Source organism: Pieris napi, chromosome 21 (assembly GCF_905475465.1).
Source record: "Pieris napi chromosome 21, ilPieNapi1.2, whole genome shotgun sequence".
NCBI lineage: Eukaryota > Metazoa > Arthropoda > Insecta > Lepidoptera > Pieridae > Pieris > Pieris napi.
Genome location: NC_062254.1, coordinates 9604444 through 9676532, shown reverse-complemented (window position 1 = coordinate 9676532; position 72089 = coordinate 9604444). Strand labels below are relative to the sequence as shown.

At 32.3% G+C, this 72089-nt stretch overlaps 1 protein-coding gene across 3 annotated transcripts; it reads left to right on the top strand.

The window, feature by feature from the left end:
• The first annotated feature begins 11690 nt into the window (after positions 1 to 11690).
• LOC125060381 (ammonium transporter Rh type B) lies at positions 11691 to 62763 on the top strand. Of its 3 annotated transcripts, XM_047665262.1 has the most exons (11): positions 11691 to 11759; positions 11872 to 11880; positions 19936 to 20062; positions 34509 to 34700; positions 37820 to 37962; positions 40078 to 40240; positions 45076 to 45188; positions 48494 to 48688; positions 49756 to 49917; positions 50616 to 50712; positions 62405 to 62763. In XM_047665262.1, exons 3-11 carry the CDS (start codon positions 19945 to 19947, stop codon positions 62485 to 62487), a joined length of 1266 nt encoding a protein of 421 aa, XP_047521218.1. In that variant the 5' UTR covers positions 11691 to 11759; positions 11872 to 11880; positions 19936 to 19944; the 3' UTR covers positions 62488 to 62763. The 3 variants fall into 3 exon arrangements, with proteins under 3 accessions (XP_047521218.1, XP_047521216.1, XP_047521217.1); XM_047665260.1 differs by having other exon boundaries at positions 11720 to 11880; XM_047665261.1 differs by lacking the exons at positions 11691 to 11759; positions 11872 to 11880 and adding an exon at positions 18412 to 18549.
• The last annotated feature ends 9326 nt before the right edge of the window (positions 62764 to 72089 follow it).

Here is a 72089-nt window from a genome sequence, read left to right as displayed (position 1 = left end):
TGTATGATATTAAAGGCTCGATTGTTGAGTCTATATAATAATAATATATATGTAATACATTGAAATAAATAACTAACCTTAACATAAACTAAAATATATTAATAAAAGGAGTCCCTTTAGGCAAGGTTCCGAAGATACTGGCAGCGTTCCCCCTTTGAATCGCTAGTTAGAATAAAGAATTACTTAATTCTAATCTTCTGTCATAATATACAAAATAAATATATAACACCTTATCTTCCCCATAAACATTTACACAATACACAAACAGTAACCTAAAAAATACAAATGTTAAACTAAACATGTCAGTCTTTACGGCAACTGGTAACAACATACAACACATACGTGTGTTCAAGCAAATTTGTAAACGATCGCGGCAGCAATAGTTGCCCTGTTTCATACCTAGTTGGTAGCCCTATTCACGCCTAAGAGCTTTAGGATTCAAAATAAGATATGTTGATATACTTCCCGTGTTCCAGACATAACCAATCAGTGGTCAATGCAGTCACTTGACGGCATATGTCATACGTCAGCTGTCAGCTGTCACTTGCCAATATTCCTTACAGGTGAGTTTGACGCGAAGCCTGAGTTGAGCTAACCACAAACCCAATGGCTGTAGAGGTTTTCCTATATCCTTTGAGGACCGCATAATTGTAGAATACCTATTATATTACTAACATTATGTTTAGCGATATGTAGAGAAACCCTTTAAGAATAGTAGTTTATAATACCGAAATATATGTCAGAAGGACATCCTGAACCAATGTGCATGTGTGTTAATTTAGCGCTCACTGGTATATATAACCCTCCCGAAAACCAAACAATGTTATATTTCTTTGACTTGCCCGCTAGGGCACAAACCGAAGGATATATTTTATTCTAGTCAAAGTTCGTCGTATCAACAATGATAATCACGGGTGAGAAATTTACGCAAGTTATAAAACGGATTATAAAACTTTTCCTTAGTATCGGATCACCAGGATAGCGAAAACAATGTTCCTTTTAAAAATATAAACGACTCCAAAATCCATTTAAAAGTATTAAATATGTTTCTTCTTTAATATTAAAAAAGTAAGATGTATTGAAAGTATAAAGGTCTTTTGAATGTCCTTTGGGATTTTTGAAGTCAAAAAGTCATGTCAATATCATTTATTCATATTGTAGTCTAGTCGACAAGTTGAAAATGGAACAAAATAGAGATACTACTCTTAAAATTATGTGCGATAGCTCATTGGATCCGGAATGACGTCTAGAAAAATGTGCTAAAAGCGTGTATTAGCACATAAAAAATTGCAAAAGTTATAGACCATTAAAGATGAAAAAATAATGGCATTTAGTTTTTTGCCAATATTTAAGAAACTATTAATATTTAAGAAATTTCAAATAAAGATTCTGAAAGAGGAGGAAATTTCTAATAAAAAACTCCTGACTCCCAGAACTCTATCTCCATTATTTATAATGTTAATTTAACGCTGAAAATAGGTCTGCGGTTGACATTTTTAGGATTCGCGCGTGGCGTCAAAAGCGACTACGGCACATTAATTAATTTATTTAAGGTATTGAATATTTTTTTTTAAATTTGAAAAAATTATGGTGTGTTCTGAACACTATAATTAATTTATTCCCGTTGAAAATTTTACTTAAAGTTAATTTTTCAACAAGTTAAATAATTGTTAACTAACGAAATTTTCTCGAACGACCGTCTTAATTGTAAGTGAAAAAAAATGTTTAAATAATGGTCGTAAAAATATTTCGCTTCGTAGAGCCTTTCTTACATACATACTTGACAAGATCGTGCCATAAAAGTTAAAAAAATATTTATACTTTGTTTATAACAATTTTTTTACTTAAACAAAAACTTAAAAATCCATGTAATGATGTTAAAAAATTTTTTTTTTTTCTAAATCATCATATAATCGTTTTTTTATTAATACAAGATATTTATTGATTTGCAAAAAAAAAAATTCCCGCCATTTGTTGATAAATTTTTTTTAAACAAATTGATTAAATCAATATTTTTTTTTAAAATTTTAACACAACTTTATTACATTAAAAATTTTATGATTTTTTAAAAAAAAAATTTTCCTTAATAACAATTTTTGATTGTTTATAATCGTTTTTTTTAATTTTCTATTGTTTAAATAATTAGTTAAGAAATTTTTTTTTCTTAAAAATCATAATTGACAGTCTTCTATAAAGTAACAGAAAAAATTTTTTTTTTAATCAACAATTCTATTGTTTATTAACTTACCAATTTGTTATAAACAAATATTCAACTTTTGTTTATTTTTTTTCTAAAACTTCTAAAATTAACAAAAACAACCATATATAACAAAGTATAGAAATTTTTTTTTTGTAAATTTTTTGATTATCATGAATATTACTTTTATTTAAAATTAAAAAATTTTTTTTCTATACTTTGTTATATATGGTTGTTTTTGTTAATTTTAGAAGTTTTAGAAAAAAAATAAACAAAAGTTGAATATTTGTTTATAACAAATTGGTAAGTTAATAAACAATAGAATTGTTGATTAAAAAAAAAATTTTTTCTGTTACTTTATAGAAGACTGTGATTTATGATTTTTAGGGAAAAAAAAATTCTTAACTAATTATTTAAACAATAGAAAATAAAAAAAAACGATTATAAACAATTAAAAATTGTTATTAAGGAAAATTTTTTTTTTTAAAAATCATAAAATTTTTAATGTAATAAAGTTGTGTTAAAATTTTTTAAAAAAATATTGATTTAATCAATTTGTTTAAAAAAAAATTATCAACAAATGGCGGGAATTTTTTTTTTTGCAAATCAATAAATATCTTGTATTAATAAAAAAACGATTATATGATGATTTAGAAAAAAAAAAATTTTTTTAACATCATTACATGGATTTTTAAGTTTTTGTTTAAGTAAAAAAATTGTTATAAACAAAGTATAAATATTTTTTTAACTTTTATGGCACGATCTTGTTAACTATGTATGTAAGAAAGGCTCTACGAAGCAAAATATTTTTACGACCATTATTTAAACATTTTTTTTCACTTACAATTAAGACGGTCGTTCGAGAAAATTTCGTTAGTTAACAATTATTTAACTTGTTGAAAAATTAACTTTAAGTAAAATTTTCAACGGGAATAAATTAATTATAGTGTTCAGAACACACCATAATTTTTTCAAATTTAAAAAAAAATATTCAATACCTTAAATAAATTGATTAATGTGCCGTAGTCGCTTTTGACGCCACGCGCGAATCCTAAAAATGTCAACCGCAGACCTATTTTCAGCGTTAAATTAACATTATAAATAATGGAGATAGAGTTCTGGGAGTCAGGAGTTTTTTATTAGAAATTTCCTCCTCTTTCAGAATCTTTATTTGAAATTTCTTAAATATTAATAGTTTCTTAAATATTGGCAAAAAACTAAATGCCATTATTTTTTCATCTTTAATGGTCTATAACTTTTGCAATTTTTTATGTGCTAATACACGCTTTTAGCACATTTTTCTAGACGTCATTCCGGATCCAATGAGCTATCGCACATAATTTTAAGAGTAGTATCTCTATTTTGTTCCATTTTCAACTTGTCGACTAGACTATTGGTAACACAATGTACACTTATGAACGTCAAAAAAGAAATATATATTAAACGCGTCTAATCTTACATTTACTGCCAGTTCTCAAATCAAGGGCGTAGAACGGAAGAGAAGAACTGGCAATAAACTCTCCGCCTCTTTTAAATCGCCAAGTTATTTGTTTTTGAAGTCAGTAAACAAGTACCATGCATGAGTTATAAGCTATACTCGTATAAGAATATTTTTATGAACACATACGTCATACAGCTAGAAGTGTTTTTCACAACGGAAGTGTTTTTCTTTGGTGTGAAAATGTGGGGCATTTTTTGTCAGAAAAGTCGTGTTTATTTTGGTCTACAGACCACGGCAACAAAAGGGGTCTTTTAGGAATTTGAATCTCGGAAATGCCCCGGAATCTCACCCCTTGTCACTGCGATTATTTCCGGTCGGTATTTTCCGGTTTAATTTGGTATTTTTTGTATTAAATTAAATTTCATTTTCAATAACTAAACTTGTACAATAAGGGTCTGTTTCACAATGTACGTATAAGTTCTACATAAGTTCCAAATTAGCTATTTATTACTTATTGGTAGGATAAACACTATTGTTGCGTTTCACGTCAGATAGCGCTATTCGTCACATAAAGTCCATCATAAGCTATGCGTCCGATGAATGTCAAATGGCACAATTTATCTTACAAATAATTTATGTGTTGCATAGCTATTTGGTACTTTATCCATACATTGTGAAACAGACCCTAAGTATTACAATTTAACATCATTGATACTGAGATCAACATTGAAAAAGGTTGTAACTATTTGATAACAAATAGATTGTCTAAACAGGAAAGAATATAAAAAAAACAAAGAAAACCTTTCCATTGCTTCGACAAATCAACCTTTAGTATGTTTTTATGATAAAAATTAAATTATTATTCCTTATGTATAAATTAATATAAACCTTATTTTACTATAATCTTAGAGTTGGAGTTAAGTCTGTACATGGAATTTCTACTTAGGAAATTCTAAAATCTTTCGGAAGTAGGCTTACGCTTTGCGAGTCTACTAAGCAAATCTAATAGTCTTTATCTTTACAGGTACAGTGTTGTGTCTATTATGCCTATTCCTACAATTATACCACTGCAAATATATAAGATCAACCTATGTATTGAATCGTGTAAAAGTATTATATTTGTTATTATATTATGTACCAAGCCATCTCAGTATATGCCATATTGAGCATATTTAAGGACCGATCGCCGAACTCCAAAAAAGTACACTGTTTGTTTTCATTTTTCGTCATCGTTTTTTGAAGTAGGACGAATGGAAAAAAATATATGTGGTGGAGTTATGTATCCATTTGAAAGATCAATACACGATTTAAATAACTTCGCTTGATAGGAAAAAAATCCAAACATAGCCACTACACTTTAAATTCATTTTATAACGAAAATGAATATAGAACATGATTTTAAAATTTACACGATATATTTTTTCGCAAGCCACGTAATCCATTAAAAAAAAAGACAAAATCACATTAATTTAATATTTTACATAACTAATTGTTATTACGGGCCGGCGCGCCTCAGTGCTCCAGCTCTCCACTGCGCCCCGCAGTCCACCCCGAGACACTGACACAGCAATTCATGCTTTTCTTAAGGCAGTTATTGTACTACCACTGTGGAAACAGATCCACTTAAGAACTTCCAAACATACGACTTAGGGTCCTTCAAGCAAAGAGCCGAATTCTCAAAAGGCCGGCAACACACTTGCGAGCCCTCTGGGATTAAAAGTGTCCAAGTATCACTTAGTAGGGTGGACACAGTTTCCGCACTTAGGCGCATATTTGGTCCATTGTAGGTTATATCGCGACGGTATCACTTAACACCAGGTGAGCCTTCTGCCCATTTGCCCTCTGTTCTATAAAAAGGGTGCGTGTACTTATGTACGCGCGTAAGAAGATATACTTCTTTGGCATTATTAAAAATAGTTTTTGATTGCATGCAAATAATTAATTACAATTAAATAATCAAAGACTGGAAAAGGAGTCATTATAGTAAATAAAGTTCAGTTTACATTTGAAAATTAAATAAATAAATATTTATTATTCGAATGTTGTTTTTAAAATATGTCCAATGCCGTAGCATCTTCCGTGGGCAACTTCATTCTGTTAATTTTGTGTCACTGTGCGCGCTCATCGTAAAATTTCACTCTCATAAATTTTTCATAACGCGCCTAAAGAAGTATAACTTCAAAACACATTGAGCTATTGAATCATTGTTATATTATTTGTATCTCTATAGATTTTCATTATAAAGGCACATCAAACGTTGTTATAATTTATTCAAGGAACCACATATTTAGATTCCTAATTATAATGGTATTTCAATCCAAGGATTTGTCAAGTAGGTGATAAGCGGTATCTCACGAGAGGAGGCGCGTCAGTTATGTAATCTCCTAATGTGATTAGCACCTAATCCACACTCATTAATTTGATGAAAACCTCACGTTATCTGCAAAAACGTCTTCAAAGAGATGACATGAAGATTCCATGCTTTTACGATAATCAATTTTTTAACTTCCGCAACTTGGTCACTTTGTTTGTACAACAAATATAAAAGTATGTTTCTTGATGGATTGAAATATTTCAGTGATTTATTTTTTTTATAGAATAGGGGGCAAATGGGCAGGAAGCTCACCTGATGTTAAGTGATAGCCCATGGACACTCTCAATGCCAGAGGGCTCGCGATTGCGTTGCCGTCCTTTTGAAAATTGGTACGCTCTTTTCTTGAAGGACCCTAAGTCGAATTGGTTCGGAAATATTTCAGTGGGCAGCTGGTTCCACATAGTGGTGGTGCGTAACAGAAATTGCCTTAAGAATCGCTCAGTTGTGTGGAATTTTGTATTCTGCCTCGACATACGATGATGAAACTCAGCTGCAGAAATCCGAACAACTCCTCTCAACGTGAACACTCTCCATGGTAAATGCGGTAGAAAATGCAGAACATACAAACAAACTTATGTATGCATGCCTTTATATTTTTTTAAATTAGTAACCAATATTCATAATGCTTAGAAGATTTGTTTTGGTATTTGTATTAAACATCTAAGAAATATAATTGATTCGTTCACATAACCGCCACGCTGGTTCTCCTTTCGCACAAAGAGTACTACTGTCTCTTACTAAGTGCCACATAATAATATTTATCAAAAATATAACCTTTAAAAAAAAAAAAATTTGTCTACTTTAAACAACTTGACCCGAATCGTTAAATATTGAGGTGCAAGGTCGTTCAATGTGATTGCCAATAATGGGCAGGCTCCCCTGCGAATCTATTTATAATGCCCATGCATTATAGGGGCACTTAATATGTTACAGCTAAACGATGAATTTAGTTCCATAAAGTACAAATATGTGAACTGCCCTGCGATTCTGTAACTCACTTTTCGAACTCACTCAGCGGTTTTTGCGTCGGCGGTCGCTCTCAAATCAGTCGTGAAGCAGTCAGTTTATGATTTGGCATTCTGAAAAGGTGGGAGCTTGTAGTTTATTGTTTATGAGTTCGAAAAGTGAGTTACAGAATCGCAGGGCTGTAGTACTCACTACACTGGCTGAGACCCAAAATGTGTCTTAAAAGTTATACCGCTGCTTTGTCCCATTTCCCGCTGGTAGCTGACCTGCTGGAGGCTCTACTCTGTAGATCCAGCAGTACCAGGGCCAGCATACTTGCCTTCACTGAGGTCCTTCACCTGATCTATAGTTTACAGGAATTAGAACAACGAATTAAAAAACGAGTTAAGTAATATACGCTTATCTTAAAAGTTTAAATTAGATTAGACGTAACAACATTTTATCTTCACGAAATCTGTTAATTCCTTAAGCCATTACGATTGTTAAGATTTATTCAGTAAATAATGGAGACAAAATATATATTTTCATTAATATTTCAAGTGAACAGAAATGTTTTTAAGTGAAACGCAATTTGTATTTCATTAAAAAACGTTTATGTTTATAATAAATGTTACAACAGTTATCTAAAAACCAGTATTGTTCAGCCGAAATTTAAAAGAAATCTTCGTACCCCGTTTATAATAAATAAATTTTCGTACATTTTATTCTCTTGGTAATACAAAAGCAATCAATAGAAATAATAAAATAATGTGAATTTAGTAAATTAAATACTTTTCAGTGCATTTTGGAATCGGGTATATTTTTAAAGGAATTTATTAATTATAATAATATAGATGTGTACTTTTTTTGTTTACAACGAATAAAATATAAAATACTAGACCAATTATTTTATTATTATATTTCTACATGATTCCTAAGTAGCATTGGTTTATTTTCAAACATAAAAAAATATATATTCGGGATAGGCCGTCTCGACTTCACACAGCCACTCCATTATATTATGTATATTGCGATTACTAAAAATAAAGTATATTATTTTATTATAATATATTTATTATCAAAATATAGTAAGTAGACCATAGATAATATAATTAATATTAAATTCTGATAACCATACTTCAATTAGTGTTCTTAAAGGAAAATATCTATCTATTATGACCTAGGCATAAATTCATATGATATATAAACGTCTGTAATAAAAATAATGCTTCTAAATTTACATTTTCTGTTTTCAAATCAATGGTATAGAACGGACGAGATGAATTGCAATAAACTCTCCGTCAATGGAACAAAATATTTGTAAGCACATGCAATCAAGTCACATGTTAAAGCAGTTAATTATTGTAATTAATGAAAAAAAAATATAAATAATTAAGAAAACTAAATGTTTTACCTCTAACAGCAAGGTACGGTGTAATAGGAGAATGCACTTACATTACTGTGCAAACAACACGCAAACACGTAGGTCAATAAATCAAGGTGAATAAATTGAATATATCTGGAATCCTTTAACATACATAAACACTTATATAATCGATACTGAGGAGGAATTGCTAAAAATATTGTATTTCATGTGACGTTATAATTATGTCTTTTAGATGCAGCTCAGAGTGTGCAATTCCAGATATATTGTATTGCAGGTGACTTGTCGTCGTAGCAAGATAATGACAGTGAAGATATGAGATATTTCTGAAGTAGTAAATGCGAATTAGACAATATAGTTTTATTTTTGTAAGCGTAAAATATATTTTTTTAGCATTGTTTGTATTTTTTTGTATTAATATCATAATTTATAATAAAAAGGAGGTTTTCATGTCATGAAGTCTATGAAACCCTATGGACACCTGTATTGCCGGCCTATTGGTGAACGCTCTTTTTTATTGAAGGTCCCTAAGTCGGATAGGTTTAAAAATACCAAGAGGTATCAGTAGACTGACAGCTGGTTCCATAAAGAGGTGGTGCGCGGCAGAAAGTGCCTTAAAAAGTACTGTGAAGTACCAGGCGTCGAAAGGATCGAATTTTGCATTCTGTCTCGCCGTTCGATGATGGAAGATATTAGTCGGAACAAGTCTTCTGAGCCCTCCTTGTGATAAATGCGTTGCAAGATAATGTGAGAACTTCTCTACGCAAAGCCAAAGGATCAAGCAGATCGGAAAGAGCAGGGCCAACGATTGGAGCTGGTACTGTGGAGCTCCCAGAGGTGTGAACAGTATGTCCATGTTGGGCAGAATTTTCTCTTCATACAGCGGTGAAGCATTAGCTTACTGAATTTGTACCAATTACAATCTTCGATATTACTTTAGAGGATATAACTCTTTATTTTTGCTAATTTAAAAAAATTACCAAGATATATAGACTAAAATATGCGTCGAAATAATGAATAAGTTGTGTGTATCCGTTTTTTTAGATGTCGCTTGATAATAAAATTATGCCTACTTGTTAAATACTGGTGATAAGTCTAATATTAACAAAAATTGTTTCTTTAATAAAACCCCGCGTAGATTTTTGGTAACTCTTGTTAATTAATAATTGAACACTTTCCTTAAACGATTCGTGTTGAATCAAAACAATTTTCCAGTAATCATTGTTGTCAAAACACGTTGTTTGACATCCTGTAACATTCATTAAGGCAACAAATCAATTATCAAATAATAATTAATTTTTATTGACTAGTTAATTGTTGTTTTAATTGTACTCAGGGAAATGAACGTAGTTTTTTTTTTAAATCCCAAAAAATTTATACACATTTCTTGAACCTAAGTTATGATGATTTGATGATATATTAACGGGTAGCTTTTAATAATGGTAGCGCTCAAATAGTGCCAAAATGCTGAGTTTTGGAACGAGGGGCACCAAATTGTTACGGGTGTAATTGTGAACTCCAGGTACACTAATACACGCCTATTGCGAAGAATTGTAAGTGAAGAATTGTATTCCCCATAAAATATTACAGTATTTTACTATATTAAAATGTATAAAATAATTCTTACGGGAACTGCGTCGTTTTCCACGGAATTTCGACCGTAGCGTGGTATATAAACTGGTTGATAAAATGACAATAACAAACCTGTAGTTTCTTAGATTAAAGCGTTAAGCACTAAAACCTCACTGGCAGAATCTTCTGAAATTACTAGACTACTGCTTTTAACTATTCAATTCGACTTAGGGTCCTTCAAGAAAAGAGATTCCTGAAAGGCCGGCAACGCACTCGCGAGCCCTCTGGCTTTGAGAGTGTCCATGGGCGGCGGTATCACTTAACATCAGGTGAGCCTCCTGCCCGTTTGCCCCCTGTTTTATAAAAAAAAAAAAAAAACTGTATCATCTCCAAAATTTATGTATCTGTTTTATATTCCGTCTAAGAAAGTATGACCATATCTCTGCGTTCTGTAAGCGTCTAGGCTGGTTCTCATAACTCTTCCTTTCATGGCGAAACCTTTAAGGACTCTGCAGTGAGGCTATGGAATACACTTACCTTCCCTACTAGTTACTCTACTTCCTTTAAATAATTATCTAATGTACAAACATTACCTTTCCACATCGTATCCTTAATTTTCGTACTAACTGATGTGAAACTGATCTAAAATTATAGTGATTCATGTGTACTATTACTTATTTCGGATAGTTTTTGTTTTTGTTTTAGTTTTTATTTTTAATTATTTATTTACAAAAATACTCCTTTGTTGTCTAAATAATTATATGTATTATGTATATTTGCACTTCTCTAATTTAATTTTTAATTCACAGTTGTTGCCTGGAAGAGATCGCTCGAAATTAATAGTGCTGCCAGTTGCCCTCTTTTTCATTTAATTCTGTCAATAATTGTATTATATTGTATTATGCAACGAAGTGTTACTAAATAAACAAACTAAATTGTAACGTAAGTATATATTTCGTTAAACTAAAGTTACTTATGTTCCAGCGCATGTTACTATAATATAGTAACATACATTATAATAGATTAGTTAACTTATAATAAAATACGATAACAAGTCAATCTTTTGTCGAAAACATGATGTTAATACGCATAAAACCCTTACGTCCACTTCACATACTTACAATTAATTGTCGATGCGCCGGTTTAATCAAAATCATATTAATAGCAGTGCCTAGTGGTTGCGCGTGCGCCTATCAACACGGAGAATTTTGTTTCTTCGGGTTTGAAAGATAGATAGTAGCCAATTCTTAGACTTACTGTATATGCATAAAAAATCATAAGAATCAGTCGAACTGTTTCCGAGGAGTATGGGATCGAACATTGTGACGCGAGAATTTTATATACATATATAGAGATAAACACTCAATACATATTAATCACTTATGAGCGATAGTGAATGTTTTTAATTAAAACGCTTCCGACTCCACGATCGTCACCTTGATTAACAATAATGAAGGTTTATAAACCATTATAACCAACTTTTTTTTAAATTTTAACAATTCCTTTTTTAATTTTAATTTTTTATTTGTATTTAAAATATTAAAACAAAATTAAATCTGTAAAATAGCAATCATTGCGTTTTAATCTGTAAAATTGTTTCTCGTTTAATGATTCGGTGAATACAAGACAATGGAATCAGTAAATATTATTGTTACATTTCAAAGTATGGATTCAGTTTCTACACTTAAACGCACATTTGGTCCGTTGTACGTTGTACGTACTAAGATTTTTAATTGATTATAATTGTAGAGTTTTTACTGAACATCGCATTTAGCTAATCTAGCCGCGACATACCATTTGACGGATGTGTGTGAAGTGTCATATGGAATAGCAATTCAGTCGTTACGTGAGTGCAAAAGTGGTTATACTGTAACATTTCCTCGTATTAGTATTTCTTAATTTGAAAACGTCGTATTATATTTTTATATTAAATGTGTGTTTTTCAAAATTGATTTTAGTTACAGAAGGTAATTATTGTTGACTTTGTTTAATGTGCAAATATTATTAATTAAAAAAAAATTAAAACAACTTTAGAAATCAATAAATAAAATTTTTAATATTTAATTTTAAGTGTTTATACATTAGTCAGTACAGTAATTAAATTTTTTTGTTGATTTTGTTGTTGATCAATGCAAAAATGGACACTGTAACTATTTAATTAATTCTAAATTTTTCGAGACTCACAGCTGGGCTTTTCACAATATTTTCTTCATCTTAAGCATAAAAAAACAATTAGTACATATTCGCGAACCGACATAACTAGAATAAAACTGGGTGAAACAGGTTTCATAATTATAAAAAAAATAATAACTCAAAGTACACGATTGCTTGTTAAAAATTAATTTCCCCAATGTTAAATTACTGTTATTGTGTGCTTCCTACTTAACTTTCCACCAATTAACGGCGTTTTCAGAAAAGTAATTTAACTCTATTAAATGTTTTAATCGACTATAAAAGAACAATTACGATGTTAAATATACATTTTCATTACTTTAAAGGGTAGCGGCGTTTCCATCCGATTAATATTTTAATTGAAAGGGTGATTTTAAAAATATTTATCGTTTTTGACTTTGTTTTATGTTCACCAGTGGCGCGCTTTAAGGTCTGGGCCTCATGTATCTGTTTTGTGATCATCTATTTTTAACGACAAGGTCAAAAAAACATGTTTATTATGGAACATAAGATACAGGTATCACCTATTTCACTTCATTAAATTTGAATAGGTAGACATCCGTACTCACAAAGAAGTCAGAGAGTGTAGGTCGAGAGAAAAATCCGTCGTAAAAAACTCTCGGTACTCTTTTAAAATAGCAAATCATCAAACAACACTTATTATACAAAATTTAGAAGTAGCCTGTCTAGTACTAGTCCCAGGCCCTTTTATCAACTAGATAATCGTTAACTTTATAGTTAGCATTTCACACAGCTTTTCTTTAATATATTCCTTAAATTTATCAAAAGGCAGATATAAAAGAGCCTCTGGGATTTTATTAAAGAAGAGGTCAATAGCCTTTTGTGTCAGACACACGCTGTAAATTGGATTTAAGGCATGCCGGTTTCCTCACGATGTTTTCCTTCACCGTACAAGCGAGTGTTAAATACAACATATCTTAAACAAGTTACTGTTTTCGATTAATAAGTTACACACTGTTATCTGTTTTAGTTATGTAAAATGTCCTTATAAGTAATATATATATAAATAATAAAAAATATGCTACGGGCGACCTTTTCGCTTATTAATATTAACGTTCTATTTAAAAAAGCTCACGTTTAAGGGATTATTTCAATACTGCTTCTGTAAGCGGATATGTTGTATAATTGAGTCTCAAATTACACTTCAAAATCGATCTTGTCCAGTTTTTAATTCGACATTTAAACGATGCCCAAACAACACGCTTGTTATCGCAATTTTCAGCCTGAACACGGTGATGCGAATTTTTCAATTGTTCGTTTCAAAGCATGAGTTTCGAACTCCAAACTCGCATGAATGAATGATTGATGAACATGCCATACTTTAGCTCTTATTGCTATGCATTTAAGGACTGATATTACTTATACCAGGATTTGAGAAAGAGTTATGTACATATAGGAATTCGTTTGATATCTTTGGTACTATGCAGTGTTTGCCTAGTAGCTCAACGTGTGACTATCAACTGAGACCGTGCCTTCAAATCCATGGATCCAACCCATGGAATCTTCCATTTATGTCCACTAATGCTAATATGCAGTAGTAACATAAGGAAACCCGTACGTCTAGGACCCAATGTTTAGCCAAAAACAACACTGAGATCTTGAGTAATACAGACAACTGAGATTTATAGGCGCCACTATTTTAAACAATAACAAAATAAAATAAATTATTATATTATGTATCCACCAATATCTACCCTATACTGTTTAAACAAGTGTTTAAAGGGAAGGAGGTTAAGTTTTTAAAAGCACAGTGCTTCGGTAGACTTAAGATATATAATTTTGTGATACTTACACATAAATTTAATTGCTTTTAATTATATTATGTGCATGTTGATTTGTCTAATTAGTTATTTGTAATTCGTGGCAAATAAATCTCTAAAAGACTCGTAATCATTACGAATTGTGTTTGATATATAGAATTTGGATATAAATCCCAACCAATATACACCGTTCTGATCGTGGTCCTATAGTAAGAAATTTAGGGGTTCTGTTTAATTCAAATCTATATTTCAGTTATTTATTTGATAGGCCGGCAACGCACTTGCTAGCCTTCTGGTATTGTGAGTGTCCATGGGCGGCGGTATCACTTAACATCAGGTGAGCCTCCTGCCCGTTTGCCTCTTATTACATTAAAAAAAAGTTATCCATTTTATGTCGTATGAAAATACTACTGGTGCATACAAAAATACTAAACATACATAATAAAAAATAACAAAAACATTTCACCACTAAATACTGATAAAAACACATTTGAATTTACGATTTATTATATACATATATAACAGCCTAGGTTTTTATATAAGGCCTACGGTTAAAGCGACTGTCATATGTCAAAATTGAATGCTCTTCTACTTTATTTCAAGGAAATAAAAAAGGTACCCTTTCGCGTTAAGTATGTCATTTTATCGTTTTTACGACACGCTATGAATATTGTAATAAATGTACAGCTTTGATGTACTTCGATCAAGTAGTACTTTATAGATATTACATGAAATAAATGAAAAAAACTCTCGCCAAAGCTGTCTAAGGGAATTTGCGATATGGAAATCGCAAAGGAGATAACCCCTCTTCTCTCACCACCGAGAATTTCGCAGTGTGATACTTCGATGCTGTATATCATATTCTGGCAACGTGCTGTCCGCAAAACTCTGTCTTCCTTGGACATTCATGAGTCGAGCAGGCCTGATGGCATCCCCCAATTGTGCTGCGTAACGGTTGCCAAAAAAAATGAAAATATGAAATAGACAAGGATTATGTACTGCGACAAAGAGTCATACTATTATTCATAGATTCATAGATTTTACATGTGCGTTGAACATACGATTATTGTTTTGTCTCGCTTTTTAGTCTTGGTTCATACAGTTCGCTGTCGCTATAACCCTTTTTGGGAGTTGGCCTCAGATTTTTTGGAAATTTTACACTATATTGGGACACCTAACCAACATTTAATTTAAAATATTTATCCCAATACATTAGTGGGATGTCAACCCCGTATCTTTGTGAAAATATTTTTATGTGTTCTTTTTATCGAAGTTTTGGGTGTTTAGGGAACAGTTTTTGTTTAACATTTTAGCTAGTAGCTTAATAATATTACTATACATTTGTTAAAATCTTAAACTTAAAATTGAATAGTGAACAGTGAACCCAATCAATTGGAGAAACAATCTAATACGTCATCAATCAGGGCAGTGACGTCACGTTAAATTGCTGAAGTATCAAAGTGCAGAATCAGGCGATGTCTTGACTAGATTGCATTTCCAACAGCTGGTTGTTCGGATTTAATACGAGACAATTTCTCCATACACTGAAATCGTAATATTGCTTTCAATAATTATAAATGACTTTGTAGGTATATAATTTAATAATTAGTAAGTTAAATACCTGTTTTTTTACCTAGGTTAGATTTGGTGCTTTAATTAAGAATTTGTATGTTTTTATTTTATAAATAGAGTGACGCAACAAAAAAAAAGAAAACGGGAAAATGAAATGAATCATGGTGTCCGAAAAATAAATGCACGAGTAAATAGCTGTAAAAAATTGAGTTTGGAATTCCTAACCAAAGAAGAGACAAACATTACAACAAAACGTCAATTTCATATGTAAGGACCTAATAATATATATCCTCTATAGAAATGCGTAGATTAGTTGGAATATTCGTAGGTTCGATCCCCGTCTGTGCACCAATGGACTTTATTTCTATGTGCACATTTAACATTCGCTCGAACGGTGAAAGAAAACATCGTGAGGAATCCGGCTTGCCTTAGACCCAAAAAGTGTCAAGCACAAGAAGCTACTTGCCCATTACATTGACAAATGATAATAAAACAGATACAGAAATCTGAGGCCCAGATCTATGTATCTATAGACTGATAATAATAAAAATAAAAAAGATAGAGGATAGACAAACACGCAAAAATACACTAAGTCTGAATCATACTTATAACGTTTTATTGGTTATATATGTCACCATTAATAGGGATCAAATCCTTTTTAATGAGGTCGGTTCCAATTCCGTTTAAAGTCAGCGTTTGAACTCAAAGCTAAGCATATAAATAGTCTCAAATACTGTAGCTTGAAGCACGACGTAAACATATTGTAATTTGAAAAGGATTTATTAAAAGTTATTAAAACCAAACAGCCAATTACGTTATATGCAAATGAATAAAATGAATAAGAGAACGATAAAATCTAGGTTATATTCCTATCAACCTCTCCTTAGGGATTTGAAATTCAATTACTTGCCTCTCGTTGCAAAAAATGAGGCGCTCGATTAGGTATTAATCGTTGGAAAATTGTTTGAAAAATTATTAAAATGTCAGGGTTTTTGTATTGATAGTTGATTTATTTTCAAGTTTATAGCTAGTTTTTAAAATAAGACTTAGATTTTTCAATGTAAGAGACAACAATATATATATATATCTCTACTAGCTGTTCCCTGCCACGCTTCGCTGTGGCACATTGTGAATGGTTGTGAAATGAGAAAGAAAAACAAAGAAAACATTTCATATATATGTTTAATTTTGCAATACTTGTGGAAAAAAAAGAAAAACTGAAAGGATAAAAAAAACAATACTTGATGCGAATTATATATCATGCTAAAATTTCAGCTGGATCGGTGTAGAACTTTTTGAGTTCTTGAACCGTACACAAACCATATATATATAGATATATGTACATCTATATACATTATACATCAAATTTATTGTTGATTATGAAATTATTAGTTTTTGAAGATGCACCAATTATTTACGTTATTCCAGAGACTGTAATATAAAAATCTAAATAAGGTTTCAATGCAGCACGAGGGAAACTCATTTCTGCGTTTGGCTGACCACTTTTCTTTGTACAGGTTATACAGATGACGACAAATCAAGTCAACCTTTTCCCTTCACTGTAAAAGCAAATTGTAAGAACTCCTTCTATCTATCGTACGACTGCTCTCTGTGCAAATATAGTTACTTTAATTTTATGTGCACAAGGCATATTTATTAGACTTTCTCTCGCAGTTTGTTTAGCAATCATATTGCGACTCTGCGCTGAAATAGACTCAATACAACGCCTTGTTTGTATGCAATTACACACGAATGCATACGAAAATTTCCGCGATTTATACCTTGCCTTATATAATTGCGATAGAAAATTGCGCGGTTTAAACTGTTTTTAAAGTTTAAGCGATCGAAAATCGTTCAAAGGTTTCTGAATATTAATCGCAACTAATTTTCTACACGCGAGGTTCTTTAATATATTATTTATTCTCTTGATGTATGTTTTACATTAGAATTTCAACCTTCAATAGGCCCTTTAATATTGTGTGAAACACACTTTAATATTTAGCAAATTAAACATATTAAGATCACTCATAATTATTAATATATGTATACATACCTTTTTTTATTTTTGAAGTGAAACTTCTTTATCGACGTATGGGAGAAATTTTGTAGCAAATCGTCACGTTTTTCGGTTACGCGCCATGTTGCTTTTTCAAGTCAAACTTCTTTATCGGCGTTGGAATTAAACTTCTTTATCGACGTATGGGAGAAATTTTGTAGCAAATCGTCACGTTTTTCGGTTACGCGCGATGTTGCTTTTTGAATTCAAACTTCTTTATCGGCGTTGGAAAAAAATTTACCGTCATCTTTTTCTTGTCCATACCACGGTTGATCCGAAGAGATTCGAAGCCATTAATAACAAAAATATATAATAACGATAACAATGATAGTAATAATTCTATTACAATTAATGAAATTCTATAATAATCTTCGTAGTAATAAATTTAAATTAAATTAAAACTTGCCCTCGAACCGGGAATCGAACCCGGTACCTCACCTAGTTGCCACTTAATAAGACCGCTAGGCTATGAGGCCCCTAAATATACATACTTCAAGAGTAACAAAATACAGATTTATCCACGTCATTCGAATAGTCTATCGAAAGAGTATTTACTACGAAGAGTAATTTCTTAATTTTTAATTTTACTAAAAAAAATTAAACAATAGAAATTATACCGAAACACAGGCAAAACTTACTACACACACATAACTAAATACATTAAATCAGTGATATGTAAATGTTAATTTGTGATGGGTCTACAAATACTGTTAACCAATTACAATTGAGCAAAACGCACCATCTCCTCACCTTTTGTTTTATATACTCCTGTCAATACTAGAATTCTGTATGCGTTATTTATAGACAAAATTATCCCACTTCTTAATAATATATAATCAAGTTGAATCTTCGTTGATTAAAATTAAAATTATCTGTAATCTGTATGTCATAAGCGGTTGTCATTGTGAAGGCAATTGAAAATGTATTTCAAATTTTTGTAATATTTTACGATGTTTGAATAGTTATTTGGAAACCGCTATTTGGAGCAAATGTTAATCCAAAAAGTCACATATGCTCCTAGTGTCTTGAATAATTGATACATCAAAGTGATTCAGGTATTAGAACGACCTTAGTATATCGCGAATTTAAATTAGATATTTTGTAATATTGAATCTAAATTACATGTATAGATTTTTTTACAAGTAAAAAGAAATTATTTTATCTTTTATTTCTTCACTAAAACATACATATAACTTACTTACATTTTTGAAGTGAAACTTCTTTATCGGGGTTGGAAAAAAATTTAGTGCAACATGTTTCGGTTACGCGTCACATTTGACCGTTACGCGCGTCTTTTTCTCGTCCCTACCACGGTTGATTCGAAGAGATTCTAAACCATTAATAACAAAAATTTATAATAACTATAACAATGATACTAAAAATTATATTACAATTTATGAAATTCTGTAATAATCTTAGTGGTAATAAGGTAAAATGAAATAATTGTATTATTTGTATTCAAGTCTGTGATATTAAAAGCCTTTTGTTAAACTTTATCTAATTTAACTTTATTTAACCAATTTCTGTAAAGTTAGTTGCATATAGATAATTTTTCGAAAAATAAGGTCATAAAGAAGTTTCACTTCTAACGTGTGTACACTAGTTCACGCACATTTTTTTTTATTAATCATGTTATATCGTCGGTAAAAAACGTGCAATTATTATACCAGAATTTGTGTGTTCGATCCCTAGTGATGTACTAATGGATGATCATTGGTTATACAAAAAACAGCTAGTATGGTAAAGGGAACTATTAGGAGGAAACCTTTATTAGAGACACAAGATTTCACCTTCGTCAGACATAGAACGTCACATGACCTTTAAACTCCGAGTCAGACTTCTCCTTTGTTACATATGGCCAATTGTTCTATACGGCTGTGAAGCTTGGACAATTAAAGAAGATACCCGCCGGCGCTTAGAAGCATTTGAGATGTGGTGCTATCGTCGCATGCTTCGAATAAGCTGGATCCAGGAGGTCTCTAACGAGAAGGTTCTGAAACGAGTTGGAATTTCGAAAAAACTTTTGCAGAACATTAAACAACGGAAAGTTGCGTACCTGGGCCACGTGTTGCGTAATGACCGCTACCACCTCCTTCAATTAATTATAATGGGTAAAATCCAGGGTAAACGGCGTGTTGGTAGAAGGAAGAAATCATGGCTTCGCAACGTTAGAAAATGGACAGGTATTGCAACTGCGGAAGAGTTGCTGCATCTGGCACAGGACAAGACACGCTTCAAGATACTGACGGCCAACCAAAAATTGAAATATCGAAATATTTCAATTTTTAAGTACTAAAACAGGCGCCAGCCGCGTGAAGCTGGTATAGGCTTTCAAACCCTATAAAGCAACTAAATTCGTAATTAGTTAGTAGTAGAACTGCGGGTCAAACATATTAAGGACTAAACATAAAAACTAATAATATACTAATTTCTCTTTTCAGATCCTCATAATGGCCTTCACATTTGCCAACTTGAAGTACCTGCCGCTGCTGGTGTTCCAAATAATTCTAATGGTTCTTTACTATATGTTTGTGAAATATGGAGGCGAGGAAGATCACAATATACGAGGTAAGGTCTTAACATAAGACTGATTTATGTACATTGAACGTGACCTAAAACCTAACACATCATTACTCCATACAAGTATCTGCTACAACCTTTGGATAATATTCCGTATCGCGCCACCAGCGATTTTAATGCTGATTTTTGCCAAAAAAAAATCTCATCAAAAAGTACACAAAGCCGAATCAGAGCACCCCACGTGGTCTTGTCTGCCTTACCCCTAGAGTGTATATAAAAAATCAGAGGCGCGGAGGAAGAGGCTGGTCTGCTGGAAGACCAAAAAGCCGAAGAATTAGGCTGGGATATATATATATATATATATATGTATATTATAAGGCATACAAAAGCCTTATAATATACAAGGCCTTATATAACCTTATATTAATTAAAAAACCTTCACCTACCACCGGGTTAAAACAGTATCATTTACGGAGAACACATAAGATTGATCTTTTAAAATGAATGTTTATATTGGAATGGATATTCTTCCTAAATGAACACACGTTACGGTAACGTCATATCTTAAAAATACTCGGCAAATACAAATAGATTCTTAACACTCCCGCCTCAATTAGCTAAAGAATGTTTTCTCACATTTATTTAGTTGCCAAGTGACGTGAGATTAAAGACAAAACATTAAATTGCTACGAATACGAAGCATGAACGAATAATGATTTTTAACGTTCTTCTGGAGAACTTCTAGTATTCTATTTACAAATATAAATCAATCAATAAATTTAAATTTAATTTAAATTCAGCTTATTTCCGAGAGCATGTGTTAACGTCATTGAAATAGGATTCTGATTTGTGACCTATATTCACAACGAAAGAGCTTGTCATCGCTAAAAGTGCCTCCTTGCCTACAGCGTTTCAATTAAACTCTAGAATTATTTTCTATAAAGGAATATTGAACACAGATAGTAGATGACAGAATATTAATAAATATTCAGTTTGCCGTCTAAAGAAAAATAGATTGCTTCCGGTTTCTTTTAGTAATTAATTTAGATTTTAAGGTATTGCATAGATTTTATCGCGGGCTTTGAGCGCGGCGACCGAATCAAGAAATTCCGTAACGAAATAAACCTAACACACGATGACGTAATATAGGTGCGACCAATACGCGTTAGAGCGGGACAGAACCCATATTGCGTCTCACATCGGTTAAGCGTGATCGGATAGGCTTGTTTGTAATATCAAAGAAAAAAAATACAGCAAAAAATAAATAAATAATTATATTGCATAAGTTTATAAAAAATGCTATGCAATAGCTTTACCGCGGCAGTCCCCGAGTGCCACACGTTTTTCTTGGGTTCGTTTAGTTAAGGACGATTTCATATACACTAATAAAATCCTATATTCGAGTCGAGTTGATCTTTTAATACCCAAGGTCGTACATTTGAACCTCGGCTGTGCATCAATGGACTTACTGTCAATATGTGCGTTTACCACTCGCTGTAGCGCTACTGGTATTATATTATATTTTTTATATGAACGTTCTGTGGTATTTCTGTCGAATAATTGAATGTTATGTTAAATCTTATTTAGTTATATAGGTTTATATTTGCTTTTATTTTTCTTTTTTTGAAAAAGAAATCAACTTTGACGTAAGCCACACACTGTTTGACAGTATCTTGATTATTTCTATTTTTATAAAGAGAATCTATAGTTGTAATATTTGTAAATATCTAAGCACCATTATTCTCGTATCTACATAATAGTTATCTACTGCATTGTTTTTTATAACACCATGAGCCCTTTTTTATTTTAGTATACCTAGTAGTTTTATTTATTCTAGGTACATACATAGTCTTTAATTATAAAATCAAAGTATTCAAAATATTGTTAAAACTATTTTAACAAGAGTAATTATGGAGTTTCTTGCCCTTCTTCTCCATATGAAACCTTTGGGGAACCTTTGGGAAGGGCCGTAATTATTTTGACTTCACTTTATTAATTATGACAGTTTATTTAACAGAACAAAGATATATTATTACTGAGTGACTTAGTCAAAAAAGTAATAAGAAGATTATCAAACATTTATTTCATGTTAATAAAAAATAATATCAGATATTTTTTGTCACAAAAATATTTTTCCACAATTTAGTAGTATTCTAAAGTTTATATGATAAAACCGCAAGTGTCAATATAGTAGTAATATAACTGGCTGAGCTGCTTCAACGACTTAAATTAAGTCATAGTATCGTTATCCAAATTTACCTCAATATATTACCAAACACAAAAATAAACAAATAAACTAAATTAAACTAACAGTACCTTCAGTAAGCGCATTAGTATGAAAACAGATATTAAATGATATTTGTACAGACTGAAACATCACTATATTTCTAAATTAAATAAACCCTAACCCATACAAAATTAAAGTCAACGACCGTATATGAAAGCGAACGAAACATTATCATCAAATAAAGCACCCATCTTTCGCGTCTTTAATATTTCACACGAACAATGTGATGGAAAACAATAAGTCTAGACTCAGTACGTCAAATATCGTATTTCATAACAGGATTATTGAATAATTTAGTGTTAATATAAATTGCGATGTAATTGATTCGTCCTTATTTTCATGATATAAGATCACGTTACTTGATATATTAATTAAAATGATCTAATAGGTGATTACGAGCAGTTCGCTTAGTAGCGTTAGCGTAAGACTGTTATTCCTAAGATCGAAGGTTAGGCTTTGTGCTTTGTGCGCCAATGGAGAATCCATTCTATATGCGCATTTAACACTCGCTCAAACGGTGAAGGAAAACATCGTGAAGAAACCACACATGCCGTCAACTTTTTGGGTCTAAGGCAAACAGGTAACTCGCCATGTTTTCCTTTGCCGTTCGAGCGAGTGTTAAATGTGCACATAGAAAGAAAGTCTATTGCTGCACAGCCGGGGATCGAACCTACGGTCTCAGGGATGAGAGTTGCACGCCGAAGCCACTAGGCAAACACTGCTCTATTATATATATAATAGACATTTAGGCTATGTTCAGATGGCAAAACTTGACGCGCGTTTTCAAATCGCGCGACTAGACATTGTGGTATTTTCATACAACTGTTCACATGAGCGCGCGTAAACGCGCGGTAACGCGCGTCAACGCGGCGCTCAGAGAAAAAGTCTCTAGACGCAGGTGATCGCGCGTTGACGCGCGCTTTGATATTAATGTAATGTCCGTTTGCTGTTCAGATGAGCGCGCGCTTTCATCGCGATCGCATGTAATTTTGTTAATTTTCGTAATTATATTTTGTTCTCGCATTTAAAATGAGTGAAATTGAAGATATTGACATCGACTTACTAATCGATGAAGTAGAAAAAAGGCCAGCAAGTTGGAATATAGCAAATTTGTATAAAAAATATAATATAATTTGTATTTTTTTTCAAAATTGGATGAACCCAATGTGTACGTTTTCTTTTTCTATATTTTAAATAATATAACCACAAAATAATAGCCTCTTCCACGTCCATTTTCTACGTTCTATCGAACTAGACTGACGAGTACTCTCGCACGCGCGTTAGCGCTCATCATCTGAACGCTCTTCAAATTTAATCGCGCGTTGACGCGCGTTAACGCGCGTTACATGTGAACATAGCCTTATTCAAAATTAACTCTCAATTTCGCGTATTTTGGCATGAGGGCAAACAAGGCTGCTTTTTTATACCCGGTTTGGATATCATATTAGGTTCCCTAGAGCATTACGAGATCAGGCAACAAACTTTAAGCTATCATCAGAGACAAGAGGTGTTTAATCACAGCCTCCTACTCCTTCGGTTCTGTTGAAGTCGACAAACCCAATGAATTTTGCAGGTGATACCGCAAAATGCCGGTACATCTAATATATAAAATTCTCGTATCACAGTTTTCGTTGCCATACTCCTCCGAAACGGCTTCACCGATTTTGATGAAATTTTTTGTGCTTATCCGGTATCTATGAGAATCAGCCAACATCTATTTTTCATCCCCCTTAATGTTAGGGTTAGTCCACCCCTAAAAATTTTTTTTTATTTTTTAGACACAATTTTTAATTTCTATTTTTTTATGATACAGCATTATAAAATACATACAACCCCTAATTTTCACCCTCTACGATCAACCCCTATTTTTTATTATAAATGAATACATGGCAAAACGACGTTTGCCGGATCAGCTAGTCTAATATAGAAAATTCTTGTGTCACAACGTTCGTTGCTATACTCCTCTGAAACGGTTCGGCCGATTCTTATGAAATTTTTTATGCATATTCAGTAAGACTAAGAATCGGCTACTATAGCTATATTTCAAACCCCTAAATGTTAAGGGTGGTCCCACCCCTAAATTTTTATTTTTTAGACAATTTTTTTTGTATTTTTTTTTATGGTACATTCAACCCTTAATTGTCACTCTTCTACGATGAACCCCTATTTTTTATTAAAGTAGATAGTTATTTTAATTGAACTAAAAAAATGTTTCCTAGAAATAATATATACATGGCAAAACGACGTTTGCCGGGTCAGCTAGTAATTCTATAAAATTACAACGGATATTGATTAAATCATTATAAATGGGTCTTTATATCAATATAGTCCTCTTATTATTGTCCAGTAATAAGAAAAGGTTTTATGAGGCCATTGCTATCTGTACGTAACATAATACAAATTACTTCAAGATTCCCATTGTTAGCGATATGTGGAGGCTGGCTTAGTGAGAACAATCGGGCCTTATTATCGGTATCGGACGATCCCGTTTGTATAGGGCTACCAGTCCATCATTGTTACATTTCAATAGCTTAATTGCATGTTCGATTCCATGAGGTCTAGGGTTCAAATTCTGATTGGGCAGAATTTTTTTTTCTCTAATAATATACACGCTACATAGAAAATTGCTTGTGATAAAACATCTACGAATGGATAATGACATCCCCGAGAGGAAAGTTCCAACTCCTGAGTTTTGACTGATCTACCTCCTTATATTATAGTTACAACCACAATACACATAACACACTTAAAATGTACCTTATTACTTTTTTTTCAATTTTTTTTGTTAGTTTTCTTTTTTGATTATTATTATTATTATGTGTGTTTCTGTGTGTGTGTTTCGTTAGCAATAAATTTATTGTTATGTTATATTTGGTTTACGCGAGTAATTCAAAGCCCTCGTTAAACGTTAATTAATCAATAAAGCTTTTTATAAATTTGATGAATACTTAAATGATACTAATCCTTGGAATTGATTTGCTCCAGTTCAAACAATTTGTATGACAATACTTGGCGATTAAAAAGAGTGGCGGAAAGGTTCTTGCCAGTTCTTCTTACCCGCTCTACGCCCTTGACTTGCGAATTGGTAGTAAATGTAAATTTTCAATTTATTTAACTTCTTTTTGACGTTCATAAGTGTACCTGTTAACCTTTATGAATAAAAATATTTTGAGTTTGAGTTTAACCCATTAAAATAACTTTAACAGACATAAATCACGACTCCTAAACGCATTTAAAAACTAGTAAACAGTAAAATCGTTGTGGGTTGTATAAAAATATTTAGGTAGTAACCCTACGTCTAAGGTAATTTCATCTGACGATATTATGGAATGATCGAATATCAGACGGGGTCGAGTCATGTGAATCGAATTAATCGTCGATGATTTTGTATTAAGGGATCGGTAGGGCACAATACCCAATACATTTAACAGGAGGGTGCATTAGAATGGGTTTCAGGTATTTGTACCCTATTCATCAAACCCAAGTTTAGTTAGGGATTTAGCATTGATTTTCATTATAATTGGATTGAGCCTTTCCTAATACAATTTTCTGTAGAAACATTATTTTTTATTCGTGAATATTTGAATCCAAAGAGTGCTTATATTAAATAAATATTTTAAGAATAAATTATAACGCCTGTCTAGTTTTTTAAGTTTAAGCATATTACGCAAAATCTATGAGTCTGATTTAAAATGCGAAGCTAATATTATATGTTATAGTGTTTTACCATTTATTATCAACTCAACGCTGCCTGCTGTAGAATACACTAAAGGACGCATTTTAATATCATAATAGTGCATTTTTTTATTTCTAAATGCTTAAATCCACCACTCTGTGGTTTGATTATTTAAACATACTCTAAGAGTCATCTTTAAACGATGTTCCACTTATAATAAAATGTGTTTAATTGTTGAAATAAATAAAGCGAAATTTTAACATATTTTCGGTTATTGGAATCTCTTTATAAATTATTTGTGTACTTTAATGAATGTGAAATAAATTGGGGCGAAAAATACTATACGTGAAATTTTGATATAATTAATTTAATTAATTAATTAATTTGGTTCGATAAAGTCATCATTTATCACGAATAGAGAGCAAACGGGCAGGAGGCTCACCCTCCCACACCATGGACACCACGGACGCTTACATTTCCAGAAGGCTCGCAAGTGCGTTGCCAACTTTTAAAGAATTGAAATGCTCTTCTCTTGAAGGGACGTCGAGGTGTTACGAGTAGAAATTTAAATTCAGTCATTTCATATATTTTAATGAAACATATGAAATTTACTTTTAGAGGTCAATATAACATGTTCAAGAAAAGAGTGTACCAAAATTTTAAGTGTCCATGTGTGGCTTAAAACCAGTTAGGTGATTGAAAATAAATAATGCGTACACAACACAGCATTCTACTCTAAAATTAGCATACGCTTGCTACGAGATTAAAGCCCTTTTAAAGAACCTAAATATGAAAACAAACGAAAGTATCAACGCTCGCAAAACCTTAATCATTATTGCAGTGCCATAATCTGATTGTCAATCAAATAAAAGGGTCGGCAGGTAAAAGGCAAAGCTAACAATATTAAGAATTTCAACAAATGAAACAAACGAAGTCGTAATATATTGCTGGGTTAAGCGTTGCAATTTTTCAATGACAATTTTAAATATAAATTGTGCCCTAAATTTCATTTTATGATGCTACGTTTGGCCCTTAGAAAGCATTGAAAGCCTTCGAATAAAATCGTGATCGAGCGTTTATTAATCTTCATTCAAAATCGTATCATCGCTATCGCTCTGATTATTCCCGTATTCTACAAGAATACTAATGCTTTTTTACAGAATTAAATCTTGTTTTTATTTATGATTTGAGAGATTTAAGGCTTTTATCTGATTAAGTCGCGTATTACATGTATTACAGATCTACGATACTATTGCATGAGAGATCTAATAAAAGTCATAAAGAGATTATTTATAATCTGTATAAATTAAAATGTATCGCAAAATATGTTCTTAAGCGAAAATCTCAAAGACAGCTGGACCGAATCGTGTAATTTTTTATTTATTTATTCTCTGAATCCTGAGGAAGGTTTTTATGGAGAGAAAAATTTGTAAAATATTATTTAGTTCTTAGGTTTTTAATTTTGTAGTAAAATCGGGAAGCATAGCAAAATGTTCTATGGAACATATGTTTTGGTATGTAGCTACTAAAAAGGTAGGCTAAGTAAAAATAGAAGCGAAGGTCGCGGGGGTAGTCTGTAAAAATGTTAAGGTTCTCGGTTTTATGTTTTCTTGTTTTGTTTGGTATGTAAGTTTATGTTCTTAGTGAAATTTTTGTATTAAGACGTTTGCTATTGCATTAGTATTATGTTACTGTAAGAAAAGAAAATAAGCAAATAAATAAATTTGTTTACCCAACTACCTCATAAGTTTTCTAAATGTAAGATTATTTACAAAAAATAACCTCATTATGTTATTCCAATTTAAATTATAATATTTTATACGAAAATATCAATCACTATATGTTCAATTATTAACTTTTTCAGTAGTTTTTATAAAAACTCGTGTTGTACCATAGGATCTACTATATTCCATTATTATAAGATTATATTATATACGTAGTAACTGCTATACTTTTGAATTACCTAATGTAACCATCTGCTTTTACTAAAACTCTGAAATAACAACAATAAATAAATTCCCTAGACATTTCCTTTAAAAGTAAGCAACTTATTTAATAAATTTTCTTATTTTCGTGAATGGAGTACAGTATGAGCCGGAAGCAGCTGCTACGCTGTAGCATTTTGACCTATGCACATTTCTACGGCGTAGCGCTACATTGTTACAACTTATCCTGCAACTTTAGGCATAGTCGTGTATGCTTAAAACTGACTATATATAGCTTTTCATTCACTTTAAGACGCACATCTTTTTCCGATTTGTATGACAATACACTTGAGAAACGTTATGGCGTTCTAGGTTATCATGAAAAGTCACTTATTCCATTTCTTTTTTACCAACAGTTTTTCCACTTTGGAAGGGTTCATTTCTAAAATATTAAAACTATCAAAATTATTTAGAAACCAGTGTCTAACATCTCAAGACCTTCTTACAAAAACATAAAATGTACCAGTCAGTCAAATTTTGAAGTCAATACAAAATGTTTTTTGTATGGATTTCACAAAGCAAATGGTTTAGTATTGTAAAATATAATTATGTTGCTTAACTAAGCGTTGTAGACCTATGGCAATGCAACGCCATGCTTTTTTTTAACTGGTTTAAAAAAAGTTATCAATTTGACCTGTATGTATCAAATAGTCTTAGAAATGGTTAATTAATTAAATGTTATAGCAAATATTGAGCAATTTAAATATATATTGCCACTTAGGTAATTATCATCAAAAACCAACAATTTAGCTATAGGTATACATTTTAGAAGATATATCCGTCTTAAGGTGTAATTTAAAACAGTAGTATATACCGATATACGAGAAATTATAAATTTGATCCTCAACTTCGTTTTCCGTTTAATTTGAAGCTGGTTTATTTTATATTATTGTTATTTAGAAGTGTAATACTCCTCCACGTTTGTTATTACATTTAAAACAAAAGTTCAATCAAAGCTCTTTACAAGTTTCTGCATACTCATTGCAATAAATGCAAAACTACTTCACTATTAAATAGCAGTAAAAACATATATTAAAGTTTGAACGTTATTAGCTTATTGTATTTAAACTTCGACGTCCTCCAGTTAATTTACCATGTTTCTGATTTGCCTATTAATCGTATGAACAGTTCAACTTTGGAACTAAATCCACGAATGTAGTCAGATTGTGTTACAAGTTAATGTTTGCTATAGTAATTGTTTGGTACTTGACAGTTAAGCTAGAATTGTTTATTTAAAGCCAATAAGGGGTTTAAAATGAATTACAATAGTTTCAAAAAAAAGTTACAAGAATCACGAAAGATCATAAGTTAGGTGGTCGCAGCAAACTGGGACCTCATCATCACCTATTGATGATGATAGAGCAGTAGCTGAGCGCATGTTCCTCTTAATAGGACAGTTTAGAAAAAAGTCTAATAGTTAGCAAATATAAAATGCGAATTGTGAGTACAAAAATCGAGGAAAAAAGTTTATATAAACAACACATGAGCCAATCAGAGTAGTCTTTCAAGACAGAGGTGCGAAGATTTGCTTTTGATGATGATGATCTTTTCATTCCAAGAAGCCGCAACAGATAGTCTTCTTTTATTAATGTGACCATACTTCTGTCCCTGTAAATTAACTGTTTTGTTAGTTTGTGGAACACATATTAGGAGATTTTAAGTAAATATGTATGTTATTATTAAATGACGACTGACCGCGTCTGTACCATTACGAGTGTGAATTTGAATAAACACGAAACTCAAATACAAACGAATATATTTCTCTATTGTTCTCGTGTGATTCCTGGGAAAGGTTTAAGTATTTTATTCATTATGTTATTGTAAATTTACTGAAACATTACGATTATTGTTTCAGTCCCAAAAAATCCTACCATAATTATAATTATGTATATAAAAACGTATATACATGTTTTTATATTTGTATAGAAGACGAAGCTATTTGGTTATAAACAATATTGCAAAACAGATTCCTTTGAGGTAAAGTTTAAAGAGGTTTTAGTCGGTAACTTTGAGATGTTCCTTGATCAATTACGTATCGCATATCCACTTGAAACTGATATAGTAAATGATTAGTAATTTTGTTTACTTTAGGTAATTTTTAAGCTGTAAAGCTTTTTTAGCCTTACAATCTTCTAAAATTAAACCATTGGCAATTTAAAAGAATGTCGGACAGATTTTCCAGCTGTTCTTTTTGTCCATTGTATGCCTTTTATTTGACAAATGGCAGCAAATATAAATAAGAATCTATTAATTTTTGAAGTGCAAAGATTCTTATTACCAAAAGAATAAGAAATAGTTGTGTAGAATTAAACAGCTATAATAATAATAATAATAATAATAATCTTTATTGACATATTTGTAATTACAGAAATCCTATGAAGACTCTGACACCTAAACTAGGCTTTAGTGCCTGTATCTCAGGAGTCAGTGGCTTCTCCCAATATAATTCGTAACAAGTGTCAAGAGAGCTTATTCAAAATTTTACAAGACAATACTTTTTATAGACATTTGTAAATTCCAGATATTACATCTAATTATCTTCTTACACATAATATACTTAAACAAAAATAACATATATTAAAAAAAATGTTTCAGTATAAATTACAATGAATATAATAGGTAATAAAATAGGTACATACACATAAAATACTAAAATACATAAATATACATAATACATAAATATACATAATTATACATTTTACATATGGGTATATGTAACACTAGTATAAATATATAAATTATACACATAATTAATGAAGCTAATTATATAGCTGATTTAAGCATGTGATTTTCAATTCTTTATTAAAGTTCACCACATTTTTATCTACAGTATATGTTACAAAAATATATTCTAAACTACATGACAACTATGTTAAATATAAATGTTACAAAAAAATATCAAATTATCAAAATCTTAAATTTGTAAGGGTAAAAAATATTACACTTACAAATTTAATATTTTACTAATATTTTTTTGCTTAACAATGAAGATAAGGTATCAGATAAACACTTAACAATCACAATATTTAATTTGACGGCTCATTGGTCTAGTGGTTAGTACCCCTGACTGCGAATCCATGGGTCCCGGGTTCGATCCCCGGCTGAGACAAACATCGATGTGATGAGCATTTGGTGTTGTGCTTAGGTCTTGGGTGTTTAAATATGTATTTATATATCTATAATATGTATGTATATCTGTTGCCTAGTACCCATAACACAAGCTTCACCAGCTTAGCATGGGACTAGGTCAATTGGTGTGAATTGTCCAAGGGTTTATTCTATTATATTCGCGAAGAATTCGAATGAGAGGTGCCTGAACTCCTAGGTTGGATTGTGCAGACGGAATTTGGAAAACTCTGCTGATTTTGAACCTTGGGAATTAATAAGGGACGACAATGTTAATGTTCTGTGTTTAACAATTTATATAAACTCTTGACGACTCTTTGAATTCTCAAAGTTCTGCATTATTTAATTTTCTATTTATGTGCAGAATTACTTGTATTCTGGAAACAACATTGCAGGCACACAGTGTAAAGTTAATTAAACGTTAGCGAGTTTTTGAAGACCTCTTTAGGCGCATGAGGTTAATTTTTTACGGATGAAACGCAATAATAATAATATTAGCGTCACGAAGATGTGAAGCGTTTTTGTTGAAGAAAAGGGAGAGAGCTATTGAGATCGATTAAGAGAGAGTGAGGAGGGCGAATTACCTTATAGAAGTTATATTTTTAAAATTAAAATTTTGTAAAGAGAATTTTAGAAATATTAGTCTTTTATATTTTATGCAAAATAATTTATTGAAATCTCAAATGACGAATTGTAAATTAAAATTCCACGTGTTTTGGAACGAAGTTCCTTATCGCGCGTCGTGAAAGGGTGCTAGACGGAAAAAATTCTTACGAAAAGTTGTCACGACACTTTTTTGCTATTTGCTATTGTAATACACCGGTTCTCGTCCGATCACCAAAGTTAAGCAACGTCGGGCGAAGTCAGTACTTGGATGGGTGACCGCCTGGGAACACCTCGTGATGTTGGCTTTTTTTTTCGTCGTAAGATTGGTGTCGAGAAAATCTATCATACTGTTATGATACCAATTAACATATAAATTAATCGAAAGGAATTTCGTTCCATCCGGGTGTCCCTTGACACCTCTAAAGTTTTTAGTAATAATATTTTATAGTTTATAGATAAACCTCTTAAGCAAGGCAAGACGAGACTGGGCAAAGTCGGGATATGTAATGTTATATTTTTATGGTAAAGGTTTCATACCTCAAAGCTGTGGGCAATAAATTGAAAACCGCGCAGATGATGCTTTCACGTGAATAATTTTTTTCATCATACCCCGGAGGCGCATTAACCATCAGTGTACGATTTCGAGAGCAATTTTTCATTTAATATTTTTCGTATCTGATCAAAGGTTTACTTTGTACTTGTATGTGTGTACTTTATTATACATACATAATGATTAATAAATTATAAAGTGTATGTATTTGGTTTATGTAAAACTTTACGGATATAAACGCGAATTTATTAAACTACTCGTAGGTTTCGTGCTTTTCAGTGAGTGCTATGCAAGTTGATACTATTGACGTTATGATTTAAATATTGCCATATTAACCCAGTTTTATGCGTTAGTATAATATTTTACGAGCAAGTTGTATTACTGAAAAGTCGGAACATATAAAATTTTTATTATTATTATTATATTATATATTTCGTTATTATTTGTCGGTAAATAGATATAATAAAATAAAAATAAGAAACACCCTATATTCTAGTACTATAATAAGGATTATATTAAATATATTTTATTATATTTAATATTAGTACACGACCTCCGATGGAATGAAGGTCTCCTTCAAATTCTTCCATTCTCATCTTCGCTACTATTTTCCAAATATTCCCCGCTATCTCTTTTATTTTACGTTTTACGTTCCTGGTGGGTTCTAATTCCCACCTTTTTCGGTTTCCCACAGTTTTTTTAAAATATATTTTCTATCTAATTCCCTTTGATTAAGCACTACTAATTATTTCTCTTAACAACTTTTTGTATAACATTGACAGGAAATTCCAGAAAGAAGATTAAACTATTGTTAAACATTATTTATTTTAAGTTCGTCTCTGCTACTTTTATTTCCATAGCTTGTTCCACTGAACACTTTATAGCTGTCGTATTCACAGGTATAACACTGAATTCACCTTTTCAGCTGTATTGCTAACGATTTAAGGTTAAAAATTAAATGAACATTTGTTTACATTTAATGTAATAACAAAAATCTCTGTTATAGTTACGTATCTCTGTCATTATATTAGTACTAAATGCATCATTAGTTTTAACAATGTTTCACTTTTAAAAACAGCAGAAATTTTAAAGTTAAGTATGAAATGCCACCATACTAAAGCTTATCAAGACATTTTAAAATGTAATTTGGAATTTGTCCAGAGTGTGTTACGTGCGAACACACGAATGCATAGGAGATTGGCGCGTTCATTTATTTATATAATAGGAGCACATTAGCAGGAAGCTCTGATGTGTGCTCCCAAGTAAGTTGCCGGCCTTTTAAGAATTGGTACGCCCTTTTCTTGAAGAACCCTAAGTCGTGGCACATACGTTAGTCTATTTGATACATACTAGCACTGCATTTATCGGCTGGATAAATAAATACTAGTAGTATTACAATACTAAAACCCAAAATTCATCATTAGGCTGTAGCCTTTGGGTTGAATGCCTTGGCGAACACCGAGAGATATCAAGGGTGTGTGAAGGGCTGAGGTGTTTTTCGTGGGTCGGGTCTCGCTGCCAAATACGTTAATAATTTAAACTCGAATGAGTGGAATAATTAACTTTGCATCGTACTTTAGGTGTATGTCATTCGCGTAATGTCTATTTGAAGCGCACAAAGTGTCTTAAGAAACTATGTATAAAACCAGGGAAAAGTATTCAGGCAAACTAAGGCTTTGTTTAAAAAGATATATTTATTTATTTCGTAATCCTAAAGCTAATATACTCGTTAATTATATATAACAAAAAAAATATAGTAAACATATAGCCAAAGATGGAATACTTATTTACGAAAAAGTTCATTTACAACAGGAAAAGTCAATAAAAATTATTCAATACATTCAACTAAGTAGTAACTAATTCGGCTGTGTGTGTGGTGGTGTAAAAGTGAGGCTTTGTACGTGAGGATGTGATTTCTTTTTTATAGAACAGGGGGCAAACGGCCAAGAGGCTCACCTGATGTTAAGTGATACCGCCGCCCATGGACACTCTTAAAGCCAGAGGGCTCGCAAGTGCGTTGCCGGCCATTTAAGAATTGGTACGCTCTTTTCTTGAAGTCAAATTAGTTCGGAAATACTTCAGTGGGCAGCTGGTTCCATATGCGGTGGTGCGTTTCAAAAATTGCCTTGAAAAACGCACATTCGTGGAACGGCGGACATCGAGGTGATACGGGTGGAATTTTGTATTATTTGTGTATGTGGTATGATGTAGGTGATATAGCGCTATATATATATACGTGTGTTATAAATTTAATATATTTCCAGGTTTTGAAGACACTCATGTGATGATATTCATCGGTTTCGGTTTCCTGATGACATTCTTGAAGAAATACTCCTACAGTGCCCTTGGCTTTAATTGGTTCCTTGCAGCGCTCGTCATACAATGGGCATTACTCTGCCAATCCTTTTACCATATGAAGGACAACACAATATACCTAACAAAGAAATTGCTGTTGGGTAAGTTTTTAAAGTGATACTTAAGAAAATTAAGAAATATGTAAGTCTATTAATTATTTGGTTACTTCAATTACTTTCCATTGTAATTGATTGATGATTACTTAATAGAATAAATATGTATTAAAAAAAACATCAAAAACGTCACTTCTTGCACACATATCTGTGATCGTCTAAGAAATTATTACTATTTATTAGTCACATAATGCTATTTTTATATTTTTAAATAGTTTATTACGATGTTCATTAACCTACTCTAAAATTTCACACTAATAATAATAATAATAACCACCTATATACGAATGTTAATTGTAACTTTTACAAGATTCCTTTTTAATAGTAAAGAAATGAAGGATTAAAATTTAGTCTACTCTACAAATAAGACTTTATTGCTGATATAAATATATAAACATTTGTTTTAGTTACATAACCTAACTTAATTTAATACATCAGATGTGCCGGTTTTGGTCGCCAGTGACACATAGGCCTCTTCCAGCAGCTTCCGTTCTTTTCTAATGTTACTCTTCATGTCTAAGTTGTGCCTCCTATTCTCTTTGTGTCGTCTGCCTATCTCTTGCCCTGTCTTCCTCTTTTCATTTTTCTATATCGGTTGCCATTCTGTAATATTTTTTGTCCATTTTAAATTGCTACCTCTCGTCATGTGCCTGGTCTAGCGCCATTTCAATTGCCTTATTTTTTTTATAAATTCCACTACTTTAGTCGTTAATCTTATCTTTTCTGCTCTTTTGCGATGTCTCAGTGTTACACCGACAATGCTTCTTTCCATTCCTTTTTTGCATGTTCTCAAATTTGAAAGATGTTTCTGAAATAATGCCCAAGTTTGGCAACCGTAAGCTACCATTGGGAAATCTTTACTTTCAAGTATCTACTTAAAGGACCAAAAAAAATTTAAAATCCAATAACCATAAAACACATATATGATAGAAATTCCTTGTAATTTTAAAATCATCCCTTAATAATGGTATGTAAACCACAATTTGAATTCATCCGTTTACCATTCAATAATCGGGTAGTGTGTGGGATATAAAACAAGCAAATTTTGAATAATTTCAAACGAGCTTACCGCATACGGTTACCCATGTGTGCTAGAGTTCCAAGCTAATTGCTTTATTTCTGTTTCGCTTCCGAATAATTTCTGTTTGAAAAAGGTTATTTTAATTGCTTGGCCTGGACATTATTAAGAGTACTCTGATGTATGTGACATAATTTAAAAAGGGATAGATTTGGCGTGTTTGTTATTCAGAAACTTTTTGGAATCGAGTAGGTCAAAATCACCCATTACGGAAGAGTTTATTTCCAGTTCTTCTCTTTCGTTCTACGCCCTTGATTTGAGAACTGGCAGTAAATTTAAAATTAGTAGCATTTCATATACATTTATTTTTTGACGTTCATGGCGTGGTAACAAAGTGTACAACTTTGTTACCTATATGAATAAATCATTTTTGAATTTCGAATTTTAATATTATAGGAGTAAAAGAAGGGGATGGGATGTGTCAGTGGTATAGCAAGTGGAGGTCAGCGGCCTCTGCCATTAGAAACATTAAAAATATAGCTAAATTGTATGCTTTGTCTGTGTCAATAATTTAGATTTTTTCAACAAAATGCGCTACCGATACAGATTACAATAACACGGCAACTTTTTACAGTTATATCACATACAAAATAATACATACACAGAAAAACACAAACAAAATAAGACCTTTATCGGTCTTCGGTCTTTGTTTTAAAGTATAGTGGAGTAAGGAGCAGACATATTTAGCTTCTGCCTTTCTGATGAATTTCAGTACAATATAGATGATTAGACTTCGGCCTCCTTTCCAAATTATCCTCCCTCAAATTAAATTCGCCGCCAGATTCAATGAAACAAAAATATTTCCTATTTAATTTCGTATTTTGTAATGGACATTTTGGGTAAAATTAACTTTCTTAAACAGACTTGACTCAATGGCTATGTAATTTAACTGACGATATAAACTATAAAATATACAAATATGATATATATTTAATTATTTGAACTAAAATATACAAAAGTATAATGCTGAGTAATATTAAACTTAGATACAATAAATTATGTACAAATTAGACTTTAATTACTTGAGCAAACCCGTAAATTGCATTTTCAAAGTAACATCAATTTAATTTTAATATAACCTCACCTAACCTAACATTTGTCATAAATATTTGTTGATTTTCGCTAATACATTAACGTGATAATCACATCACTGAGAATATGTTTTTTGATGTTTTTGTCCTAATATGCCTACTTGTTTATTCCTTTGTAAAAATGTATGCATCCATAATTTTATTTGATCCATATTTGTAATTCAATCACACACATATCCTATGATTTTTTGTAAGCAAAACAAACTAAACCGATTTGAAGTCCCTCGCAGTTTTATTTTTACTTGGGTGAAACGTTTTAACTGTTGGGAATATAGAATAATCAAAATATGACATTGGTCAAATATCAAATAAAAATTTAATTTTTTAAACTTGACAAATGACAACCAATATCATAGAGTAAAATGTATTTACTATTTTTAAATGAATAAAATAATGTATTAATCAAATCAAAATACATTTACGAACGTCAAAAAAGAAATACATATATATTAAATGCTTCTAATTTTACATTGCCAGTTCTGAAATCAAGGGCGTAGAACGGGAGAGAAGAACTGACAATAAACTCCGCCACTCTTTTTAATCGCCAAGTTTTGTGTATAATTTTTTAAAGAACTGCAACCATTACACCATGTTCCACATTACAACTTAAGTAATTAATAGTAATCGTGTAATATACAAGAGAATAAAGATTCTGTGAAGCCAATTTAAATGTCGGTAACCAGAATCATTTGAGGCCTTATCACCTTGGATGCCTCAACCAACTGCCCACTAAAGTATTTCTGAACCAATTCGTTCATAGTTCAAGTCAAAGTCATCAAGTTCATAAAAGGTCGGCAACCCACTCGCGAGCCCATTTAGATGTTATGAGTGTTATTTAACATCAGATGAGCCTCTGGCCCGTCTGCCCCCTGGTATATAAAAAATCATAGGTTTGTTTAAAGTTTATTTCTAATTAAAATTGTCTTTTTTATTTGCAGAAGCAGATATAATGTCGGCTACAGTTTTGATCACATTTGGTGCCGTTCTTGGGGTCGCCAGTGGACTTCAGCTGCTTTTCATAGCTATTATTGAAACAGCCGTGGGTTGCTTCAACTTCTGGCTGGTTGAGGACGTATTTAAAGTAATTTCGTTAATTATATTATATAGAGAATTTATTTTCATTAGTAATTACAGCTATATGTTTAAATTATTAACATATATTCTCACGATCCCGGGATGGATATCTTCTCTCAAGCATCAGTTTCGCTATGTAAGCTAATTCTTTAATTGTATCACTCCGATATAGTGTTAGTCATTGTTTTCTTTGAAGGATGTAATTCCGGCGACGGCGACATAAACGTATCGTTCACTAATAACTTTCCTTTTAACGACCACAGAGCATAGGCAATTTTAAATTATATTTAATAGTGATCAAGGGAACGGAGGAACGGATTTATCACAGTGTTTTATTAATTATTCTGCGTTATTAATAAAATATATAAATAATCTAATATATAAAATTCTCGTGTCGCGGTGTTTGTGGTTAAATTCCTCCGAAACGGTTCGACCGATTCTCATGTAATTTTGTGTGCATATTGGGTATGTCTGAGAATCGGACAACATCTATTTTTCATCCCCCTAAATGTTGTTGTAGTACACCTTATTTTTTTTTAATATTTAGATTTTTTTTAATGATACAGCATTAAAAAATACATACAACCCCTAATTTTCCCCCCTCTACGATCAACTCCTATTTTTTATTATATATTATATACATGGCAAAACGACGTTTGCCGGATCAGCTAGTAAATATATATTTATGACGTGAAACATATATAAATAATATTTACTCAAAACGGCATATTTCAATATTTATCTTATTAATATATAGCAAGGTTATTATCCGTTTTAAAGATTCGTTATATATGTTCACTACGATGATGCAATATTCTAAACGTTTCAAAATTTAAATTGAAAATGCGAACTTAATAAACGGTAGAAAAACATACCTCAAAATTCTTGCAAAAACTGGAAACGACACGGCTTAACGAACGCAAACGTTGTACACGAAAACATGTATACTGTATACACAAGAGCATAATATTTTTCTTTCATTGGTATACCAACGAACAAAGGAAAACGTATGGTAAAAAATGATATTTGATTTTAAAAATATATCCTCAAAAAAGTCCTATGAAGCTGTATTGTTTGTTAAAACATTTTTATATGGAACTCTTTGTTTAATTGGCATAACTTTTAATAAGTATCAGTTAGTGTATACAGATTATTATATAACCTATTCAAAGACTGTCCTAACGCCTGATTAGTTAATAGCTGACTTGATTAATTATAAGGCACAGAATTGCGTCTTTAGTTTCAACCTATTGAGAACATATTTAATCATGATAAATGCATAAATAATTCTTCAACTCTGAGACAACAACTTACAGTATCTAGTCATTTATCTTAAACTTATTTGCATATATTTATATATTCTATATAAATATAAATCAAATGTATGACTTCAGTGAAAATAAAATTTAGTCCACTTTCGATTCGTTTCTCGGTCTCTCTTTCTAAACCTGAGCATCGCAGTCAGCTGAAGAGCTCCTACTCAACTTGATCCTTCTGACACAAATGATTTCCTTCCACCGATTTTAGTCCTACGCGACTTATATTGGTGTATAATTTTGAGGAATACAAGTCTTAGTCAAAGAACAGGTGGCAAACGGGAGGAGGATTACCTGATGTTAAGTGATACCGCCGCCCATGAACGCTCTCAATGTCAGAGGGGCGCTCTCTCGCGAGTGCGTCGCCGGCAAAACCCTTCAACTTTATCGGTCCATCTCGTTGGCGAACGTCCACGCGATCACGTGCTATCAATTACAATTCCTCTTTTCTTCCGGAGGTTGCCTAACGAGGCATCTTTCGCCATTACATTATTGTCCTTTTTATATCGGAAAATCTTTCCTGATTAAATTTTACATTGTATGTTCATATTGTGTGACAGGATATATATTATGTTCGTATTGCCTATTATCGGCTAGTAGGTAGCTGTCTGTGCCGGACACACGTCTTAATTTTTGGATCTAAACATACCGTTTTAATTGCGGTTATAGAAGAAATTACATTACATTGGAACATATAATCTCAGTATTGAAAACCAAGTGCTTAACCAATAGCCATATTATATTGATTCTGTATTATTGTAAAAACTGTGGCTCAAGATACTGACAACCATTTAATTTCCCTAAAGGCAGCTGACGTCGGTGGATCAATTGCAATTCATGCGTTTGGGGCTTATTTCGGCCTCGGTGTGAGCTTGGCTATGAAAGGGAAGAAAAAAAAATCAGAAACTGCGGAAAATGTGGTTGACCTGAATGGCCCGAGCTATATGTCGGATGTAACGGCTATGATTGGTATGTATTTAAGACTCATTGACAACATTTCTAAACATAAAGTTTATAATATATAATTATTTAAATGATATAACGTACGGAAAGGATTTGTTCAAGAATTTATATTTTGTTTGTCAAAAAAGTTTTTTGAAGTATTCAAAAGTAAATCATTAAGCACCGTATTAAAGACAACATACATAAAATAAAATCTAAGAAAAATTGTAAAGTAAAATATATTTTTTTGTAAACATAGTTATAAAGAGAACTCAACTGCAGAATCTTGGCCAAGCACGTTAACTTCGCTAAGCTTTTCTTTCCTAGACGGCTATTGTTTTTCGTAATTGCTTGCTTCGTCATGTATCATATATTATTAAGAAGTGTAAAGCATGTTTAACTTATGATGAATTATATGTGAACTATACATTACGTGAATTAAATACTTTAATTATAATACAATTAAAAAATCATTTAATCATATAGGTAACACATTGTACACTTATGACTTGTCAGTAAAGAAATACATATTTATGCTTCTAATTTTACATTTAGTGCCAGTTATCAAATCAAGGGCGTAGAACGGAAGAGAAGAACTGGCAATAAACTCTCCGTCACTCTTTTTAATCGAAATTTTACACAACGTTTGTAAGGAGCTGCAACCATTAAACCATGTTCCACATCTTAAGTAATTAATAATAATAACATAAATTAAAAATAAAGAGTTGTCCTCTATCAATAACAAACGTTAACGGCATATTATACAAACAAGGACTTTTTCTCTTTATAAATCCCGTACATCACAAACATTGGCAACGCCCATTCATACAATTAAAAAACGACATAGTAAGATATTATAAGCTAAGCTTTATTTACAATCAATAACTTCGTCGAGGCATTTTCGTATGTACACATTCACCAATATGAAATTGATTTCAAATAACCAAAATACGAGCGAACCTTCAAATATTTTTCTTCTAAGGGTCGCATTTATATTGGGACATACAGTATAGAATTTCGTTTGCTTTTTGTTTATTCAAATAACGATAAACAGTAGCGCTATAATTTTTGTTCTTGGTCTCAGTTTTCGGTATGTATGGTGATTATTTTTCCTCAGTGATCACTGATCAGCCTTCTATACCTTCTATTTCTCCCTAATTATTTAATTGAAGACTAAACACTCACTGAATAGTCTTGTTTCTAAAGTCAAATCCGAAAAATGAACCGCAATCCATTACCAGTTTGTCTTTTTTTTAATACAATTTCTCTAGAAATCGGATTCTTGGGCTGAATTTTGTACTAAAAGTACTTTTATTTTTATATATTTAAGTGTCGCATTTGTCAGATTGTAGGGGGTAATTGAGTTCGCGTCGGGCGCTCTGACAGATTATACGTGTTTCCGGTTGAGTGCGTATTAGTAAGTGGACTAAAATGTGGGTAGACATTATAATACCCTCAATTATTAGTAAAGTCGAACTACTTCGGAAAAATATTGTTATGTAAATTGTGTTATATCACATATTTGTTTACAAAGAGGAACTTTAAGATGAATGACGGATCACAGAAGAAGTCTCATCGTTCAAGCTGAATATTTTCCTCTAGAAAATTATCCAGGGTAAATTTCTTCGTCTTAATGCGAAATACACCCCTATGAAGATGCGTTTAAAAGAATCCAAGAATCAAATCGAGAGGAGGAGCTGATTGCCCACATCGATAGTCGGCTTTTACACGAAAATAAAATTTATCCACCATTGGATATCGGTATCGGATTGAACGAGGGAAAAGATTGGTTTTGCTCAATGGATCACGCCTTTAGATATAAGTCACATAAACATCAGACAGGCAGCAGCAGGTACAGAAGGTCTAAGGTAAAAAGTGAAGCAAATAAAGAAAAGACAGTTCAGCAGTAAATTGAAAGTGGTGACAACATCGAGAGTTAGTACGCCCGAAAAAAAATTCTGAGGATCAAAGGCCACGATGACGCAGTTACGGCTGAGGATTGCTGCCCTGTCGAAAAGGCAAGTTTGTTTAATTAAGTATCAAGACATTGAAAGGGGACACAGAACAAGAATTAGTGTGCTTGTACAGCCTTGCGATTCTGTAACTCACTTTTCGAACTGTGTGAGTTCAAGTGAAGTGAAATTGAACTGCGTCATTATGGCCTTAAATCCTCAGTTCCTAGTTGCAATAGCAAAAATAATTGGTGGAAGGAAAGTGCATAATTTTACGGGTACCAAGGTTAAACTCATTAGAACCACTAAGGGGTTGTTGGTGTCTTTTTACTTTTATATTGTTCATAAGCAATAATACAAAATAATAATACACACGTTGGGTGCAAGGTATTGCAACCCTACTGTAAATAAACACCTATGATAATTTAGTAGGAGGATTTCTGGAGTCACTGGGTCTCTTGGTAGAATGCTAACGCTACCCCAAGTTTCCGAAATAGTAGCGTGATGTGTTCGTGGGGTTAATTAGAGGTTAGGGGATTAGCGAAAGCATGTCTTTTATATTATATAAAAAGAAGTCGCCGCGTCTATTCATCTATCTATCTGAAATTTGTAGTAGTCACCAATATCTAGGTTGATTCATGAGAAAGGTTTAGATATTTCATATTTTAATGTTTAGCAATAACGGGTGCCCGTGAGAAGCATGGCGGGTTGTTTGTAATTTATAAATTTCTCGGTACGCTTTATACTTGCAGTTGCATTCATTAGCCTTCCTTATTTATCTATAATACCGTAAGAAGTCACACCCAACAACTTGTATGGATAATACATGAGGAAGAGTATAAAATATCTTCTTTATCTCTGTTCGTGGGTCTGTCCACACATTACACAAGTTATGACTAATACAAAGGAAATTTTATACGTCGCAACATTGTATGAAATACGTAGATTGCGTGGCTAGGGTGATAATAACTGTAACGTTGCTGTATTTATAGCATAATTTAAAAAGACCAGATTGCGGTCTATTTGTGAAGATTAAAGAATAAAGTTTTGTATCGTTTGTCTCATAAATTGGAGTTGTATTAGTCTGTACCCAGCTGGACCGTCTGTACACATTTTTTTCCTTCTATACGTATATCTTATATATCTTATTATATTTAACACGTGCTCTTGCGAACAAGAAATCGGTATAAAATATTTTGTTATAGAAATAAAAAAATACACCTCAAAGGGATTCCAGCAGAAAGATACTAAAAAAATAGACCTTCTTGAAGTTTGCAAATAAAAAAGCGAATTAATTATAGTTTTAAAGTTCACCAACATTAATACATGGTTCGATTTTATAATTAATGATTGACAGGTTTTTTAACTGTAGATTATCAGCGATACTATAAGACTTATTGAAGTTTACAAATAAAAAAAGCAATTAAATTATAGTTTTAAAGTTCACCAATATTATGATATGGTTCGATTTTTTATATAATGAGGCAAGTGAATGTTTTGCCTCTAGATTATCAGAGATACAAATATCCTTGCTTACGGATTGGAAACTCCTTTCCTTCTTAATGTATACATAAACTAGTTAACTTAATACATTTAGGATCTGTTTCACAATGTATGGATAAAGTACCAAATAGCTATGCAACACATAAATTATTTGGAAGATAAATTGTGCTATTTGACATTCATAACTTATGATGGACTTTATGTGACGAGTAGCGCTACGAGTATCTGACAGTCGTGAAACGCAACAATAGTGTTTATCCTACCAATAAGTAATAAATAGCTAATTTGGAACTTATGTAGAACTTATCCGTACATTGTGAAACAGACCCTTAAGGCTATGTTCACATGTAACGCGCGTTAACGCGCGTCAACGCGCGATCAAATTTGAAGAACGTTCAGATGATGAGCGCTAACGCGCGTTGCGAGAGTACTCGTCAGTCTAGTTCGGTAGAACGTAGAAAATGGACGTGGAAGAGGCTATTATTTTGTGGTTATATTATAAAGAAAAATATAGAAAAAGAAAACGTACACATTGGGTTCATCCAATTTTGAAAAAAAAATACAAATTATATTACATTTTTTATACAAATTTGCTATATTCCAACTTGCTGGCCTTTTTTCTACTTCATCGATTAGTAAGTCGATGTCAATATCTTCAATTTCACTCATTTTAAATGCGAGGGCAAAATATAATTACGAAAATTAACAAAATTACATGCGATCGCGATGAAAGCGCGCGCTCATCTGAACAGCAAACGGACATTACATTAATATCAAAGCGCGCGTCAACGCGCGATCACCTACGTCTAGAGACTTTTTCTCTGAGCGCCGCGTTGACGCGCGCTCATGTGAACAGTTGTATGAAAATACCACAATGTCTAGTCGCGCGATTTGAAAACGCGCGTCAAGTTTTTGCCATCTGAACATAGCCTAATTCTGTTAGTAATGTAATTATTGTCAAATACAAATAAAAAGTATTATTATTGAATACTTTTATCCATGTTGGCGACACGCCATATCATTACTTCTTCCATACTTTTAATATCTAAAAAGTAATTTCTATAATTATTTTCAATGCCTATTGTGTTTAGGTCATCCTTTATGTTCACCATTGATCATTCAATTCATACGAAATAAATAAATTCATACGTTAAATAAAAGGTGGAAAGAATGTTTATTTTTATTGTTTCCACTGCCTAATTCAGTTTTATGGTTGTATTGTTTGATACTAAATGTTTTTTTGTTGATCGTTGGGAAATATTGTATGGTACTCAATCTACGCTGTCTGGTAATAATCCCTTAAGATAGAGACATCTTGATGATACTTTTCGTTTACTTTTAGTCTTACCTAGAGTTGGTATTTATTTGAAAAGTTGTAGTAAAATTTATTACTTTTATCTATTAAAGGATCAATATTCCTCTGGATCTACTGGCCATCTTTCAACTCGGCACTCACCAATTCTAACACTGAATACCAACGGGCCGTCGCCAATACATATTTGGCGCTTGCAGCTGCTACAGTAAGTCATATCTGCTTTAATTCGACGACTCATTAGTCTAGTGGTTAGTACCCCTGACTGCGATCCATGGGTCCCGGGTTCGATCCCCGGCTGAGGCGAACATCGATGTGATGAGCATTTGGTGTTGTGCTTAGGTCTTGGGTGTTTAAATATGTATTTATATGTCTATCTATCTATAATATGTATGTATATCCGTTGCCTAGTACCCATAACACAAGCTTCACCAGCTTAGTATGGGACTAGGTCAATTGGTCTTTAAAAAAAATATATATATAAATAAAAAAAATATAAATAACTATGATGGAAATAAATTGGTTCCCGAGACCTAGTAAGTTCTTATATAACATTCTTCCTCACTTTCTGTTCGTAAAATATCTAAACCACTTGGAGTCTATTACAGTAATTTATTCCATTGTTTAGAGAAAATTTCTAGTTATTTACAACGCATTTATAAGTTCCCAACTTTCAAAGATTTGGTACGCGTTTAAAGTCTTTAAGTTGTATCGGTTAAAGACACTACAACTGGCAGTTAGTTTCATTAAATGGTCATGCGCATATTTGCTTTACTTTAATATCTTTAGTAGTCTTTAGTATATTTAGGATTATGCTAAAAAATTAAATACGTTCACCATAGAATTAGTTTGCAGCTAAAAAATATCTTTGCCAGCCATAAGTTTTCGTAAGTTTTTGAAGTTATACTTCTTTTGGCGCGTTAGGGAAAAATTGTGAGAGTAAATTTTTACGATGTGCGCGCACACCGTCACAAAAATCCGACACCCTGACGTTAGATATAGCCAACATTTTAGTATTTTCTTCTGTTAGTGTAGTTTTTTCTACAAACGTAGGATAAAAATGTTGGAAACATTTTTGTCTTTTTACGCCAAAGAAGTTTAACTTCTAACGCGTGTACATAAGTACACACACGTTTTTTTAAACTTATTGCGACTTGGGTATGGTATAAAGTGTTAAACTTTGACATACAGTAAGCATGTCTCTGCATTATTGTGGCATGAAAATACGCAAACCACAAAGTAAGGAGGATAAATATTGCAATATTTAATAAATACAAAATGGAAGAGCATAAAAACAGTTTATATGTTCACGGCCTAGCGAATTTTCTCATTGTGTGCTATCATAAATTAAATGTTATAGTTATGTCAACCAAAACTAGTAGTTTTCTACCTAATCAACAATATTAAAATATTATGTTTCACTATAAAAATGGCTTGGATAATTCAATATATCAAAAGAAACATGTGGCGCTTACAACCTTTGTTCTCCGTTATCGTTATCTATTTCATGATTTTTTTTGTCTTAATATGCACGTAACTAAGATCAGCCTTGGTTGACATCCGCCGTAAATTTTTGCATAGGGCATGAGCGATAGTTAAATGTGCACATAGAAAGTAAAGACGATTGGTGAATCGCCGGGGTTCGAACCTAGGACCTCAGGGATGAAATCAATCACTTAAGCCACGAGGCTGACTTAGCTCTCAATATACGGATTTTATTGGTTCCTATATAATTTTAACGCACGAAACAACAAACACGGCCTTGTCATCAATAAGCATTCTCTTATGGGCAATAATTATTTCGGGTTAGAAGATGAACCGCCTTCGAAAAAATATTTATTTATTTACACTTCGTTGCAATAAAAGAAACACAAATAACACAATACATAAAAATTATAAGAGATGCAACGGGCGGCCTTATCGCTAATAAGCGATCTCTTCCAGGTAACCCTAGTTAAAGAGAAAAACTAAAAAAGAAACATGATGAGTGCGAGAAGTGCAGAACCAAATGTTATATAAAAAAAAATATAGAACCTCAATCTAAAGTAATACAAAAACTAAAAGTTTTTAGTTTGTTATTAATTTATTCCGTAATTACTATGCTTTTAATGGTATTGTATATGGTATTTAATTTGAATTTTACTCATAAATTATTCTTCTGAAATACTTTTTACTTATTAAATTATCCTCGACTAAATATTTAACAAGAAAACTAGTGGAGAAACATAAACATTCTTATTTACAAAAGACTTATTAATTGAACTACATTTTATTATCCTTTTAAGTAAGAAAGAAACGAGTAACATTTTCATTAAAGAATTGTGAATTCGTTCTTTGTTCAATGTTTTTTAGTTTTTATTTAGCCGTTATCCCGAGTAATTAATTAATTAGATACATTAATTACTTTCAGTATAACAATTGTTTTATCTAAAAATATATAAAATATTTACGAGCCTAGACTGAATGAATATCTATATATATAAGTATATTTGAATATATTTCTTGTTAAAAAATCAACTTAGATGGTTCAATAGTTCTTTGAATCATTAATGCTGTGGTCTTGGAAGTTATAATAAACCAGCGGTACCTCGAATTTGAGACTCGCCTTGCAGATAATATTGTGTTTGTATTGCGTCGACTTAATGATCTCAAATTTCGTTCAAAGTACATTATTATAATAAATATATTATTTTCATGATATCTATTTTAGGGGCTACTCTTAATAGTAAGAATCATTTTGATAAAACATTTGCATTTATCTTAATTATTTTTACCTTAAATGCTAAAGGAAGTGTAATTTTTGTGTATGTTTATGCATACCTTCGTCCAAAACGGAGGAATTATGCGGAGACGGCTGATGGAAATGTCAAATTATTCGCAGTTGTATACAAAACACTTTTGAATTTTCGCCGCAGTTATAGTGTACTATTACTCAACAAAACTCCTACGAAATCTATATAAAAAATATTTATTTATCTATCAAATATACGCTCTGTTTTAGTAACAATTATTCTCATTTTATAATTTTTTTATTTACTATATTATACTTTTACACACAAACCTTCCAAGACTTCTTTACTTACACTGTTAATTTTATTATTTTTATTTTTTCTTTTATCTTTTTTTGCGTCTGAGGCGCAAGCTAACTGTCGTGGTCTCTGGCAGGATGACCAGCGCTGTGGCACACGTCTGCTCCACAGCATAATGCTGAGCCAGGGCCAGTTACAACTACAACACACACACATTACACACTTAAAATGTATCTTATTCTTTTTTCCTTCCATATTTTTTTGTTATTTTTCTGTTTTGATTATTATTATTATTCTGTGTATTTCGTGAGTAATGTATGTCTGTTTGTATGAGAAAGTGTTTTCTAATAAGATAGTGTTCAGAATAATAACTGTTTAATTTTTTTAGTGCATTTCGATCAGTTATATTTTTTCAAAGAATAACAATTCCATCTGCCGCCAAATGTTTATCACAAGTTAACTAAATTGTTTCATAACGTTCTAGGTAACAACTTTCGTCATGTCTTCAGTATTGAGCCATCATCATGGCAAACTGGATATGGTGCACGTACAGAACTCAACGTTAGCTGGGGGCGTGGCTGTTGGATCAGTGTGCAATATGTATATTGGGGCAGGAACTGCTATTGCTATCGGTATGGGGGCTGGAGTGCTCAGTGTGCTTGGGTACCAATACTTAACAGTAAGTAGAAATATACATATTTTGTCAACATAACTGATCAAAATCTTGGGTTCTAACGACTTGTTTTTTATTAATTCACAAAAGGAATGTCTGATATCAAGATCTTCGTAGAAGAGATGTTTGCTCAACTCGAACATAGCGAAGTAATTTAAATTAGATTAGTATATAGCAGTTGTGAGTAGCAAGTGTAACATTAAAATGATATATAACATGTTTTTATTATTATTATATTAACGACATCTATATATATATATTTGTACCATATTATTGCAAATATATTACTATTATTATGCTATCCGCTGGATTTTAACAAAACCTATTGTAGCCGCTTACTTCTTTTCTTTTGTTTTTCAATATACAATAGTAATAATAAAATAATGGTGCGCTCCGTTCGGTTGTGATTCGTCAACAACATCTCTAGGCTGTTCTTAAAAGGCCGGCAACGCACTTGCGAGCCAAAATGTCTATGGGCATTTAGCAGGGCAGGTGAGTCCCCCTTCCGTTTGCCTCCTGCTATATAAGAAAAAAAAGGTTGCGCATAGACACTTGACGTTATGTCCAATTGACCAAGCACAATCGAACGGAACATTTCGTCTTGCGTCTTTTCATTCTCACTCCCCAGATGACACCGTTTTTGTACCATTATAAAAATGTGTAGTACACACGTTAAACAATACAGTTTTTGAAGTTATACTTCTTCAGGCGCGTAATGAAAAATTGATGAGAGTGAAATTTTACGATGCGCGCGCACCGTGACACAAAATTAACAGAATGAAGTTGCCCACGGAAGATGCTACGGCATTGGACATAATTTAAAAACAAAATTCGAATAATAATAGAATTTATGTTACACTTAATGTAAGAGAATAATAATAAATATTTATTTATTGAATTTGTCAAATATAAACTGAACTTTATTCATTATAATGACTCCTTTTCCAGTCTTTGATTATTTAATTGTAATTAATTATTTGCATGCAATCAAAAACTATTTTTAATAATGCCAAAGAAGTATAACTTCTTACGCGCGTAAATAAGTACACGCACCCTTTTTTATATTTTCACAGCCACTACTCACTCGGATTGGAATCGGTGATACATGTGGAGTGCACAACCTTCACGGAATGCCTGGCGTCTTTTCTGGTATACTGACTGCTGTCTTTGCCGGTCTGGCGACTAAAGAGGAGTACGGCGCTGACCTGACCGGCGTTTTTGAGGCAATGAATGAGGTACGGTATAATAACTTAAATAAACTAGCTGACACGGCAAACATTGTTTCGCAAACATTGGGTTAATTGAAGATTGGTGAGCATATTTTTAGACCTACAATTCAAGCTTTTTAGGAGGTAGAACCTCCTTCGTACTTATGAGTATTGTTTGGGTCTTAATAAGAAATAAAAACAGGTAGAAATACCAATAATAATAAAAGTTTTATTATAAATTTACAATTATTTTCGTAATTTAAAATTTAACCGACGTTTCGCGTGCTTTACAGCATGCGTGGTCACGGTGACTGAAGACAAAAGGTGTTGAATGTCAAAAAGTATCACAGCTGTAGAAAAGTAGTTGTATTATCTATATTTATTTCCCTGGAGTTGGTATCGACTAAAAAATGGCAGACCTGCCAAAACCCTCCATCTTTTATTTCTATCAAAATTATATAAAATAATTATAAATTTATAACAAAACATAACTTCAAATCCGGTAAAAAAGTGTTTTTCTGTGTCTAAAAGTTATGTCAATAAAAGACAATACTATTATGTAAATTAATGAATTTCTTATTATTGTTATTTTGTTACGTCTGTAATTTTTTTTACTAATTGCACTCTTGTCTATTTAGGGTCACCTGTTGGGGCAGGAGTGTTTTTATAAATAAATAAAAAAAATTATTTCATCCCTCCAACTCACGCGTTACGTTTATTTTCAGGAAGGCGTCGCAAGGACTGCAAGCGACCAAGCTCTAAACCAATTTTTGTCTTTGATAGTGACTCTTGTAGTTTCTTTTATCGCTGGAACTATCACTGGTAAGTTTATGGAGAAAAAGATCCGCCCTCATATTGGAAAGTTCTTATAGATAATCTTTATTTATATCAATTTCGCTGCATCATCGTAACTCAACTCAGTATTATATATATATGTTTGCGATTAAAATATTGAGTTTGGATTCCCAGTATATAAAAAATCAGTGGCGCTACATCCTTTTTTAGGTCTGGCCCTCAGATTTCTGTATCTGTTTCATGATCAATGTAATAGGCAAGTATGTGAACAGCCTCCTGTGCCTGATACACGTCGTGGACTCCTTCACTGTTCGAGCGAATGTTAAATGCGCATATAGAAAGAACGTCAATGGTGCACAGCTGGATTTATCCTACGACCTCAGAGATGAGGGTCGCACTCTGAAGCCACTAGGCAAACATATTTATCTATATTCCCAGTATAAAACAAATAATCATATGTAATAAAATTAATGATTTATTTAGAGATAATTATTCTATTTTAACAGTTACTACTAATGCGATAGACCTACACAATAATAACTACACCGACAATTTAAAAAATATGTAGGTATATGCTTTTATAGCGTGACCGAATATTTAGAACATAAGTTTAACAATTACTTATAAATGACTTAACTTCCTATTATGACATTTGCATGCCTATTTATATATGGCTGATTGTGCGAATTTTTCTTGTTGTTTGTATGTATCTTATAACTACTAATATAGCAAGCTACTGATACTAGACGGCTCATTGGTCTAGTGGTTAGTACCCCTGACTGCAAATCCCGGGTTCGATCCACGGCTGAGACAAGACATCGATTTACTGAGCATTTGGCGTTGTGCTTATGTCTTGGGTGTTTAAATATGTATTTATATGTCTATCTATCTATTATATGTATGTATATCCGTTGCCTAGTATCCATAACACAAGCTTCACCAGCTTAGCATGGGACTAGGCCAATTGGTGTGAATTGTCCAATCATATTATTATTATTACTCTTTTGAACTCAACCAGTGTACAAACAAATAGGTCTACCTCGATAGAAATTCTATTTATTATATATATTGCTCGCGTGAGTCGCGCTTCGCTAACCAGCTGTACATCCAAAAGTTGAGTCTTCCACTTCAGGTTCTTGCTTGGTACCCGTAGACCCAGTCTCTCCATTATATCCAGATTATGAACCCGACCCGTAAGTATCCTAAAAAAGTACACTGACCAAGCATGCTCTGTTTTGAGGCGTAGCTGGTCCTAACCCACCAGGAACAATCAGGGTCGGGTACATAAGCGGATGATATAGCCTCTTGGTTAAAATCAAATTTAAATTAAAACTAATTTAGAAATACGATCGATTTAGACAGCAGCTAACAAAATATAAAAATAAAAATGATAGGTGAGACATAATATAAAATTATCGAATTCAGAACCTTATAAATAATAAAAGCCTTTATCGCTGTACTATTATTACCACTGATCACCTTGTTTTTCGATAAGGGCCTCCTTCAAATGTCGCTATCTTGATCTGTCTTCGCTATTCTGTACCTTCCTTGTTCATTTTTCGTATTATATACATATGCCCCATTGCCATTTGCGTCTTTTACGTGTTGCATAGTTAAAATTAGTAACTTTTTATTGACTTAACTTGAAACTTAATAAATACTAATTCACTCATAATACTGATTTGTCTATTTCCGTAAAATCCTGTTTATGCTGTGATGAAATAAAATAAGGTTTAAAGATCTGTATTGTCATTAAAAACATAAATGACACTTATATTAGAAAAAACATAAACATAATATTATGCCACCGTTGCACGCAATAGAGTCCTGCCAAAAATCTTCGCAGGTATATTCGAAATGGGTGTAGCGGTGACTATTTCCCGTATTTATCATATTTCACTCATAAAATTATTTAATTATTCGTCATCGTATATTTGAAACTAAACGGAATCAGGAATACATCGTTTAAACATTCTGAAGCAAGCATGACGGATATGTGATGTATGTGCTGTCAGAAATCAAGAAAAAAAAACGTACCACCATCCCCTATCGTTTATAATCAGTAGTAAACAAACTTTGAAACTGTCAAGATGGCCAGTAAAAGAAAAGCGTTATGCTTTATGTTAGAATAGTTTACCTATTGATAGTAAAAAAAATAGAGTAGTGTAGTAGTATTGTCTTTGATTGACATAACCTTTACACATTTAAAGAAAAAACTTTTTAACCGGATTAAAGTTATGTATTATTATAAATTTACAATTATTTAACATAATTTTAAATTTATCCGACGTTTCGCGTGCTTTACAGCGTGTGTGCTCAATTTATAATAATACATAACTTTAATCCGGTTAAAAAGTTTTTTCTTTATTGTAGGTAATTGGTTAAATTTTGTTTTTCTTCTCTTCCCTCCCTATAACGACAACTCTATAACGAACAAAATGCTCGGTCCCTTGAAATTCGATATAGCAACTAAGTTCCATTAAACACCTGAAATAAAATCAATTAACAGAGGTGACCTCTAAAAGAACAAATATTTACTTTAAATGAAAGTTTTGAGTAACATTAATGAAGTCTATAATCGTGACTCGACTTCATATAATGTTAACCAAAGTTTCCCGCTCGGTCAGCCTACGCTGGCCCGCGGTTGTTCTGCGGCCGACTTCATTACAGCTGCGTGTTCAACGTTGTATTGTGATTTGAGAAGGCTTTGGAGGCATATTTTATTGTGGTTCTAACTAATAGACCTAGACCTTCCAATATATAATAAACCTACCATATAATAAATAATAATATCCCTATAGTAGAAATATACTTTGGTTTGTACTACACACATATTTTTATTTGGTTTAAAAGTTGAAATAAACATATATCTCAATCTAGCACTTTAAGCTTTAATGGTTATTTTTCTCTCCTTATTTTAGCCGTGTCCCGCGATTTTAGCAGCGTTCATTTGCCACCTGCCTTGAACACTTTGTTTCAGGAATTTTAAGTTTAAATAATGCTAAAGGCAACTATAAAAATACTTGTTACGTATTTGTATAATAACACTATCGCAAAAATAAAATTATTATAGATTGTGATTGCTATACAAATTAATTATCCACAGGATTATTTTGTGCAGTCAGCTTTACGTCACTAGCTAATAATTTCATGACAAAAACCAGCTAATATCCTATTATCCGCTTATGCTAATATATTCGATAAATCAAAATCAGTTTCATGTTACAACGTGCCTGCAGCTATATTGTAAACTCGTTCGTCACCAGCGCTTTGTTCGTGTGGTAATACATATATATAAGATATATTATTAAGGATTTTCAAAACGAATCACGAATTATTTCTCTGAAATACAAAGGTTTTGTTATATTTATCACATTTTATAATAATACAATGCACTTATTGTCTAACTATAACAATTATTGTTAACTGAAATACAAAGAAACGACATTTGATGTTCACTTATCCTCAATTTTATCCTTTAATCTATCTTTTTATAATAATACAATGCACTAATTAATCTACACGTCATCCGCCATTGAATCGCGCGTCACTCCGACGCGTAGGGGACGCCACCAACTTCCACAGACTTGTAAAAACTTGTAAAAACGCGCCAAATTCAGATGAACGAAATATCATTTCATTACATATAATATTATTAACCTTTTGAAAGGGGCATACATTTAATTACGTTACTTAATTAACTTCTTTATTATTGTTTTTCACTATCCGTTGATATACCTGGCATAAGGACTACTTAATTTAGTCCCTACAGTACTGTAAGAAGTTATTAAGATTTTTTATTATAGAACTTCGGAAGATTAGGCAATGTTTTAGATGAAAGCGAGAATAAGTGTGATATTACTTTTAAAAAAAATTCAAAATCATTTATTCAATTAGGTGGCACAATGTACACTTATGAACAATAAAGAAATACATATTAAATGTTAATATGCTTCTAATTTTACATTTACTGCCAGGTGTCAAATCAAGGTAGAACGAGAAAAACTGACAATAAACTCTCCGCCACTCTTTTTAATCGCCAAGTTGTTTATATTACACAATGTTTTTAAAGCTACAAACATGACACCATGTTTCACATGACATCTTAAGTAATTAATAGTTAATTAATAATTAAAAAATTATAAAAAACAAAGTTGTCAAAATCAAATAATCTTTTCAAGTCCTATAAGTTAAAGATGCATTCATTCAGTTTTGCATTAGTATAGTGGAATGAATGAAAGCCTCTTTCACACTCTTCCTCTTGTATTTTTGCTACTCTTTTTCAATCACTCCTCGATGTCGTTTTCATCATCCCACATTTCTGTAGCGGTGCTCTCCTTTCTTTGCTCACCTTGTCATTCCGTACACGTATTCTGATATTTACCATGGATTAACTACATTTATGCCTTTGTTTATTGAAATTTTGATAAACTTACAACATAGCGTAAACCAATGGGACTATGTGTAAAGAGAATAATAAACCAGTGGCACTACAATCCTTAGTTTTTGTTTTTGATATCGTTATGTGTTTTAAGATATATTTTTGAAGTTATACTTCTTTAGGCGCATTATGAAAAATTGATGAGAGTGAAATTTTACGATGCGCGCGCACCGTGACACAAAATTAACAGAATGAAGTTGGCCACGAAAGATGCTACGGCATTGGACATAATTTAAAAACATCATTCGAATAATAATAGAATTTATGTTACACTTAATGTAAGAGAATAATAATAAATATTTATTTATTTAATTTTTCAAATGTTAACTGAACTTTATTGACTATAATGACTCCTTTTCCAGTCTTTGATTATTTAATTGTAATTAATTATTTGCATGCAACAAAAACTATTTTTAATAATGCCAAAGAAGTATAACTTCTTACGCGCGTACATAAGTTCCTTTTTTTTTACACGCACCCTTTTTTGGCCAGTTTAGCGAGTGTCAATTGCGCGTATAGAAAGTAAAGTACACAGCCGTAGTTCGAACTTACGACGTGTACTAATGATGGAGATACTAGAGATAGTCTTACACTCAATTCACTAGACCAACACATATCTTATCGTGTAGATCTAAAAAAATATCGTCAGTCAAAATAAAGAAAAATATATTAAACTCACGTAAAAAAGCCGTCTAGCATATATTCGTAGTAAGCATAAATCACGCAATAGGTAACAAGTTTTGTATCGACAAATCACTCGTTCAAAAAAACGCTTATTCGGTTTCTGATACTGAAACTCGGACCGATATTTCATTCTAATCGAACTGAAACGAGATAAAAGCGCGAAACTTGTCGGCTTCAGTGGGAAATATATAAATGTTTGCGAAATTTACATCTCACTTGAGCCAGTTACTGGCCTATTAAGTTCAAAGTCAATCAAAATTGTAGCTATGAATTTTTTTTTGAAGTGTTCCAAATGGAATGTATTTTACTTTGTAGTTCAATTCCACATATTTTCGAAAATTGCTGTCGGTTGTTATTCTCCGGGTTATATATAGAAGTTCACTATTTATCTATGGTTCAAAAGACGTGTAGACGTGTAGAAGGTACACATTCGATAACACCTGTATTGTGTGTGTAAATCAAAACACTTCTTTTAAAGATTAATTTAAACTTTGCTTGTTCTTGTCATATTGACAAAATTTAATATTTATGAATCTTGATATATTTATTTCACTGTCAATATCTTCGTTCTCGTCTTAGTAACACAAAAATTGGTGAATAAAAAAAACGGCAGATAAATGCACTTTGCATAATTTATAGAAAAATCTAGTCAATTACGACTGGTATCTTATATATATCAACTGGATAGGATAAACAAAAGTAGACACTTTAAACATACATTTAAATTTCGAATACAACTGGACCCAGTAGCTATTCGAATGTAAATCAACGAATGCCTTATCTGACACCATTTTGTTATTGACCTTTGAGGATCAATTTACTTCGTTAGGGCTGATACGCACTGGGGGAGCCGAAACAAAAGCCTCTGAGTAGACCATCTATCTTCACCCTCTTTTATTATTTAAACCGCTTTTAGCCGCTCACTTGTGTGAAGTTGCGGGAATTACACCCAGATATGATTATTCAGAAAAATGCGAGAAAAATTAAATTGTCAATTGTTTCTTGGTCAGGAAATGAAAAGGTACTTGTGTATAACACATATATGAGTACGATACGTATATATAAAATTACTACCTACTACAAAAAGATTTAAAAAAATCATTTTTCTTATATTGCGATTAGTCGATTTTGGAATTATCACCACGTGAAAACATTCAATTATTGTGTTGTTAATTATTCCCATTTGTTTATAATTGCTAAGTATTTTAAAAGCAGTTAACGGTTGTAAACGAATTATTTAGTTTTTCAAATTATTTTAAAATATTAAATATATTTTCTGACATTCATGAGAATAACACCGCAAAAGGAAGAATTTTCTCACTTAATTTCGGTGAAATATCATAGCGTTTTATTTAACAATATATTTCTCTATTGTTGTACAACTGCGATATTTATTGCGCTTTTTCGCCTATAAATTTTGAACGAATTTTCATTTAGTCATGTAAAATTCTATAAGTAATTACAAAAATACATTAAAAAAAAATAATCAGTGGCACTACAACCTCTTTAGGTCTGGGCCTCAGATTTCTGAATCTGTTTCATGTTCATTTTTAAATCGAATAGGCAAGGTGATCAGCCTCCGGTGCCTGACACACGCCGTCGACTTTTTAGGTCTAAGACATGTCGGTTTCCTCACGATGTTCTCCATCACCGTTCGATCGAATGGTAAATGCGCACATAGACAGAAAGTACACAGCCGGGGATCGAACCTACGACATCAGGGATGAGAGTCGCACGCTGAAGCCACTATATAATAAGAGCTGTGTTTACTAGTGGCTTTAGACCCAAAAAGTCATGAAACATATATTCAGATCTGAGACCCAGGTCTACAAAGGTCTCTCTTGCTCATTTACTACATCAGTCTAATCGCGATCATCAGATTTATCTCTAGTATTTATCCTTAAATTTAAAGTCGTAATGCTAAACATATTACCGTATAATATGTTATCAATTAGTATTTGCATTTATAATTATAACACAAAGTAACTATCTGTCTTACTTATTCCGGAATTCAATTTGTAATTATTTACTTTTAAGCTTTCATTCCGGGCAACTTGAGCTTAATGAAGCAATTGCTTTTGTTCGCGGATTTGTTAGAATTAATAGTGATTTTCAGTTCATTGAACTTATTAATCTTCTATTAAAATAACGATAAATTTTATTAAAAATAGCTTTTTTATGTAACACTTAGTACCGCTATCTAAGTTAAGTTCCTTTATCCAAATTACGAATGTAAAACTGCTACGAGTAGTTTTTCAATGGAGATTGGGTTATTAATTGTTTTCAGCTGTTTTTTTAGTAAAATAATTCGACCCGTAGTACTTTATTTGTATTTAAAAAGTGACATATTATGTAATTAATCATATCATTATAGTTAATTCTTATATTATTTTATCGCTACATCATGACATCATTAAAATATATTGGTCTAAGATCCCGATATACAACGACCTTCACCGAGATGCTTATTTAATGAAACGTATTTTATATTTAATTTAATATGTCAATAAATATAATCCATATGGGTTGCCTAGCAAATTTCAGTCCAGAGTATTTTAATTAATATTGAAAAAAAAAATATTTTTTTAAACATTTCACCGGTATGATTATTAGATAAATTCTATACCAATCGAAAGTATGAAGCCCATAGAATATGCAAACGTTAGGTTGTTTTTAATCAATTAACTATTTATGTGTATATTTTTTATGTGACACTAAAGTATATATACATCTTTAGTAAAAAAGAAAGTTATAGTGATACATATATAATACTACCCTGATTAAAAATATTAATTGAAAAAAATAAAAAAAATTTTACTACATGCAAATTATAAAAAAAAAAATTTTTTTTAATATTAATTAAACATACTCTGGACTGAAATTTGCTAGGCAACCCATATGGATTATATTTATTGACATATTAAATTATATATAAAATACGTTTCATTAAATAAGCATCTCGGTGAAGGTCGTTGTATATCGGGATCTTATACTATATTATTACATTACCAAATTTAATTATAAATTTTCACTGAAATAATCATTAATACAATAATTTTTTTTGTTCCAAAAATAGTATTTAAATTCGATTTATATAAACTCTAGTAGGAAGATCTTTAAAAGGTTTTGGTAAATTATTATAAACCTAGATTGCCATACAAATACAGATTACATATCCTTCCATAATGATAAATCATTTTTACGTCACGACAATTCACAGCACAAGGTCAAATAACATAAAATCTCAAAACAAACTGGACCATTTCGTCGTATAAAAGTTTTTACGCACTCTTCTAATCCGAACATTTTATCTAAAGGAATTCGGCGCCTGCCATTTATACGAACATCAATATCATTCAATCCGATTGAGGAGCTCTTACTTGATGATAATACTAAATGAAGGGATCGAATCGAAAATCGATGTTGGGAAAGTTGCGTAATAAATCTTGTAGAACATTTGATGCAGGCTTTGCACGGAAAAAGTTGCAAGCCATCAAGTTGGATTTGAAAATCTGTTTGAATACGTTTTATCTGGAACAAAACTGAATAGGTTTTTCATTTATGATCGTAGAACAATGTCGGATTTGAAAAAAAATCCAAAATCCACTTTTTATCATATTTGGATACTACATTGACTAAATATTACGGCAACATTAAAAAAAATCCATTGTTTTTAAATTTCAAATTGACCAGTCGGTAAAGTGACGGATTTGATAGAAACATGTGAACTAAAAAACTGTGTAATTTAATGTTATTATTTTTATTTTGTTTCAAAACAAACCCTTTTGTTTGCTTGTATGCCAATTTTCATAATAACTGAATATTAATTAAAATAGTTTTTACAAAACGTAACATGATTATAATATTTTGAAATGGCTGCCCTGTAACTCTGCCACTTGAATAAAGATAATATTTTGAGTTTTGTTTTTTTTTTCTTTTAAGTTTACTATTTGTCAGATCCGTCACTATTCTACGACTATGACGATTTATAAAGAAGTAGCCGTCCAGATTCCGTAGGACTGGATATTATTTTTTAAAATATTTTGGAGATTAATATAGCCCGTTACTCAGGGATAATGTTAGCGTTTCAAAGGAACTTGGGAAAACAGATTTCTTTCATTATTCATTAATATTTTGGCTCATTAATTATTTTTAAAGGTAATCAGCCTTCCGTGCCAAATACCTGAAACAATTATTGTTGCGTCTAGAAAGAAATCCAAGACAACCTATTTACACGCCATATATCATAAAATAAAAAAATAACTTTTAGCCTTTAAATACAATCTAAAAATCCTTTTCCATAATATTAAACTAAAAATACTATGCAGTATTAAATATTTAAAATTGTGAACTTTTGTTGAGTGAAACGGCTCTATCAAAGGCTACTATTTCATTAAAAGCTTAACAGAACAGTATATTCATACTTAATAATAATAATAATAATAAAGCCATTTATTCCAAAACTTGCTTATGTTTTACAATGTTGTTAGTACTTAATTGCTTAAATTTAAAATGGTTACTTATAATTACCGTTAGTATTATTATTTATGTACAAGGTTTGGATCCCTGTTGGGTAAAGGCCTCCTCCATCCTTTTCCATGACTCCCTGTCTCTGCCTATTTGTATCCAGTCGTTTCCTGCGACGTGTGTTATATCATCAGCCCACCGTCTTAATTGTCGACCAACATTTCTCTTCCCAATGGGTCCTTTCCATCGTGTGGTTTCAATGGTCCATCTTCTGTCTCGGTATCGTGAGATGTGTCCAGCCCATCTCCATTTGAGTAAGAGTGCGTGCCTGAGAGCATCAGTTAATTTGGTTTTTTGACGAATTTCTTCGCTCCTAATTTTGTGTATTCTCCTAATTTTCAGCATACTCCTTTCCATTGCTGTTTGGTTACTTTTAATTTTTTGTTTTATTTTATTTGTAAAGGTCCAAGTTTGGCAGCCATACAGCAAGCAAGGTAACAGGCATGTATCAAATATTGTCCTTTTCATGTGTGAGCTGTAATTGCCTTTTAAGATTTCTTTTAATGCCCAGAATTTCTTCCAAGTTGTGTTGATTCTCCTTGTATACAATACAAGGAGAATATTCATACTTATTTGGATATAATTTTTTTGCTTTATTATTTCAGCCTATTGAATTTAAAAAGCCACTTTAAAATAAGTATTGAATTCACAAACATCTTAAAACTAGGTTAAGAAGATTAATTGCGACGTTCTATTAATTTTATTATTAAATATAGTACTAAAAACCAGTTTCACTAATTCGTGTCACAAATCCAACGGTCTACGAAAGAAAACAAGTTTGCTGGAAGATTTTTAGAATATCAATTATAACAACTCCTTTAGACTTATATAATTGAGTTACTAAAGACCGTACGTCTATTATGCTTGGATAAATACAGAATTCGGCAATGAAATGCACGGAGAAACACCACGCAATGTGTGGTATTTAAATGTTTTAAAGATTTAAAATAAGCAGGACAGTTTGAAGTACCGTATTTCGGTGCAAATACACCAATCATAGGCAGTAACGTACCTGCGTATGTTTCGTTTATTAGCTTTTTATATATATATAATGAAAATGCTTCTATGATATTCCTTCACTGTACAAAAATTTTATACACAATAATTGTTTAAAAGCGATGTAAGTTACCAATACAGGCGCGTTGGATTTATTCGAATCCGGCTTATTCACACGAGTAACCTTACCAAAATCCAGTACACTCTGTACGCTGTATTTATATATAGTTACAATTTATCATATAGACACCACTAATTCCATATAGCTCCTATATAAGAGCTGATTTACACAGGGTCAGTAACTGACTACAAATTCGAGGCAAGTCAGTGCTGACCCGAAAAAAACCCTGTGTAAACTGATTTGAAGTCAGTACAGTGGCTTGAAGTCAGCGCTGACTTGAATATTCGGACAAGAAGTCAGTTGGCGCCCCCCGCCACCCGCGCACCCCCGCGCCAGCCAAGCCAGCCCCGTTTAAACAGACAAGTCAGTGCGTGGTTAGTCACTGCCGCTGCGTTGTAGAGTGACCACGTTTTTTTCGCTGGCGATAAAAATGAAGCTTAGCGAAGACGAAACCTTAAAATTGGTGCAATTATATGGCCAGTTTGTACTCCGCAGGATCTTCAAATCGCAATTGCTTCAGCAACAAAGCAGAGCCACCAGTTTCGTTTCTATCGTCAATCCATTTTCTTACCCATTGTCGTTTATTTTTAGTTATCTCATTTTCTACCATTTCTATTAACTCATTCAACAGCAAAATTGATAAATTTTTCAACAAATAATTAAATCGTCGTTTCAGTGGTTTTCGCGAATTCATTTTTCTCACTGACTTCACACACGTGTGCTCATCGTGAGAAACGCACGACTACTACTTACTTCATGTAAACAGTTAAAGTCAGTGCGACTGACTTGTCTACTGACCCTATGTAAATCAGCCTTAAGGGGTATCGCCGTACCTAGTACACATCATCTTCTGGGAGTTTCATTACTGACATCACAATTTAAAAATCGAATATCACCTTTTTCGCTTCATTAATTTATTTAAATACATTGAATAATTCCCTTTGTTCCAGGATTTCTCGCCCGGGCGCCGTTCTTGGAGCCATTAAAGGATAACGAAGAATACAATGACGAAGTCAACTGGGAATTGCCATAATCAAACAAAATTTTGCCGAGAAAGCTATTTTTTTTGTAACGACCTTTTTTTTTAGTTAAGTAACTTTGTATAGTGAGAATAAGGACAAGCTAAAACTTGTCAAATGTCTATTTATATTGTTGTTGTGTGAAGATATTAAATATTAATACTCTTAAATTTATTTAACATAATCGATGTCTGCAATTAATTAAAACTAGCTTTAATTAACTTTCGGCTTTTTCATGTGTAGAAAGTGTTTTTTTATGTATACTTTTAAATAAATTGCACAAGTGATAACTGTTTTTTTTACAACCTACAAATCGATATCTAGTAATCTCTTCGCATGTTACCAATTATTACATATGAAAATAAACTTTTTTCATACATGTGTCTTTACTAAGACATCATGGAACATTATGATCTAGCCTGATTTAAGACTAATTAGTAATTTAAGTCTAACCTAATTTACTAATAAGGATATTTAACATAATAAAGTGTGCAATAACACTACTTATAAACATAAAATAAAAGCCTTTTTTGTTGTTTACAAGTTCTACACAGAGTAGTTTCGTGTGCCTAAAATTAATTTACTTATGACTAAAAAACACATTTTTACTATTAACTAGAGTTTAACTAATATACTAACAATTTTACTATCTATTGATTTTCGGCAAACGGTAGTTCGGTTACAAGTTGTCTTCCGACAAAGGCCTCCTCTAAAGCTCTCCAGTCTTTTCTCATTTTTGCGGTGCGAGTCCATGTTGAACCCGCTATTTTCTTAACGTCATCCTCCCATCTCTTAGCCTGTCTTCCTCTATGTCTCTTTCCGTCTAAAGGGTACCATTCTGTGATAAGTTTTGTCCATTTTTCTTGCTTTTCTACTCAAAACACTACTTATAGTCTCTATTAAAGGGAATACACTCTGTTCTTGTGTTCAATTTAAGCACTTAATACTAACGTGCACTAACTCCAATTCACTAGTTCAAATGGTTTTGTCCAGTCTTCTCACTAGGCCCGTGGTGTCAAGGAGTTGAATAGCCTCGACAGTGACTATAAACTTAATACATTTTCTTATGTACCTTCAATGTGTTTTGATAAAATATTTAATAGCTATTTAATGTCAATAATAATGCATTAATTAAATCAAATCCTCAAACATTCAAGATGTATTGGAATACATTTGAAATTTCTTCTATCAGTTTCAACCGATATTCGAACAGTCCAAAAGTACTTTGTATGTTCTCAACGGTTCACTTAGATTTATCGACGCGAGCATTTATATCCAATTTTAAATCGTTTTGCGAATGTATCGTAATTTGTTTGTAAAGAGTGTAAGTTTTGAAATAGTTTGGAAGCTTTTTAATAGTTAAAATCTTGGTATTGGTGTGATAGGTATAATGTATATATTTTGTTATTGGTAAATAATGAGGGTTATTTAATTATCGCATTGTTGATTTATAAGCTTAGATTGACTTAAAACTATTTTAGGGTTAAGATATAATGAAAGGGCATCTATGATCTACGATAACGAGACATAGGTATTTAATGGTGGCTGTACACACTCGTCGAGACACCCCGAGACAGGCCGAGTGCGAGAGTGTACAGTAGAGCTCTCGTCTCGCCTCGCTTCCTCGCAGTTGGTCTCGCCTCTCTCGGTCGCCTGTCGGTTTTTTGCGCACGAGTCAAAGGGTCTCGCGAGTAAAACGAGAGCGACCTGTACACACTCGTTCAATCATTAAATTTTGGATAATATTAAAACTTTATGATCCTAATTACCAATTTCTGTTGCGGTGTATAGTGACCATCTTCTTCTTCGCCATGGCTTCGTATTTTTTTTAATGGTTAACGTGAAGAAAATTATAATAACTCATTGCACAAAGACAAACAGCAGCAGCGGTTGCCACGTCCATTATCAACGGTGTTTTAAATACAATTAACGTAACGAGTGTGTACAGGCTGCGCTCTTCTCTCGGTCCTCTCGGTCGAGACTCCCGGCGAGAAGCTCTCGCCGAGTGTGTACAGCCACCATTAGATAATTTTTGTCACAATACAACATTATTATGAGTATTGAAAAATTTATCAAAAATTACAAACAGCACATCGAAGTTTTATAAGTAAAAATTTATTAAAACTTTAATTTGAATATTCAGTATGTTAAGCTTTATAAAAAACAATTACATGAAACGCAGCTTTCGTAATCTAGTTCTTGTTATATTGTACGAATATTTTGTATCTTATATCATCACAAATGCGTGCACTGATTGGACAGGTCCACTCAATCTGTGTGGTTCTTTCCTCAAAAAACCATTTCAGACTGCAATCTACAATCTACATGGTCTTCACATGATCTGACCAAGATTATGTCTGGACTTTAAAAGAGACGGTGACCTCTGAGTTTGCTTCGGAGTTTCTTCTCAGAGTAGTCAGATAGGAAACGTCGAACTCATCTAGTTTTAAAAAAATATGCTCGACGTGTGTGTTTGTACAAACCTACATACAGAAAATAAATCATTTATTATTTACTTTGTTAACACAATGCGTAGTAGTGCCAACCAAAAGAAGATCAGCGTGATTGGCAACACCGAAGGTAAAATATCCCTTGGACGTTCTCCAACAAGATGGACTAAACTAGTCAAAGACTCGTCGTCGTCCTCACAACTATTCACGGTTGCCAGATCTCACTGTACCGCTGACCACGACACTCTGACGTGAGTTACCGATCCAGAGAGAGATATCTATTTCATATAAATTAAAGGTAACCTATTATACACATAATTGTATTTAATAATAAATTAACCTTGTCACTGATACGCAAGGTAAAAGCTACTCGTAGTACGGCGTAGCGTTTCTCTTAATTGTAATGACAAAGACACTACGGAAGCAGCAATGTCTCCTTCCTTTAAATTTTCAGTTTCACTATTGTATTAGAAATAATAAATTTCCTTACACCATACAAATAGTAAAATCTTTCCGAAACATTTTCATTTTTGTCTCCACAAAGGTAAAGAGAACAATAATTAAGCGAACAGCACAGTAAAGCATAAGTCACGGCCACTATAGGTTTAAAAATGAACGAATACCGAATTTGAATTTGGAACTCGGAATATTACACTTCAATTTTTGCCCAGGGCAACACCTGGGACCTTGACATAAGAACTTTGAAATCCATATCGACCTTGTGGTATTTGCATAGGGTTTAAAATCGCACGACCAATTTTAAGGGCATTTCTCACTAGCTGTCATGAAGACTAAAAATAATGGCATACAGAGGGAAATATATCGATAACATTGTTTGCGCATGGAAATAAGATTATAGGTAAACATTAGATGCTTTCTAATATGAATTCTGTGAGCAAATATTTTGTGCCATATCGTAAATTGAGTGAGCGTTTTGTGTTGTCATCGGCTCCTTTATCAATTTTCCGCAACAAATGTTACTTATAAAGGCTATTCAATTTCCGCTATTCGGTTAGGGTAAAAATAATTTTATTGTTCACGTGTTTTTTCAAATAATTGAAATCCAGTTGTCTTTTATTCACACGAGTATAACACATTTCAAACAAAATTCTGAAAACCTAAACAATATCGTTCGTAATATTATCACATAAAACACGTGTGAATTGAAAATATTACTTATAATAAAACAGTATTAATTGTCGTTTGTTTAAGGTTTCATTTCAGTTTTCTTTTTGTCTATTAATGTACTTATGTTTCATATATTTTGTTTTTCAATGTAATCTGTTCTGGCTGCGTGTATTGTCTAAGTGTTTTCTTTTATAATATGGATATGTGTTAGCTGCAAGATTACTATAAATAATAAATAATAGACATAACATTTATTACATACGAAAACACTCACAAATAAATACCCAAAATAACAACATTCAAAGAAAAAATAAAATAAGACATATCAAAAACAATAAAAATAAAAAAAATCCCTTTTCCCATTCGGTTCGCTTCAAGTGTGCATGTGTGTGTGTTGTGGTTGTAATTGGCCCTGGCTCAGCATTATGCTGAGGAGCAGAAAGTTCCACAGCGCTGGTCATTCTGCCAGAGACCACAGCAGCTAGTTTGCGCCTCAGTAGAAAAAAATATTAAGTAGAAAATAAAAATAATAATATTAAAGTTAGCAGTGTGAGTAATGAAAATCGTGTGTAAGGGTGTATAGTAAATAAAATAAAATAAAAATAAATGAAACCTCTGTAGGCAAATATGTTTTTTTAAATCCTTTAAAGTTTATCCTTTGCGGTTCGAGCTAATGTTCAATTAGTAGAAAGAAAGATAATCTATTAATGCAGCTGGAGTTAGAACGCATGGAACGCAAGATGGGTCAGACATACACTGCTTTATTACCAATACGGTCAAGTTGATTATAATTATTTATATATGTTAACGTAAAATTGTAAACACCGTTAGATTGTAATCTATCTCGCGAGATTATAAACTGTCGAAAGATTGTGAACCTCAGCTTACTGCTTACAATTTAACATATTATTATTCGGTAGATTGTACTACACTAACTTAGTTATCATTCAAACTTCTTTGGTCAATTACAGATTAATTTTACTTTCCAACAATTTCATATAACTACCGAATAATAATACGTTAAATTGTAAGCAGTTCGTTGAGGTTCACAATCTTTCGACAGTTTATAATCTCGCGAGATAGATTACAATCTAACGGTGTTTACAATTTTACGGTGACATATATATAATGTTTGTAAGGAGCTGCAACCATTACACCATGTTCCACATGACATCCTTAAGTAATTAATAATAAAATAAAAAAACAAAGATGTGTCCTCTATAAGCAGTAGGCGTGATGCTTTAAGAGCATGCACTTACATCCTCGTGGGAACAAGCAGGGCAGTACTGCAGAAGGCACCTTACAGTGGACCTTCAACATTGATGAATACGATTGAAAAGAAGTATTTAAGCTACCTATAAGAATAAGCTTCTATGATTTCAACTTAATTTATAATTAACAGATTATTAATCAAATTCAGAAGAGTTGAGCAAAACAAATACAGTGAACTTTACCATTAAAATTAAATTTGTTGTTTGTACTTTTAATGTTGCAACTTTGAAAGTTGTAAGATTACGTTCTATAATTTATATTTAAGAGTTAACAGAATGAGCATTATTTATTTATGTATTAATGTTTCGCGAACGCTATTTACTTATAAATTGATTAATAGTGGTAATGAATTTTTATTTTATAATCTTTATACTTTTGTATTACATGCTTGTGGTGACTCAAACTTGAATTCGTGTATGCGGTGATGTTAGTTATTTCGACTAAGGATTCTTGTTCCCACGAGAATGTAAGTGCGTGCTCCTATTTCAGCATGCCTCCTGCTGATAGAGGACAAATCTTTGTTTTTAATTTATTTTATTATTATTTATTATATACATTTGGAACATGGTGTAATGGTTGCAGCTCCTTACAAACGTTAAGTAAAACAAAAAACTTGGCGGTTTAAGAGTGGCGGAGAGTTATTTGTCAGTTCTTCTCGTTCGTACTACGCCCTTGATTTGAGAACTGGCAGTAAGTGTATATTGTGCTACCAACATGATTAAATTATTTTGAATTAAATTGAACTTTATTATTAAACAGCAGCCTCAACCACATTATAAACGAGAGGCGCTACAATATTATATGGATCTTTTCTTTTCTTTCTCCTCAAATTGTTTGACATACACCATCATTGACACTTGCGGGTTTTCTCTTGTTTATCTTCACTATACGAAAAGTATATATTATATACATGGAGACAAATGTATGGCTACAAAGCTGTAATTTGAAGGATTGAGAGTCACAAGGACAAACTACTAGCCGACCCTGATCTAATATATTTACTGTGTTATTTCTTCGAAGGAGACAAACCTTAGCTTGACTCTCGAAGAAAAGAGAAAACTAGGACGCTTCTGCTCCTGGCCACGCTGTGGCTAAAGCATGAGTCATATGTTGACGTGGGTTAGTGGGATGGGATATTAAGCGAGGCTCAAGAAAGAAGGCGATAGCGAACGCAACGCCCATTTCTAGAGGATACAGAACAATGCGTCAAGTTAGACATGTAATTTGTCGTATACAAACCAGTTTAAAAGAAAATACGGACGAAAAACGTGTCTCAAAAGGATGTTGGTTCGTTAAATCTCTTTCTTTGGATCAACAATGTGTCCCTTGCTGTTTCGTTTCACTGAATTATATCAACGTTTTCGTTCCGCATTGTCACCTTTGAATAGGTGTAATGAGTTCAGGTAAGTAAAATTGTGTTGCGTGAACTCTTCCAATAAAATATCGAATTATCGATAGTTGAGTTTGCATGACAACTTTATTTTGATTTTATGTATCAATAAGACTTTTGTGTCTTTCCAAGTAAACTTCGCCTCTGAACCTAAGCTGTAGATTTTTAATTTTATTCTTGTTTTATATCATAGGGGGGGCAAACGAGCTTGCGGGACGAGCAAAAAGGGCAGTCTTCGCAGCCCATAGACACCCATTTTTGTGGGTGCGTTGCCGGCCTTTGAGGGAGGAGTACACTCGCCCTTTAAAATTATTGAATATAATAATCATGATATGTTACATTAGAAAACCACCGTGGTTTAGATAAATGTATACATGGCAGTCGTGTTTAGGAGCGCGACAAATGCATATAAAAGTAGGTTTGACTGGAGAATGCTACTGCTTTTTTATTGTTTGGAAAAATATCACGTTCTCTCAGTTTCTCATAAAATGTAATCGTCTTGGCCGCATTTATTCATTATTTTTTACCTTATTCCGAACAAACTAAATCATTTTCATGAAATTTATTTATAGCATAGAATGAGCGAGAGAGACCGGTGACGCACTTGCGTGTCTTCTGGCAATGTGAATGAAGGCGGATCACTTAGCATCAGGAAAGAATCCTGCTGGTGCGCGCCTAGTCAACACTTCTCTTAGTCGAATAAAGAAGTTTAATGTCTTTCATCTTAATGAAACTTAATTCACTGCAAAGATTCGTCATCTTACATTACAATTTGGTATGTTACAGTGTAGTTCTAGTTCCAGTGTGTCTAGTTTGAAATCACATGATTAATTGTGAAACGAAATGATTCCACATTACTCGGATATTTCGTCCCAATATTTCTCAACAAAATCTAAAGGATTAGTTATATGAAGAATGCTCGCATTACAAGCGATACCCTAAATGCTAATAAAACCGATCGGGAGCTCTCTGAAACATTCGTTATGAATATTTCATATTCTACCCGACCAGTTAACAAGAGCCGTCAAATGAAACTGGTCTTGCAAAGTTAAGATTATAAAGAATATAAGTTTTCTTTATCCCAACGGGTTACAAAAATTGTATGCCAGAGAGCTTTTTGTTTTGATTTATCACTTTTTAGAATTTTCAAATTCTGAGTAGTCTGAATTCTGTACGTCAAAATGAATTGTATTTGGACATCTAATTGGAGATTGATGACTTCGCGCTAATTAATGTTTCTGAATATATCCTTTATTCTGTCGAAAGACAATAGAAAATAAAAACCGAGCGTTCTTTAGCCACTTCATGTCCTGCAACAACAATCTGTGGGAACAGCAGTCTGGTAGATGATTTTTAAATATTAGTTTGGCTGAGGCAGAGATTCTACACTTAGCCATAGATATACCATAGACATATCATTTATTACAAACAGAAACACACACATAAAATAACAATAATCATTTTTTTTTTAATAAACATATAATAAGAGATATAAATAAAAATGTTTTTCCTTTGCCCATTCGGTTCGTTTCAAGCGTATAATGCGTGTGTGCTGTGGCTGTAATTGGCCGTGGCTCAGCATTATGCTGAGGAGCATCATGTTCCACAGCGCTGGTGATTTTGCCAGAGACCACATCAGCTAGTTTGCGCCTCACTCGCAAAAAAAAGAAAGAAAAAAACATAGTAGAAAAAAAAAATTATATCAGTAAAATTTAGCAGTGTAAGTTATAAAGTCTTTGTGTAATGGAGTGAAGTAAATAAAATAAAATTAAAAGTTAAAAATAAGAATAATTGTTAAGAAGTAGAAAAACATTTTTTTTGGGCGGATTAAAAACTAGATTCTACACTTAGTGGTAAGTATGACTACTGCACGTCAGAAATGTATTGGATTTTAACATAATATGTGAGTAGTTCAGGCTAAGTCTCTGAATCTTACTTTATCCATTTCAAAAACCGGCACTTCATGTATAATTTTTAACCGACTTAAATAACCGATGAAGGAGGCAATTAATTCAAAGTGTATTTTTCTAAGTATGATAATTTAGCTTAGTAAATTATTTAGTTTTACATTTAATAATTTAGACAAGACCAATCAATATAAATACGAAATATTGTTATCTTTAGGTACTTATTGGAGGTATTACTGTACTGGAAGATGCAGAGTAAAATTTTACCACCAACTGAGTTAATAGATAACCAATTTTCTATAACTTTTTATTCCGTTAAGAATTAACCCTGCTTAAAAATTAAACCAACCAAAACGCTTCTTTGGTGCGAACAAAAACGATCTAAATACTTCATACTCCCGAAACGTCAGCCAGTTAAAGGAACCTCTTGCGTCGTTGTCACTAACCAAAATGTAACCGAAGCTACATTGAAGTGGCAGAAACCGTCAATCAATTATCCAGTCATCAATCAGTCTTCAAGCTCCCTTTCACATTCCTTGAATATGTTTTTATGGCTCTGGCACGGTTTGTGCATTAGCCAGCGTCAAGTATGAGATTTTTGTCATTCGTGCTTTTTGCCTTAGAAATTCGATCATATCCTCCTCCATGTACGGTTTAGGCAATTGCCTGGTACCGCACAACCCTCCCAAAGGCCGAGAACAAATTTAAATTAAATTAAAACTTGCCCTCGAACCGGGAATCGAACCCGGTACCCCTCACCTAGCTGCCACTTAATAAGACCGCTAGGCTATGAGGCCCCCTTTCACACTCCTTGAATATGTTTTTGCCAGCCCGTCCATACACAGCAGTCACTTAAAATCACTTTTCTTCCTCCCTTCTAAAAGAATCGGCAATAGACAACACCCTTAAAGCTATTTTCTAATTTGGAAATTTATAAGCTACCATCTTTCTTTCTGACTCAGCCTAAGATTAAATTAACTGTATAATTATTACACAACAAAGGGTCTTGATAAATTGTCGACAAAAAGAACTTGAAGGGAGCATTTTTTATTCAAAATAATTAAAAAGCGACTTTTATTTCAGTTAATAAATGAAGTCCTATAACCATCAGTCCAATTGACGCATTTTACTTAGTTACTTAATTGGGCAGGTACTGAATCCATCACCTCCAAATCAATGGCATTTTACATCACAGAATATATAATTTTTTTACTTTTTTTACCTTTATTACTAAACTACTTACTTACATGAATTCTATCGTAAACAGAAAATGGAGTCTAAAACCTTTCTCATACTGAACTGCTTTTGTTTCAAACCACTTGTTTTAATCTATTAAATTTCATTACGTAGATTAAAATATTCAACTAATAAAGAAGAGACAAAAGCCTCGAAGCTTTTGAGATATGTTTAGAGAACGGAAGTCATATATAAACAAAATGTTTAATTATTCGTAGTTTAGTTTAATATGT

Excerpts from the sequence above, each read along its gene's own strand:
- LOC125060381 (XM_047665262.1), top strand. The coding sequence starts at position 19,945 with ATGGCCTTCACATTTGCCAACTTGAAGTACCTGCCGCTGCTGGTGTTC. Across the intron at positions 37,963-40,077 it reads TGGTTGAGGACGTATTTAAA|GCAGCTGACGTCGGTGGATC; the intron begins GTAATTTCGTTA and ends ATTTCCCTAAAG. Across the intron at positions 40,241-45,075 it reads GGATGTAACGGCTATGATTG|GATCAATATTCCTCTGGATC; the intron begins GTATGTATTTAA and ends TATCTATTAAAG.